This window comes from Heloderma suspectum, chromosome 2 (assembly GCF_057233095.1).
Source record: "Heloderma suspectum isolate Gila_16-S chromosome 2, 16-S_ref, whole genome shotgun sequence".
In the NCBI taxonomy this organism is placed as follows: Eukaryota; Metazoa; Chordata; class Lepidosauria; order Squamata; family Helodermatidae; genus Heloderma; species Heloderma suspectum.
The window spans coordinates 96685436-96757524 of NC_139459.1; positions in this window are offsets into that span (position 1 = coordinate 96685436).

Genomic DNA, 72089 nt, shown 5'->3' on the forward strand with positions numbered 1-72089 from the left:
GGTGGTGGGCTCTCCCACACTGGAGGCATTCAAGATGAGGCTGGACAGCCATCTATCAGGGATGCTCTGACTTGGATTCCTGCATTGAGCAGAGGGTTGGACTCGATGGTCTTCCAACCCTACTATTCTATGTTTCTATGGTTCTTGTTAGTTGGCCCCTACTGGGGTATGACCCCTTGGCAGGTTCCCAATCATGCTTACCCTGGTTGCTGGCCCTGCATATACAGTGAGGATGTTTTCTAGAGTACTCAAATAACCAACTGACTGAATAAATACACATTAATATAGAGAAGATACTTTAGCTGAGTACAAGTGCCCACACTGTGCACACCAGTTTGTGCAGACAATCATGAGCCAAAGAGATTTTTCAGACTCCGTATAAGACAGTTCATAATATTCTTGAACCAGGATGATGGAGGTGATATAAACGTTCGGTCACTGAAGGATAGGGGCTCTCTTCACATGGAAGCGTAAGTCTTTGAATACATTAATGTTACTAAAAAAACATTATGGCCAATGTGTCTGCTTAAGTTGCCTAAAAATTTCACCAGAGGAAGGATTATTGATTCCATCTTCATATGGTACAAGATATACTGTACTCTATCTTCTCTTTATTATTAAGGATATTAAAAAGAAACCCTACTATCATGCAGTCAGCCATGCCTGAGAAACCTATTTGCAGGGAAAGGCAGTGTGCCTGTTTCTTCAGCCAAAAAAACAAAGTAGGGCTTGTCATTACCCTAAGCAAATGTTTAGCGTTGTTGCTTTTTGTTTTCTTGAACCAAGTGAAAGGATATATTCAACAATTGGTTTACAGTTGCTTTTTGCAGAAGTTATGATGGATGAGGCTTTAAGGATATATACAAGTATACTTCTAACTTGAGAAGAATCTGGAGCCCAAACATCCTCAGGATAAGGCCAGTCGTAACAAATGAATGGTGAAGTTGCTTGGAACATTTGCTTCAGGCAGCAGATTCCATAGGGTGTGCCATTTCCCTGTCTCCAACCAGCGTGAGTGTGTGTGTGTGTGTGTGAAATGATTAGGGATTAGGTATAAACTGAAAGTACTCATTGAACTGGTAACATAATGTTTCCAGTCCTTCAAACTAGAGGACTGGTAAAGTGCTGTGAGCTCACACGTTACGCATGCTTTGCATGCTAAACTGGGCAGACCAAGATCTGTGCAAACCTTAGTTTGCCTTGCTTAGACATATTGGCAAATGATGGTTCCCTCTCAAGCAAGGAAGGAAGGGAAAGAGGAGACCAGAGTTATGAGGGGAGGAGGTAGAGGGAAGACAGACACAGTGCATGCAGGGGTGATGCAAGATATCCCACCACCTGAGGCAGTAGGCTATGCTGACAGGATATGCACCACAACCTCCTCTTCCTCACCTTGCTTCTGCCTCTGCTGCCCATGGGAGAGATATTTCTCCTAAGGACTGCTGCAATACCAGTCTGAAAATCATCATAGAGGACTATTTGGTGCAGCCCTAGCTGAGATAGTTATTTCACATTTTGCTTGTGAAGCAAAAGTTAATAAGGCCTCTACTGGCTCTGGGTCTCTAATTCTGCAACACTAAGGGGTAGCAAAAAGATTCATTTATTTATTACATTTCTTTACCACCCAATAGCCAAAGCTCTCTGAGCAGTTCACAGATAATATCAGTAATAGTGAAATTATGAACACGGCAATGAGTAGCAGAAAAAAGCCTCTAATAAACATACGCCAAAAGAGAGAGAGAGAGAGAATTAGGATAATTATATACAATGAATCCACTAGTGACAATTTTTCATACATGTTAAATATATTTACATCTGCAGGCTATAATCCTAAGTACACCTATATAGACATCAGCGAAAATTACCTGCAAGTAAAGATGGCTAGGATTGGACTGTAAGTCTACTAACAGCTAAATCAAATCTACAGAAATCAAACATGTTCAATCCAGATTATTTGAAACAACAACAACAGCACCAACAACACCCAATGATATGTTCCAGGTTGATATACTTGAGAATCTTGGACAACAAATATGGAGTGACTGCACTGATATTTACTCTACTCTGAAAGATCTGTGATGCTATGAAGAAAACTAGAACTGAGAGATGAACAAATGGAGAAATACAAAATCTCTAGGTGGGATCCATAGTTTCCTTCCACCAGCAGTAGCATCCCCCAAGTGGAACTCTGTTCAAGATACTTCCCCCTGACAGAAAGGGGAGAGGCCATTTTCATCAATTCCCCCCTCCTTTTGAAGCCCCTAGTGTCCCCTCCTACACTGTTCTGGAGGGTCACCCACCCTCCAGAACAAATTTTTAGGGGACATTTTTAGGGGCTGCAGAAGGAAGGAGAATTAGCAGAAATTGCTTCTTCCCCCATTCTGACAGTGGAAATGTTCCACTGGATCAGAAGCTTTCTGTGGACGGAAGGAGCCCTTCACCTGCAGGCTACTGGATCCAACCCTATGTGTCCAATCAAGGGCAGTGTGAACAATTACAGGGAATGTATCGCAGTAACTCACACTCCCATCCTAAGTCCATGTAAATGAAACTAGGCCCCATTGATTTCAATTTAGTGTACTTCCACACAAGTATGCTTGGGGTCACAGCCTTAGCTATATTTTATTTAAGCACAAAGTTGTGAAAGGAAACTCTGAAGAAACATCACATACCCTGAGTGCACTGCCAATGTAAATATTATGCCAAAAAAGATCAAGAAAAATGTGGGAATGAGCAGAAGAGGAAATAGAATCAGACAGTAAATATTGAGGAACACTTGTGAATGAGGCTTGAAACTGACTTGGTGACAAAGCCATATGATAACACCACAGATGTGGCGGCTACTGAGCATTTTTCTGTTCCTTGGTATGAGGAAACATCTCTACCCACCATTCACATTTCACTACTCATTACCTGCTGCAATATACCTGGACCAGAAAGACTAATTTCTTATAGTTCTTTGAACTTTGGAACATTTGACTGTCTCAATTTTCCCCACATCATTTATGCGTAGGGGGTGGGGGTGGGGGATCTGATGAATGCCAACACATCTTTTACCCCTTAAATTCCTGGGAGGATAGGCTAGCATTTCCTGATAGCTGCCTCATAATCCTGGCAGAGTTTGCCACTCCACACATTTCTTTCTTCACTTGGCCAGCAACAGCAAATTGTGCCTGAGTGGTGTGTGTTTTTTTCCCCCAGACTTTTTACTATCTCTCACCTGCTGTCACTGCCTCTCATTTAAATGAAATCCAGCTGGGATGAGAGTAGGTGTGGATTGGCAAATGTAAGATTAAAAGAGAGCAGTCTGACAAGGCGTAAAGGTATCTTTCAGAATTTTCTATCCTGATCCTGAAGTTGATTAAAAGGAAGAAAAAAACTGATGGATTTATAAGGCTTCTGCCAGTCTTGGGGTAGGACAACAATGAAGTCTGAAGGACAGTAAGTTGGACTTTGCTAGGGAATCTAGGATTAAACTCCCACCTCAGCTATAGATTGACTGGACAATCTTGAGCAGGTTCATGCATTGTGAAATAGTTATAATAGTGGCCTGCTTCACAGGACTGTTGATAAACGCTAAAGAGCACTTTGCCTCTTACAAGTACTTAACTGTTTGTAATTCACCCAGAGAATGCTTGTTGCAAGGCAGATTTAAAATATAATAAACAAACAAATATAAAGGTTGTAAATAATTATAAACTGGGTGGCATATGTTTGCTACTCCCCAGTCCATATTAGAAGAACATACAGATAGAGGAGCATTGATTTTGACATACAGGCATCCAGGACAATTTGCACCTCTAGCCAAGGAGATGAAAAGAACAGATATTGGATAGCAAAATATGATGGGCGTGTAAGTATCTGTCAGAATTTGCAACCTTCTTGTCTCATGGATGAGTGGAGATGACAAGTAGCAATATTGAGTTACCTCTTCTCCTTTTCTCCCTGTTGAAATCAAGACCAAATCATAATTTGTTTGATAGGTTATCTGTCAATTGCTGTACAGTTCTCTGTGTGGCAATAACTGAACAGTAATTGGTCTGGTAGGATACTAGCATTTGATTTTCATGTACCTCACCATCACCACAATAGTACCATATGAGGCTGAATATTATTATTAAACTGACACAATTATTCTTCAAAAGTGAGAGTTTAATCGTATATTACAATTCGTGCTTTGAATTGTTGTTTGAGTCCATGTGACAGGACATGTATATGTATCATAGAGTCCTACAGTTGGAAGAGCCTTGGAGATCACCTAGGCCAACCACCTGCTCATCGCAGGATGCAACTATAGCATCTCTGACAGATGGCTGTCCAGCCTCTGTTCTTTATACATTAATTTTTAGTCTTTTGGATACTAAAAACATGCCTAAGGTCAAACCATCCAGGCTATGCTTTCCACTGCCCCTGAATTTTATATATTTCCTTTCAGTGGAGGCTGGTGGCTTTGATTCTGGTGGGGCTGTGAATCCATTTTGGGTTTTAGTCAGAACCAGCCAGAAGTCTCAGAATAGGTTCAGGACCTTACAGAACTCCTTTAGAGATCTGGCTGGTTCCAACTAAAACCCAGAATGTATTCACAGCCCTACAGAAATCAGAGCCACCAGGCTCCACTTATTCCTTTTAAATTCAGTTACAACTTTCCTCACTCTGGTGCCCTCCAGATATGATGAACTACAACTCCCATCATCTTCAGAAAGCATGCCTATTAGCCACATTGCATGGGGGCAATGAAAATTGTAATACCACACATCTAAGGGCACAGGGTAGGAAGGAAGAAGGATGCTCTATTTTATGGTTTCCTGACAGATGTTTCTGCTGGGGACCAAAACAGACATTACTTTAAATCTGTATCTAGCAGCAACGTCTTTTTTTTATTTTGACTCTAGAGTAGGGATGGTTAAATCTGTCCAGTTTGGTTTCTCCTCGTTTCTCCTTTTTCCAGTCTTAAGTTCAGTTCCTCCTGAAAGTGCAGAATTTTTTTTCTTTAAAGTTCACATGAAAATTCGTATGCATTTTGGTGTGCATCTATCCTAATGCATGCATTTTTGCACACAATTTACTAATATACACATTTTTTGCAAACAATTTTCCTAATACAATGCATCTTTGAATATTAGTTTCACTAATATATGTATTTTGTGTGCACTTTCCCATAATATATACATTTTTATTGGAGAACGCCATTGCAAAATTTGGAAAAGTGCAAATTTCAAAGCCTAGTTGGGTTTTACTTCATCTGTTGGTTCAAAAGTGCAGAATTAAGGGTGCAATCTTATGGCCACTATACAGCAGCTAGACGGCCATAGGATTGGTCGGTTCTCAGAGAACTGCCTCCCCAGCCTTGTAGGCAGTGCGGATCATCCCCACGCTCATAAGAGCAGCGCAGAGTGGGGGAAAGGGGGTGTTCCCAGGGGTGGGGCAGGGAGTTCGTAAGTGCCAGTACGACACTTCCTAGGTGTTCTCCATACTCCCCACCCCGCGCTACGATGTCCTGTGGCTAGACAGGTGAAATCGGCCATCTAGCTACAAATGCAGGGCCGCTGGAGCATAGAGGAGATAATCTCCTCCACGATCCTCCCATCATGAATTGGATAGTGATCACCTCTATCCTAAGGCTGCCTTGCTCTCTAAGTAAGTCTGCATTAAAATGCAATCTGAAGGAATTTGTTTCCCAGCCCTACTCTACAGTAGACACAGGGGCCCTGATCCAGATCAGGACTCCAGTGTAGGGGGGTAGGGGGCTTTAACCCTTCCCCCCCTGCAGTGGACCCAATCCATATCAGGGGCCCTGTGCCTACCCTAGAGCCAGATTTAAAGTGATATCTGGTTTGGACCTGGGACACTGGGAGTTAACCCTTTTCTTCCCCACCACAATCCAATGAAAATCCCTCCCTGCAGCTGCGATTTGCTGAGGGAGGAAAACATCCACTGCCCTCCTACAACAATAGCGATTTTGTCAGGACCATGATGATGGAGGAAAGGGTTTAACCCTCTTCCCATGCACCCGAGCCCCACTGAGAATTGGATTCCCTTGTGGTGGCTGGTAATTGTTGTAAAAAGAGATACAGCACTTGAAGAGGCATGTTTAGCATCACATCTTGTTTGACCCTCAGCCTGTAAACTGCCAATTGTAAATTCTGATTTCAAACAAATAGTGGAAATAGTTCCTTAGCCTTACATTAGTTTGTGATGTCATTCAGCTTCAAAGTAGTCCTTTCCTTAATAAGGAAGTAACATTTTCTAATGAAGTGTTGTTACATTTGCCTGCTCCATGAAATGATTTCATGGCTATCCACAAATTTGCCAACTAAGAGGCAAATAAGAGACTTTGCTTTCTATGAATGGACTAGCAAAATCAGTAGTGTTTGCATAGTTTTAAATATTTTGGTGCCTGACCAAGTTACCTCTAAGTTAAGCCAATGTATAAGCAAGAGTGCTACTTTTCAGATTGTTTCAGGTGTTAGTGTCCAGTTTGAAGAGTTAATCTAAAATATTTCAAGGACTTTTTTCTTACTGATTTCTCAATAGCATCTATACAAAATGTATCCTCCTTATTACAAACATTTCATCTTCTGTTTATAACTGATCACTTTTTTGTAGGAACATTGCCCTTGTCACTACCACGTACTTTTGCCAGGAGTTTTGCTTATCCAGTCATCGTTAACTTGATGGACATTAGGTAAGATTTTTTTTGTTTATCTTCTCTGCTGAATCACCATGATACTTTTAAATGTGGTGGACCGTGTAAAAGGCACATGCATATCTAACTTATATTTGAACAATTACTGCCTAAATAAACACTAAGGATGGAAGGATCAGTGAAGCTCTTTGAGTTCCACCTTGAAGCTGAGTCCGCCTCACTCCTATTTGCAATTACAATCGTGTTTTTATTTTCATTCAGATGGGAAAGTGTTCATTTCAGAACACTTTTTTTTAAGTGCACCCCCACATGCACACTTTTTCACCTTAGACTAAAGTATGAAAATGTGTTTATTTTTAAATGTGCATTTTTAAACTCTGCATTTTAAAAAATGTGAATGCAAGTTCAGGAACAAATGAGCTTTCCCCCCAAAAGTGTGCTCACATTCATGTTCACATTTGGAGGTGTGAGTGGGGCAAATTCAAGTAAACAAAGAAGCAAAACAAAATTCTCATACATTCCTAGTAAGCACATGATAAAAGAGAATGTAATGTCTGATTGGTTTGCTTCTGGTATGGAGGGGAAACATATATAATAATAATTCTCACAATAATCTCAGGCACAAAAAAGGCTAGGAATACTTTCTGCAGAGGTAGCCCTTAGTTCCGAAGTTGGCCAGGAAGCTGGAGAAAAATACATCTCAAAAACACCTAATCTTTGGTCCATATTTTAAAATAAAAACCTTTTTGCCTTGTTTTAAAGTAAAAAAAAAAAGGTGAAAAGCCACCCCTAGTTAATTAATTAATTAATTAAGGCATTTCTAGTCTGCTGTTTAACCAAAGACTCCCAGGGTGACTTACAAATATCAGTAGTAAGATAGTCCCTTCCATCAGGCTTACAGTCTAAAAGATGTGACATCCAAGAAAAAAGGGAAGAGAAGGAGGAGGGAAAAAAACAAGTTCAGGCACCAGTTCTTAAAGTTACAGTTCTTATTATGGCCAGCTGGGATGGAAACAGGTCAGGTAGCATGATGGAATGGCTGCCAGACAGGTGACAAGTGGGGAGAGCCATAGGCAGCTTGTCTTTCAGCAAAGGTGATGAACTGTCAAGCTTGATTTTGCTCAGGTTCCCATTTTTTCACTGATAAGTTCATTTCATCCAATGTCTGTATCAGACTGCCAAAAATGCATATTTTTGTGTTCATTTGTCAAAATATACATATTTCGATACATATTTTTTTTTCAGATGTATGGATTTTTTGCAACTGATTTTCAATTGAATACAGCTTTTTTGGTGTGCATTTCCTCAAATACAGGCATTTTTGTATGCATTGTTTCAAATGCATTTTGTGCACACTTTTTCAAAGGAATGGATTTTTGGTACACTTTGAGGGGGAGGGGGCAACTTCATTGCAAACTTTGGAAAAGTCTGGATTTAGACATCAAAGTGTGTTCCAGTTCAGATACCTCACACATTTTTCACCCATCCCTAGATATAATAGCCCTGGTGCCTTTTACCTCCTTCTATTCTGCAGCCTGATGGAATGCCCGTCACCTTGGTGACAGCTGGGGAGAGCCAAGAGCAGCTGGTCTGTCAGTAGGGATGGTGAAAAAATAGTCCTGCTTCTCATCTCTCCTTCTTGTCTTCTCCTCTTCTTCTCAGGAGAGGAGCCTGAAAGTCACCTGGCTTTGAAAGATAGTCCAGTAAGTTATGTAACTATGGTTTGGATCCTAAATTGCTCCTGTGTTGACATAAAGGAGGGGCAATTTCCACCAACTCCCTGCTACATATGTAGCCCGTACCATTCCCAATTCTCTCCCAATCCCCGGACGCAGAATTTGGGGGATGCACAGGGACTGCAGAGAGAAGGGGGATGTGGACATGTAAACGGTTCTGTGAACACGGACTCTGTTTCATTAAAGGAAAGAAAGTTAGAATCCAAACTAATGCTCTTATATCTGTCATGAGAAGAAAAAGGTGAAATTATCAACATTCACATTTAATTCATCTCTCAACAAATAGAAATGGTTGTATGGTTGGAGTCAAAGTAGATACCATATAACTTGGTCTGGGTGTAGGGAAGAGAAACCTTTTCACATTGATAATAATTATATGCACTCTGATCGTGGCCTCTAAAAGTAAGGACCTCTTTGATTTATTCTGTCGCAATACTTCTTTTCCCAGTAAAATATGGCTATTATACCCAGTAGTTGAGGGTTTAGTCTGATAAATTACTAGGTTCCTAATAATACCTTTTCTTTTAACACAGAAAAACACTGTCTCATTATTATTATTATCATCATTATCATCACCATATTTGGACTTCTGTTTGGTTTTGAACACAAGTATCTCTCAGAAATGCAATTGTACAAAGCCCCCCAACATTTTTATACAACTCTAATCCAATTATCTTTCCACCGTAGATGTATAACTAGAGTTCTATTCCGATAGCTCAGTGCAGCACATGTCAAATATTTCATTTCTCAACCAACACTATACCTGAGATACTATATTACATCCTTTTCAGTGTGGGGTTAGACAAACAGAATTATGGATGACACACATCTGCATAATTTAGAAATCCTGAAGAAGCTTAGATGGGGGGGGGAAGGCTTCACTGAAATTGCTGAAATCAAAGTTTGACATTTGAGGGGGCCATTGTGGCACTGCCAAATGATCAGGAAATTACATCAAAAAGAGAATTTAGAGAAAAGGGGGAGGGGTAAATTCATGCAATACAATTGTTCCTTTACATGTTACTCATGTGAAGGGGCAAAACCAAAGGAGCAGTGGGGTCATGACATCAGGTCACAACTAGGATGCTGTGTGGCTCCTTCAGGTCTCACCCACACCACCCTGGCATTTGCATGGTTTTCTGAGGTGGGCTAGTCTCTGCCTACATGTGAAGGCTTTCCCACCTCGGACATCTATGCAAATGTATGGATACTGGGGACAGGGACAGGAGGAGCCATGCAACATAAGGGGTGTGGCTAAGTGTATGACCCCACTGCTCCTTTGAACACACTCTGCCTCTTTACACAAGGAATATGTGAATGAGGCAAATGTTTTTCAGTCATTAATTCCTTGACAGTCACTGAATACAACAAAATAAGCCTTTTGGAAGGGGCGCAGTTTATGATGGACTCTACTGCCACTATGGCTAGGTATTTTCAGCTTTTCTAAAATGTAATGGCCACAGGGTCTATTTTATGCTTGACCACTTCAGATAATCATATTTCATCTGTTCCTCCCCACCATGATGAATGTAAAAATCAAATGTTTATGCCTGGAGAACAAAAATGGGTGCCTCTGTCCAGCCAAACCAAAGTCAGTTGATAGGATGCAGGGTTTTTGTGCATGGATCCAGGAGTTAGAATTCATTTGTAAATTCACAGATGAGAACCAAAAGCTTTAGTTTTGAGCCTTCTCTTTAACATGGTAACCAGACATTTTCATATGGGAGTACAATTCCAGACAAATGATTCCCCATGTGAAGCTGAGGTAGTAGAAATCATGAAGTGACTGGACTTTGCAAGCTCAGAGATATATATAGCGATCAGTTAGTACAGATTACACCTCACTGCTGAGAGAGACTGCAGCTCTGCAATTATGGTCTCCATAGTCAAGTGGCTGTAATAAATTCTATTCTCTCTGCACCACTGAGGAGCCAGTTTGGGTGACTGAACCAATACAATTAGGTGCTATCATGATTTATGATGATGTTGTGTCTTATACTGCATCTTTGTTGTTGTTTACATGGTTATGTATATAGCAATGTAATTATGTTATAAGAAGTTTTGGGAACAACTGTTGAAAAGGAAGGCAGAAAATTGTGTTCCCCGGGTCTCTATGGGACCCTTCTAATTTTAGCTTTAATAGAGTGGCACTTCCTGCAGTGTGGATTTATTTATTTATTTATTTATTTATTAAATTTATTAATTGCCCATCTGACTGGTCACCCAGCCACTCTGGGCGATGTACAACCCACCATAAAACAATTTAAAACAATAAAATTTTACCATAATTTTTTTTTTTAAATACCCTAACCCACCCCAAATGCCTGCCTGAACAACCACGTTTTTAATGCACGACGGAAGCTCATTAAAGAGGGGGCATGACGGAGTTCCCTAGGGAGGGAGTTCCACAGAGTGGGGGCCACCACAGAAAAGGCCCTCTCCCTCGTCCCCACCAGTCTAGCTGTCCTGGCTGATGGGACAGAGAGAAGGCCATCCGAGGCTGATCTTGTTAAGCGGCCTGTCTGGTGTTGCTGGGATAACGTCAGTAATGCTGGAGAAGCCACACTATGGCTCCTCTCCATATCAGTGCTACTCTACCTGGAAACTGGAACAACAATTCAAAGCCTGGACCCAGAGGGGATGGCAGCCGGGACATCGAACAGAGGCAGGTGGTCCAACTTACCTTCTTATTGGCCCTGCCTGGGACTGTGTTTGCTGCTGGAGAGGAGAAGCTGCCCCCGCCCCCCTGGCTGGAGCTGGAAAGAAGAAACTCCCCCGGGCTAATTATGGCTGATTCGAGCCAGCTGGGCCTGAGTTCCCTTGGAACACTCTTATCAGCCCAGCTCTGACACAGGGCAGCAGCACTGCCAAAGGCGGCACCACCAAAAGCGGGGTCACCCCTTTAGGGGAGCTGCTTCAGGGGGAACCGCAAGGGCAGGGGCCACCCCCCTAACACTGGGTTGACTGGTTTCGCAGCTTTTATGTGTGGGTGTTGGTTGTTTGCTTAGGATCCTGTTACGTACCTGGCAGAGAGGACATATGGCCAAGTCGGGGTACTTGAGGGAGCCCCAATTAGTGTGGTTATGGGTCAAGGGAAATATGGCATTGGGAGGAGGGCTAGCCGGGTCAGGGGAACACATTAACACATTAACTAGACAGTTAATGGCTGTGCCATGTTCCAGCCCTCCCTCCAGCCTCAGGCATGGTGGTTGCCCTTTCAGCCTGCCCTCGGGTCTGAGTGCTACTCTACCTGATGGAGGTGGTCTCTGCTGCGCTGTTGCGATCACCCAGACTTTTGGTTCTGGGGGATGTCAACATTCACGCTGAGGACACCTTGTCTGGGGCAGCTCAGAATTTCATGGCTTCCATGACGACCCAACATGTCATTGGCCCGACACATGTAGTGGGTAGAGGTGTATGAAACACTTACCTGGTTCTGCTGGGGCCATCTGCAGTGGGGGTGAGGTGCTCCATCCCCCCTCCCCAGAATCCTCCCTGGCTGGCTCCGCTCTGCGACAGATCCATGGAGCCGCTGGCCAGGGCCGGCTGCAGCCAGAATTCCGGCCGCTGCTGGGCTGCTGCGGCTGCAAATGGCAGCCGCTATGCCGGCCGCCATTTGTGTGGCTGGCTGCCAAGCCATGATAGGCCATGTAAGTATTTACATAGCCTATCACGAAAAAGGCAGCCACGCAAATGGCATAGTGGCCGCCATTTGCATGGCTGCCTTTATTGTGATAGGTTACATAAATACTTACGTAGCCTATCACAGCAAAGAGCAGGGGCGCAAATGGTGTAACGGACGCCATTTGCACCCCTGCTCTTTGCTGTGATAGGCTATGTAAGTATTTATGTAGCCTATCATGAAAAAGGCAGCCACACAAATGGTGGCTGCTACGACGGCCACCATTTGCGGCTGCAGCAGCCCGGCAGGAACTGGGAGACCAGTCGGAGGAGCTGCCGCCACCGGAGCCGCCGTATCTGCCGCCAGGTATGTTCCATCCCAGGGGATGCAACATACCAGGGGATGCAGGGGGAAGCCGTTCCACCACGGATTCGGGGGGGGCGGATTCTAAAGAATCCAGCCTCACTGGAGTCCGTGGCGGAATTCTCTGACATCCCTAATAGTGGGGCATACTCTAGACTTGGTTTTCGTTCAAGTCAATGTGCCCACCTGGCTGGGTTGCTGTCTTTGTTTGCTTCCTGCCTACCAGCCAATGTTTTCCCAGACAATTCAGCCAAAGAGACCCTGAGGCTACTGACTGTGAATAGGGAAGTAATACTAGGGGAAAGGGGTCATTTGCACTTAAAAGAAGCCTCCAGCAGGGTTTAGGGATAGTGACCTCCTCACCGCTTCAGCACTTGATTGTTGATTTGATTAACTTGATTATCCCTATATGAACTTTGGTTTGCATTTCTGAGAACAGCAGATTTTACCTGTGCCTTGCACAAAAGCTAGTGGGCCAAACTGTCTGAGATTTGGCAGGTGGGATGTCCTCCGGGGGGGCTGTGTAATCCCCAACGTCCATGCACTTCTGTGCAATCAGTGAAAAGTTATAGCTCTTTGCTTTGAGAGATTTCCTTGAAAAAATTCAGTTTTCATCTGCACCTAGCACAAAATCTCCTGGGCCAAATTGCCTGACATTTGGCAGGTGGACATACACCTCCCCCCCCAGGAGGCCGAGAGTTCCCCAAATGTCATGTTTGTATCATGAAAATTGAAAATGTTATGGCTTATTATTATTATTATTATTATTAAATTTATTAATCGCCCATCTGGCTGGTCACCCAGCCACTCTGGGCAATGTACAGCATACAATAAAACAGTTTAAAACAATAAAATTCTACAGTAAAAACATTTTCTAAAATACCCTAACCCACCCCAAATGCCTGCCTGAACAATCACGTTTTTAATGCACGACGGAAGCTCGTTAAAGAGGGGCATGATGGAGTTCCCTAGGGAGGGAGTTCCACAGAGTGGGGGCCACCACAGAAAAGGCCCTCTCCCTCGTCCCCACCAGTCTAGCTGTCCTGGCTGATGGGACAGAGAGAAGGCCATCCGAGGCTGATCTTGTTAAGTGGCCTGTCTGGTGTTGCTGGAGGCGCTCCTTAAGATAGGCTGGGCCGGAACCATATAGGGTTTTAAAGGTCAAAACCAACACCTTGAATTTGGCCCAGAAAACAACTGGTAACCAGTGCAACTCCTTCAGCACTGGAGTTATGTGATCTCGCCGGTGGCTGCCTTTAATCAGGCAAGCCGCCGCGTTCTGTACCAGCTGCAGCTTCCGAACCATCTTCAAGGGTAACCCCACGTAGAGCACATTACAGTAGTCTAAACGAGAGGAGACTAGGGCATGTACTACTGATGGGAGCAGATGGTCGGGAAGGAAGGGGCACAGCCGCCATATCAGATGGAGTTGATACAGCGCTGTCCAGCTCACAGCTGACACCTGAGCCTCCATGGACACCTGGGAGTCCAAAATGACCCCCAGGCTGCGGACCTGGTCTTTCACGGGTAGCCATACCCCATTCAACACCAGGTCAACATCCCCCAGCCTCCTTTTGTCTCCCACCAAAAGTACCTCAGTCTTGTCGGGGTTCAGCTTCAGCTTATTCCTCCCCATCCAGCCACTCAACATCTCCAGACAGGGATTCTACGGCCAACCTTGGTGAAGATTTGAACGAGAGGTAGAGTTGCGTATCATCTGCATATTAGAATCATAGAATCATAGAATAGTAGGGTTGGAAGGGGCCTACAAGGCCATCGAGTCCAACCCCCTGCTCAATGCAGGAATCCAAGTCAGAGCATCCCTGACAAATGGCTGTCCAGCCTCGTCTTGAAGGCCTCCAGTGTGGGAGAGCCCACCACCTCCCCAGGTCATTGGTTCCATTGTCGTATTGCTCTGACACTCAGGAAGTTTTTCCTGATGTTCAGCCGGAATCTGGCTTCCTCTCACTTGAGCCCATTATTCCGTGTCCTGCACTCTGGGATGATCAAGAAGAGATCCTGGCCTTCTTCTCTGTGACAACCTTTCAAGTACTTGAAGAGTGCTATCATATCTCCCCTCAGTCTTCTCTTCTCAAGGCTAAACATGCCCAGTTCTTTCAGTCTCTCTTCATAGGGCTTTGTTTCTAGTCCCCTGATCATCTTCGCTGCCCTCCTCTGAACCCTCTCCAGCTTGTCTGCATCCTTCTTAAAATGTGGTGCCCAGAACTGGACACAGTACTCCAGATGAGGCCTAACCAGTGCTGAGTAGAGGGGAACTAGTACTTCCCGGGATTTGGAAGCGATGCTTCTATGAATGCAGCCCAAAGTATTGATGACACCGCATCCCAAACCTCCTGATGATAGCCCCCAGCGGCTTCACATAGATGTTAAATAGCATCGGGGAGAGGATGGAATCCTGTGGCACCCCACAAGTGAGTGGCCATGGGTCCTTTGTGTTTCCCCATGCAAGTCAATGGGAAAATGCCAAAATCAAGTGAATCGGATGTCTGAATCTCACTTCGAATTCGGATCTGAGTCAAAGCAGATGGGGTCTGAATTGGTCTGAAGGAAACTGGGGCTGCTTCAGAAGGTCTGAAGTGGCATCCAAAGCAAAGTGGCAGGTCCTTGCACAGACCTAATAAAATGCATTTAGAAATGCAGACTTTGAAAGGAAGTACATCAGAAATGCATATTTTGTGAGAAATACATTCAAAAATACTATTTAAATATTTATTTATATATTTAAATGCAAATTTTCATGCACATGGTTTTGTTAACAATAGATTAATGAATACATTGATTGAATTGACTTATGAATGGACAGACTCAAAACTGACAAAGACCAGAAATAGACTTAGGGATGGGTAAACTCCTCCCCACTCGCCTTGCATGCTGCTCACCAGAGTCCTGCAGCTTGCCTGGCCAAGGTGGGCACATGGGGCAAGCCACTGGATGGTCTGCGGGTGCCTGACAAGAGCTTGTAGTGTCCTGCTTGTCTACAGGCCATCATTTTGTACATAATCACAGGTAAACTATTTATGGAAATCACCATTTTGTGCAAAATGGCAATTTCCATAAATAGCTTACTCAGGATTTTGTGCAAAATGGTGGCTCGTGGACAAGCAGGGAACTGCAAGCTTGCCAAACTCAATACGCACCAAGATGGGTGAGCTCAGGAATCCACAAGCTCGTGTATGGGGGTCCAAGCAAGCTGGCAAAAACCTGCTGAGCTCGACCCCCAAAACGGATTCCTCCAACATACTTAAGACTGATTGATCCATCTCTACTTCCAAACCCAATCCCGCGAGGGTGAATGTTCACCTTGAATTCCTGGCAGGCACTTTAATATTTGCTCCATTGTCTGTCAGTCTCCTCCTTTATCAAGATGTTTATCTTAAGCATATCTGGTTCTTATTATAACAGCCTTAATGACATATTGCTTTTTCACAATAACTTTCTGTATTATAAGCTTCTGGGATGTATAAATATCTCAGGGCATGTAGGGGAGTGCTAATATAGACATTAATTAAATCAGTATAGACCACAGAAACAATCTTCCTGTTATCAAGATATAGATAGATAGATGATAGATAGATAGATAGATGATAGATAGATAGATAGATATCACACACAACACTGCACCTTCCATCTCCAGGCTGAAAGTTGCATTTCTCTGTAATGACAGGTTGAAAAGTACTCAGCTATTCTTTGAATCATTTGTAGAAACCAGCAGGATAAGACATTAACAAGCTTAAAAGGTATTACCTGTCTAGCCCTACCAGGAGGTTTATGCTGACTGTAGGGGTTTCACATATCTCTTGTACTTTCATGAGGGAATTAGTTAAAATTGCCATAGTGGAAAGTATTTGATTTAGATTAATCTCGCTTTCCCAAGCAGTGGAGACTCATTACTCTGATTGGCTGTTCTACCCATACTGCCCTTAATGCTCTAACTATACACTCAAGGAAAAAAAAAACCCTTCAGTTCAAAGCTCTCACTGGATAAGTAAAATGGATCATCATTATCTTTGCAAGAAAACCCTTTAAAAGCCTAGAAGAATAAACTGGATAATATATATATATATATATATATATATGATGTAAGGAACATTCAGAATTAAGACAAAGCTCACTTCTTTGTCATCTTCTCATCACTGCTGGATAGTTGTTAATTGACCTTTTTAATTTAAAAAGCAGTTCATCCAACAGTCATTATCATGTGGAGTGTTTGTTCTGTATAACTATTTGTACTGAGCAAACAGAAGGTGTGACCAGCAAATACAGATATTTAAGGCTGCAATCTTATACACGCTTACCTGAGAGTAAGTCCCATTAAACCCAATGAGACTTACTTCTGAGTAGACATGATTAAAATTGTGATAGATAGATAGATAGATAATAGATTTTTAAATGGTATATGAATGGCAGGCTATAGATGCAGGTCTCGCTAGGGCTGGTCCTATCTTGAACCCAATCCAAAGCACTGGTTCATTTAAAAAAAAGTCAGATAGAGACACTGCAATTCTGTTGTTATCATCAACCTGATTGTCCTGGGATTTCCGATTGTCAAGTGACAGTGTATTTGCTTGTTCTTCTGTTGAAGCAGCTAGCAAAGGGATGCAAATGGCCTGGGTAATCTACAGCCAGCAAAGGGAGCTATTTCTTGCTGCTGCCCTCAGATAACATGCTTTTCCTTGCTTCCCACACTATGTAATTGGCTACCACTATGGGGATCAGAGAAAGTGTATCTCCTCTTTTGAATTCTGTGTGTGTGTGTGTGTGTGTGTGTGTGAGAGAGAGAGAGAGAGAGAGAGAGAGAGAGAGAGAGATTTTGGTCTCTGATGTGATGCTTGTCCTGCTCTGTTTTATTCCGGGGAGCCTGGCGGCTCCATTTTTGGTGGGGCAGAGATTCCATTCTGGGTTTTAGTTACAACCAGCCAGGCGTTCAAAGGAGCTATCTGAGGTGCTGAACCTATTTTGGGGATAGGGCTCAGCAGCTTGGATATCTTCTTTAGACTTCTGGCTGGTTGTAACTAAAACCCAAAGTGGAATTAGCACTCCACTGAAAATGGAGCCACCAGCATCCCCTGGTTTTAATCCCTCTTTATTAAGGGTGGGCAGCTTCAGAGAGTTAAGGGAAGAATTTTGGACCCCTGGATCCCATTGGGGGCCACAGCCACCCACCCTATTGTCAAAATGGCCAACAACAAATTGCTGCTGAAATCCAGTGGCAATTCAGCAGCAGCAAAAAAGCCACACTTTACTCACTTTAAAACAAGGCACATGGGGAGTGCACACCTTGTTTTAATGCGTAATCACACTCCCACAAGCCCCAGGGAAGCACAAATTTGCATTAAAACAAGGCACATGCTCTCTGCACACCATGTTTTAAAGTGAAAATATGGCATCATCACATTGTGCCTTATATAAAAAAAAAATCCCAGGAGCTAAATTTAACCATCAGAATAATCTCTACTCTGGGAACACATGGCTAATTCAAAAGAGGAAATTACATTTCTGATGGTGCTATATATAGAGTGTTGACCTCACTCAGCACTCTGCTCTCAGGATAACCAAGACCTATTATCCCATAGGTCTGCAGCACTATATGGTCCCTATGTCAGGCCAGGAAGACAGGAAAAGCTGAGGGGTCTCAATGCAGTGATGTGATGGCAGTGTAGGGAGGAGGAGTTTAGATGTCTTAGCCACTGTGGGACATTTTGGAACAAGCCAGGCCTGTACAAAAGAAATGGGTGCAACTTGAACCAGAATGGAACCAGTCTGCTGGCGCTTAACATAAAAAAGTTGGCAGAGCAACTTTTAAACTGAACCCTGGGGAAAAGGTGACAGGAGCTGGGAAGCATCCAGTTCAGGGTGAATTATCCCTAGGGGATGAGATTGAAAATGTTTTTGATCGCCCAAATGGGGACAGGGTAAATAGGCCATGGGTATATTGTAGAAGATGATATAGATACATGCAGCTTTGGATACAAATTCACAACAAAGAACAGGAAAGGACATACCGGTGTTGCTCTGAGTGTATGCTTACAGAGTGTATGCTGTCAAAGAAACTAGGGTGTGGGGGTGTGGAAGATGTGGCTGCTAGCTACTTCTTTGCAATGTGTAGTTTGACCTCCAGAAACGTGTCTGATCAGAGTTCTAAATCATGCAGGGAGCCCTACATGAGTACACTAGGCTCCCTTGTGCAGAATATAGCATGTTCCCCACTTCACCACATAGAAGGCCATGGGGCCAAGCGACAGATAGGCAGAACCAGCAGACACAATCGTACTGCTCCTGACGTAAGTGTAAACACATGAGGATATAACAGCTGAACATGGTTCATGTTTTAGGGATATGTAGAACTCCCTGTGAAAATTCCCTAGTCCTGCTGAAACTCTTTTTATTCCCTTGAAATAAATTCCCTTTTTTAATTCCCTTCAGTGTTTTACCCATGCAGAAGCTACTGAACAAATAGCATCTATTAATTTGTTTGTTTGTACTAGTTATACTCTGGCTTTCATGCTAGCCTCAGGGTAGCTTACAAAACCCCCAAGTCAAGCAAACAATAAAAGATAAAAAACGTATTTTTTTTTAAAAAATGAGGCAACAATAAAGAGCAGATAAAAAAGCAATGAGTTAGTGATTAAAAATCCAAGTAAATCAGCAAATGAGTCGATTAAAAAGGGATCAATTGCCATAGGCTGCTATTAAAGGACCAAATAAACAGGAGAGACTTTGCCTGGTGCTCAAAGATAGCAAAGAAGGTAGCAGGTGAACAGAGAGAGGCTTTCATAGTTTGGTTTCTACCACAGGAAAAGATGTCTCTTCAGTAGCTGTCATCTAACTGTTAAGGGCAGAGGCACTTGGAGAAGGGCTTGTGAAGACATTTTTCACTGAGAAGTTCATCTAGAAGAAGATGGCCTTTCAGATTTAGCCTTGGGGCAAGCCCTCCACTCCACCCATTTCCCCTGTCAGGCACTCCCTAGCCCTTCCTCCATCACGTGCCCCCCCACACACACACACACCCCACCACCACATCGGCTCTTCTTCCAGCTGCACGGCTCTTGTGAGCTTGCCAACCCGCTGCCCAGCTCTCACGGAGAGGATCCCCTCAGAGTGAAGCCGAGGGTGGATTGCTGCCCAACCTGCTCCTCCCTCACTGCAGCTTTCGCCACAGCAGGAGAATGGGACTGGCGGGGCTCTCCAGAGCACTGGCTAGTGTTGCCAACAGGGCAGCTTCTCCAGGGAGCCCCGCTGGTCCCGTTCTCCGACAGCAGCAAGTGCCGCCGCAGGAGAGCAGCTGCCAGGGTCCTCTGGCATGCCTGCTGGAGGCAGCAGCAGCTGCTCCTGATGGGGATGGGGGAATTGCTGCAATTCACCGCTCCTCCTGCTCTGTCACCTGAGGTGGAAGGCTTCGATCCTCCTCATGGGAGGGCCAGCCTCCCATGAGGAGTGCTTTATACTATACAAGCACTTCACATACATTGGTTCAATACAATGACCCTGTAAAAGTGGGCCAGTATTACCCCTATATTGCTGAGGCTGAGAGAAGATGGTCTCCCTGAGGCCACCTAGTGAGCTTATAGCAAAAGCTAGAATTTGGGACCTTCTGGCTCACAGCTCTTAATCGCTGCAATATACTGGGTCTCAAATTCATTATGCAATTTCACTTCAGGTGAAATTTGGTGGGAACTCTCTCATGGTCTGGGTTACATAGGGTCATTTCTATGGAGTTAAGTGAGTAGAAAGGTCTACCTCGAGTATGGTGTTGGACTAGGTGACCAAGGGTGGCTCCAGATGGAAGGCATTGTGTGGCTATTCCATCTTTTCTTCCTTAACATGTTCTTTTGGGGTAAGAAAAAAGATGGAAGGAGTGGTGGGAAAACACAGGAGGGTGCGTCATGAATAAGGCAGTGTGACTGCCCAATAAAAGCCTCATCTGGAAGCACCCCAATTGGTCAGTCCTGGTCTATGTGTCTCTTTCTCACACATACATAACACAGAATCTAGTCGTGGATGAATCACCATCTATGCCTTAAATCAAAGAAACTGCACTGGATGTGTTTTTTTTTGAAATCTTGTGCAGCAAATTAGATGATATTCAGTTGTTTACACACATTGTAATTAGCAGTTTATGTTTCTCAATTACTAAAGTAGCCCTATAGTTTTAAGCAGGCTTTCAAAGTGGTTTGAGCATCAGCTTTAGCTCTGCACTGCCCTCTGCTGTTATGGGAAGTGTTCAGTCAGCCCAGTTCAAGATCAAAGCACCAGAATTGCGAACTGGGATGTGGCAGATGGATGACTGACCAAAGCATGGGGTGCTGGAGATGGAAATTAGAACACATATGCACACACCAACAACATTAATTTAATACTATATTTATGAAGGATTCCATTTCCCTGTCTTCAAAGCCATCAAATAGCTGAATGTGCACCTCCTCCCGACATCAGATTTTTTTCCCCCCAGCTGCCAGCTCTGTGTCATTAGCATATCACCCTTGGAGCAAGCTTCCCTTTCACACTATTTAGTGCAATTATAGATTATGTTGTGTGCCTGTGTATGAACCATGGAGCTGGGGGAAATAATGTTGCACAAAGCAGCATCCATCACGCCTGAAGCAATATGATTACTCATGGTGTGCCTCACTCTTGTGAAATCCAATTTCAGCTTTTTATCATACGTTACCCTGAAAACCCTCCTTCGGCTGTGAGAGACAGGGTCGTTGGCTGCAAGTGAGTCGTACCTCGGCTGAAGACAAGGTGGCATGCACTAATCATCAAACCTTAAGGTTTTGTCCAGAAGACAGTAGCTAATTAACTGAGAAAGAGGCTGACCTCTTTAAAGGGCTACTTATCCTGGATGTCTTCTGGCTCCAGTGTGAGAAATGCCCTTTGTATTATGTGATGGTCATGTAGCATCCTTCATCTGTATAGCAAGGGGTCAGAAGAACAGGTTTTGCCTAATGATTCCCCACAAAAGATTGAGAGAGAAGTGTCTGGCTGACAGAGGCTGAAATGCTTTCCTCTCTGTGGTGCAGGGCAGCAACGAGAACACTGTTCAGTAAAGGGGAGAGATGCAAACGTTTCATGCAGCTGGAATTGTGTGGGGGCAGGGAAAATTTTAAAAGGTGTAAGTACTGCATCAGCCTTCTTCACATGACTTAATGTGACATCACTCACTATCTTGGCATATGGGCAGATTGTATTTGAAGTGATATGCAGTATTAATAAAGATCAATCATGTTATTTGATGTCCTGATGGCCATTTCACACAGGTACATTATTACATGAGGATGCAGTACAAATAAGCATGTGGAAATTTATTCCAAGCCATTATACCTGGAACTACATTTATTTTGTATCAGATTTATATGCTGCTGTCCCTATTTTAAAATATCTCTAAGCAGTGTACAAGACAATTAAAAACTATAAAGTACATCGTGATATGCAACGAAATACAATTAAAATACATAATACTAAAATATTTATATGAAACATTAATTAAAATGCTAACACCAATTTAAAACCACTACAGCACATAATTGCAAACAAACTGACTGGATAGTGCACTCACTCAGAGAAGGCCTCAGTAAAGAAATGGGTCTTTAACTGGCTCCTAAAACATGTTATAGTTGGAGCCTCCTGGATACCAGTGGGGAGGTCATTCCATAAGTTGGGTGCCATCACGGAGAAGACCTGCTTCTTCCTGGTTGCTGTGAGACAGCAGTCTGCAGGTCATGGTACAGCCAGCAAGATCTCCCCTGATGATCTTAGTGATGGCACAGGTCTGTACTGGGGAAGGCAATCTGCCAGGTAAGCTGGTCCCAAGCTGTTCAGGGGCCATAGCCAAAAAGCACTAATACTGAGCTGGAAACTCGCAGCCTTACATTCCTGTCTGGCTGGAAATATATGGATGGATTCTTCTACTTCTTATTTATGCACAGTGTAGATCAGGGATGGGGGAATGTGTGGCCCTTGAGATGGTATTTGACTGTAACTCCCATTGTTCCTCACCATTGGCCATTCTAGGCTAAGGCTGCTGGGAGTTGCGGTCTACCAGTATCTGAAGGGCCACATGTTCCTCACCCCTGGTGTAGATGTAAGAAAAGCCGCAGGTGTGACAGGTTTCAAACCCTGCAAATCAGGCACTGATTCCCTACCGACTTTCCCATCGGGGCTATCCGTTGGAGGAAGAAACCAGAATTGGTGAGAAACAGTGGTTCAGTCAAAAAATCCTGAAACTGACCCAGTAATTTCAGAAGAAGTAAGAGAGAGAGAGAGAGAGAGAGAGAGAGAGAGTGTGTGTGAGAGAGAGAAATGGCTCCCCTGCAACATTGTTTTGCTGATCTATTTATTTATTACATTTCTATTCCACCCAATAGCCAAAGTTCTCTGGGTGATTCACAAAAGATTAAATCCCTAAAATAAAACAAAATATAAAACCTTTAAAAGTTTAAAGCAGAATAAAAACCAGAATAAAAAATTAGCAGTGGGGAAGGATCTACAACCACAAGACAAATTTAGAAAAAAAACTGAAGTACTAATTTAGCTTATTTGTCTGCATGTTTAGACATACCTATTGATTGTACTGTTAATCTCTGATTCCCCTTGACCTCACCCAAAATAAATGTGGCATGGGACACCTTTTAAACCTGTGGGTCTGCTTTTGAATAAAGCATGGGGGAGGATATTTATTTATTGTTACATTTATATCCCACTTTTTTCCCTCTTGCAAGGAACCCAAGGTGGTTCACATGGGGCAGAATCCAATGGGGCGCTTACACCCTCACTGATTCCTTTATGCCATGCCAATTCCCTTCTGCAAGTAAACAACGTCTACTGGTTCACCACCAGCCACATGTTTATTGACCCTCTCAAATAAATCCAAAAGGTCAATGAGGCAGGACATACCTTTACTGAAGCCATCTCTTAGTAGGCAACTAGGGCACCATTAATAAAGGGCAACAAATCAAGCTCAAGTGGAAATCATAGATAACATTGTCACTGATTTTTAGTAGGATCAGTATAATTTGTAAAGGTGCCTTAGGTTGTGAAAGCCAGCTCCTAAAACTGTTCAAAATGCATTTCAGGTGGGCAGGAACTAAGAGGAGCCTCCTGCAGTTACTGTCTAAAACCAGTTCATAAGAACATAGAAGAGTCATGTTGAATCAGACCAAAGGCCCATCTAGTCCAGCATTCTGTTCTCACAGTGGCCAACCAGCAGCCTGTGGGAAGCCCACAAGTCAAATATGAATGCAATAGCACCTTCCCTCTTGTGCTCCCCAGCAATTGGGGAGGCATACAACCTCTGACACTGGAAGTAAAATATAGCCATGATGACTAGCAGCCATTGATAGCCTTATCCTCTATGAATTTGTCTAATCCCTTTTTAAGGCCATCCAATTTGGTGGCCATCACTACATCTTGCAGTAGTGAATTCCATACTTTAATTATATGCTGTGTGAAGTACTTCCTTTTATCTGTCCTGAACCTCTCACCACTCAGCTTCATAGGATTACTCCAGGTTCTGGTATTACACGAAAGGGAGAAAAACGTTGGGATATTTTTGCCCCAGTGTACATCACTGATTACACTGAACTCCATTTGCTGTGTTAATGCCAATTTTCTGAGGTTGGGGAGATCCTTTTGGAGCTCTTTACAATCCCTTTTTGTTTTAACCTCCCTAAATAATTTGGCGTCATCAGCAAACTTGGCCAGCTCACTATTCATTCCTAATTCTATATCATTTATGAACAAATTTTTAAAAAGGTCCAGTCCCAATACAGATCCTTATGGGATCCCAAATATTACATCCTTTCATTGCAAAAATTGACCATTTATTCCTCCACTCTATGTTTTTTAAGCAGTTACAGACTCATAAGACCTCTCTTCTTATTCTACGACTGCTAAGTTTGCTTGGATTTTCTGGTGAGGGGCTGTGTCAAAAGTCTTTTGGAAGTCCAAGTCAACAATGTCTAGTACTAGTTCACCACCATCCACATGTTTGTTGACACTCTCAAAGAAGTCCAAAAGATTAATGAGACTGGACATACCTTTGCAGAAGCCATGTTGATCCTTTTTCAGTAGGACTTATATTTCTATATGCTTGGTAACTTTGTCTTTATTAATACTTTCCACCAATTTACCCAGAGCAAACATTAAGCTAACCAGCCTGTAATGTCCTGAATCTCCCTGGATCCTTTTTTAAAATTGGTGTTACATTGGCCACTCTCCAGTCTTTGGGTACAGATGCTGATGATCTTAGAGATATGTACATATTTTTCTTAGAAGATCAGTAATTGCACATTTGAGTTCTTTAAAAAACACACATCTGGACCTCAATATTTATTAGGCTTCAATTCCTCAGACTCCTTTCCCAAAAATATCAATTCAGGCTCAAATATCTGCCCTATATCTTCTGCAGTGAAGACAGATGCATTCAGCTTCTCTGCAATCTCCTTTAACTCCATCATTATCCAGTAGTCCAACTGCCTCCCTAGTTTGTTTCTTCCTTCTGATGTATTTGAAGAATTCTTTATTATTGGCCTTTTCAATAAACACACTATGTCTTTAGTGATATGTTCCATAAAACCCTTTTTTGTACCCCTTTTTGTCTGCTTGCATCACCTTTGAGCAAGTTTGTATTCCTTTTTCTTCTCATTTGGGCAAGTCTTCCAATTTCTTAAGGGAGCCTTCTTTCCTCTAACAGCTTTCTTGTCACTGCTTGTTAACTATACTGGTGGCTGCTTGAACCTGATGCTACCTTTCCTGACCTGTGGTATACTTTCTAGCTGAGTTTCTACTATTGTGGTTTTGAGTAACCTCCAAAATGTTTTGGAGATCTTGAACCCTCTTGACTACCCCTTTCAAATCAATTTCCTTTTTACCAGTTCCTCCGTTTTGGAGAAGTTTCTTCTTTTGAAGTGAATTGTGACTGTGTTGGATTTCACTTTTCCACTTAAATATAAATTACATTTGATAGCACTATGCTCATTGTTTCCAATTGGTTCAACAACACTCACATCTTGCATTAGGTCCTGGGTGGCATCACTTAGGACTAAGTCCAGGGTTGCCTCCCCTGTGGTTGGTTCCCTGACCAGCTATTTGACAACACAGTCATTTAGGGTATCAAAAAATGTAACTTCTTTGTCATGACTGGAATATGCATTTGTCCAGTCAATGTGAAGGTAACTGAAATTAATTACTCACATTACTACAACACTTCCTCATTCAGATACCTCCCTGATTTCATTCTCCATCTCAAGATCATGATGCCACACACCTCCTCAAGAATTATCTACATATTTATATTTTTAAAAAACGAGGATAAGTGAATAAAGATGGTGAATAAGTAGATACATCAGGCAAATAAAATCAACTTTTTACCTACACTTATTCTGCACTCCATTTCCATTTGATCATTCTATTTGTCCTGCTGCCAAATGCTAGGGTATTACATCCTAAACTGAAACACAAGTGCATACCAGGCGCAATATTCAAATATAATCTTGATTATAGTAAAGAGAAATTGCTGCTGTGCTAATTTAACTTAACAGCTTTTAAAGTGGCATTTTACCCAGGTTTCAGATGTGTGTCTCCTGTTGGCTTTAACTGGAGTCATGCTCTCAAAAACTCAGCACCCCACTTCACCCCCCCCCCCAAATCCTCCTCCTTTATCAAAGACAAACTAGAGAACAGTGCAGCCGCTCGTGTTGCAAATTGTGTCTAGGTTTTGCAAGCAAGCTACCAACAGCTTACCATCATGCTAGATAAAGCCTGGCCATTACCTGGCCATCAGTGCACCCTCTGAGGGGTGATTCATCTGTTACCTGAGCAGTGTGACTGACACTTCCACATGGCTGTTTCCCAAAACTGTGGTGCAGGGCAGTCCTATATACACTTACCTGGGAGTCTGTTCAATTGAAGTGAATGGGGCTTACTTCTGAGTAGAGATGTATAGGATTAGCAAGAGCAACTGTGGTCATTTGAAGTGACTGCAGTGCTAATTTTCTACACCCATGTTGCCACGCCCCTAAGCGCAGGAAGCAATCATGGAAAGGGCCAGATACACCAGATTGCTTCCTAAGGAGGGCACCAGTCTGGAAAGCAACCATGGCACCCACACAGATCAGGTAATATATATTCTATTTTGTTGTTTTGATTGATTGATTGATTGGATTGATACCATTCCCTTTAATTGATACCATTCCCAGGTTAAAATAATTAGTAATTTATGATTGTAAATGGCTCTGAAGGCATCTGCCAATTGGATGGTATATACATTTAAGAAATAAATTTAATGAAAACATTACACCACAGTATAAAAGAACAGTATAAAAGCAGTCTTTGGAATGAATAACAAATACCAAACAGCATAAAAGCAATGTACAAAGGATTAGAAAGGCTGGGGAGATGTTTAAAAGGTCTTTGCCTGGCACTGAAATGACATCGAGGGGGTTTCTCCATTACAAGAGAAGAAGCAAATGGAGGATTAGCCGGATTCCTAGAAATCGGCTTTGGTGCACTGCGGCCCACACAGGGCACCACGAGTGAGTGCATCGCACTGGCATAAGTCACTTGTGCACATGTGTGGAGTGAATGTCATCTGACTGGCAGGGGCTGCTCAACCAATAAGAGAGGCTCCCCGCCATCCATGCTCCCCCCCCCTTTGTCCTTCTATAAAATCCTGGGAGGTTTCCTCCTGTGTCTTGACAAAAACACTCTCCTCCCCCCCAATTAATTACTTCCTTACAGCATGAAACATTACAGAAACACAGCTGTAGATCCTTCCATTACAGCTCCCCATGCTGCGATCCAGCCAAGCTCCACATTAACTACTCCCTTATAGCTGGTAAAGCACTTCAGAGCCTTTTGGAGACTTAACCCTGTGAATACTTGAAACATCCTGGCTCCAACCAGCTTTTTTTCTAATCCCCTTTTGCCTTTCCCCTGAAGCTTCCAATGCTGCAAAGGAGTGAAGCTGCGACTCAATTGCTTTAAAAAAGGAAGGAAGTAAATATCAAAGACAAGCCCCATTGAACACAATGGGAGTTACTTCTGAGTAGACGCACATATGTCTGTGGTGGGAAAGACAAGGACAGGAAACACAGAGATGGGAAAGCAGCCCCCTTTCTAACCCAATGCTGTGCTTGATCAAAGGTGCAAATTAGTTTTACTTCTGAATGGCAATAAACCAAACAACAGAGAATCACAGCTTTGAGATAGCACTTTATAGCCTTTAGGGAATTAGTGCTTTAAAATCTGCTATTTTGATTGAGGGGGATCTCTAAATTTGGAAGTGCACATTCAGGGGACAAGCCTCATTGACCACAATGGGAGCTACTTCTGAGTAAACACTAATTGTTTTGTGCTGTAAAACACAGGATGGGAAACACAGGGACAGGAAACACCCCTTGACTGGGGTCACGATGAAAGGCACACCCCTGGGCAGGTCTAATATACCCAAGGTAAATGCAGGGGTTGGGGCACACAACAACTATACTGCGAGAACCTGACTTAAGGTGAAGAATTGGACTTAAAGTAGTCTCAAGAAATCTGGTTTTTCCACAAAAAGCTCCGGACCAGAGTGGCTGCAGGATGGCCATGATGTCATGTGCCCTGACTGACCTTGAAACAGAGCCAGCTCACACCAAATTAACTGTGGATACACCCCCCAAAGTGAGGCTTCCTGGGGAGAACATTCCACAGTAGATGGTGCCACCACCAAGTAGGCCTTTTCCCCTGTAACCACCCGCCGCACCTCAGGTGAAAGAGGTACCTGAAGAAGGATCTCTGCTGAAGATCCTAATGTACAGGCAGGCACACATGCAGACAAAATGGCCCTTAAGGTATCACAGTCCCTAGCTGTGAAGGGCTTTGAAGGTAAAAACAACAACAACCCAGCACTTTGAAACTGAGCCTGGAAATGAACTGGGAGCCAGTGCAATTGGCAAAGCACAGGTGTAATGTGATATAACAGCAGTTGCATTTTGGACTAAGTGCAGCTTCCAAACAGTCTTCAAAGGCAGCCCCATCTATAACACATAAAAGTAGCCTAAGTTGGAGGTTATCAGGGCATGGCTCACTGAGGCCATTCTCTCTGTGTCCAGGTAATGTCCCAACTGGCACACCAGCCCAAACTGGTAAAAGGCACTCCATGCCATGGAGGCAACTTGTGCCTCCATGTATAAAAGAGCAACCCCATGCTGGTCCTGGTCCTAGTCGTACTTTCTCTGCACAATTTGGTTCAATTTATATAATAGACTAAGAACTTGTCTACATGGGATATGTGGGTATGTGTAGGGGGGGTGGAGAGGGCGAGGTTTAGAGCTAAAGGCACTGATTGAGCCAACAATTTAGTTTTTAAAGCCACACAAAATTATACTGATTTCTATGGCAGAGGAGGGAACTGAAGCATGAACAGCATAGCAGTTCACATGAAATGATGCCAAAATCATCATAACATCGTAAAATAGGGTACCTTTGGATGGATGTTATTTGCCAGCATTGTTTGAGAAGACCCAAGACTACAATTTAGGACTATAAGAGAGTGCACCCAGAAACCACTCCTATGTCTGAAAACATCAACTTGGGGTCACTCCTATGCCCCAAAAACCCAAGTTATACAAGCACCTAAGCTGGAGAAAATTTGGATAGCTGCAACGTGAAGTCATTGAATGGATCATATGGTATATACCTCAGCCCTCGCTTTCTCCACCTTCACAAAAACAGGCTTCCTTGGCTATTTGTTTCCCCCTTCCTTATTTACTCTGCCTGCCTCCTGCCACCATCTTTGATCGGCTCAGAGATCTGTCATGTTTCTTTCGGATCCAACCTGTCTGCAGGCTGTGCCTGCCAGCTCACTAGTGTCTCACAGCCATGTGCTACTGAGACCAGGAAAGGGAGGCTTGTGAATGGGCTGTAGGAATATCAAGACGCAAGAAGTGGCAAAGCTTTAAGAAAGCGGAGAGGAAGATGTGAACACCTCTAAACGGTGTGCAATACTAAAATAGCACTCTGCACTAGCGACGGGTGAGAATTTCATTTGGTTTGGTTTTTGATAAGGACTTACCAAAAATGTTAGCATTTCTCCATAAATGGGACAGAAAGAATTTGAGATTTAAAAAGAACATGAATGTGGGAGAAAATGAAAGTGACAGACTAGTCCATCCAGGCAGAGGACTGTGGGTGCGTAGCTCTCAAGTCTGGGTTTGAATCCCTGCGTCCTCTGGCATGTTTGTGATGCTAAGTGACGGCTGTCACCTCTTTTTTTCTGACAGGCTCTTCATCTTTAACAGCTGCATGGCAGACAGGAACAGGGTCCTCTCCATGCTGGGAAGAGCTGTACCTCTTGAATTTGGCCGGTGCAGATGGGTGAGAATTTTCTTTGGTCTGTTGTTTGATAAGGACTTGCCAAAATTGACAGATGTCTTTGTAAACAGGATGGCAAGACTATGAGATCAACAACAACAAAAAATCAAATATAGGAGAAAGCCAAACTGACAGATTTGTCCATTCCCACCCCAGAGATACTTCTTAAATTGAGGAGAAAGATGATTGCTCAATGTGTGGTGATTGTCTGGGTTAGAAGAAGGCTGTTCTCTTGCCTGGTCTAACAGGCTCCAGGTAGGGCTGCCTTCACAGACAGGCCTGAAGGGAGGCAGGGTAGTGTCATGATGCCATGTGGATGCATGTCATGTTGACCTTTGGGGATGGGGCTTAGCCCATTTAAGGTATCACCACCCCAAAGCTGGCCTCTTTCCCTTCTGGGGGCTCCTCACCCACCCTGAATTATGGTGCTGGGTTAGCCAATTGCCCTTCGGGGGGAAAGTAGGAATTTTTTGATCACCAACAAATTGAGCTAAATGATGGGGTGGGGTCCTACTCTGCAGAGAGAGAGAGAGAGAGAGAGAGAGAGAGATCTCCTCTCCTTATATATGCCTGCCTGAGAACTAAGATCTGTTGGAGGCCCCCCCCCTCTGTGTCCCACCAGTACGAGACATACAGTATGGTGGGACGTGGGGAGGGCCTTCTCTTCTGTGGCACACTGGTTGTGGAATGCCCTCCCCTTGGAGGCCGGATTGGCACAGACATTGATCTTGTTTTGGCACCAAGTAAAAACATGGCTTTTTACCAAAGCCTTTGAGGACTAAATGCATTCCCTAGCACATTGTTTTAACTGTTTTATTGTTTTAGATTTTAACTGGTTTTAGCTTGTTAAATAGTTTAATATGTTTTTAGGTGTTTAAATTATTTATTGTTTTATACTGTTTACATTGATTTTGTCTGTATGCCACCCTGAGATCTTAATGATATAGGGCAGGATAGAAATGTTTTAACTAAAATAAATAAATAAATAAATAAATAAGGGTCTGGGTATTAATTTTAGTTGGAGTTGCCACATAGGTAGGTCAATTCAGTCACATTTGGCATAGATGTGCAGGTTTTCTTAAGAAGGGATGCAATCCAGTGAGCAACCTGAGGCACCCTTATGATGATTTGCCATCCCTGAGACTCATTGCTCAGTGCTCAGGGCTGTGGGACCCAAGGTCAGGGCCTTTGGGGCTAACCTTTGGGGCTAACCTGGTCTGCCCAGAGTTGAGGGGTGCTGGAATGGAATTATTCTGGAAGGCCACCCTCTGCATCTGCTTGGGTGATCTCGGAGGTCTAAAAGACAGGGTTGGAATAAATTCCCACCCTCAGGCTGGGTTGGGCTGGTAGTCTCAGATAAATAGTTTTCAGATTAGTTGTCTGCAGGACCTTGGGTTAGTTACTTCTCCATATACATTTCCTCTACAGATCCTTTAAGTTTAAATAAACGTCCTTGTTAAATCCAACGCATTGTGTTTCACTTCTTTCTTTTAGGCTCTGACTGCAGACAGCAGGATCAGGGAGTTATCTCAGAGTTTTATACCTGCAAATAGTATGCTGAGTGCAGTTTAGATCTGGGAGATGCAGGTTCAAATGTTACCTCTTCATGGACTCAGTTTTTAGTCTTGGGCAGATAAATCTCTCTCCAGATCTTTTTAAAGCAACAAATATATACATTTTTGCCCACCTGATCTATGGGATCCAGAAATCTTCCCTGACATTACAAATTCTGCCCTGGAGATATCGCAGAGCCTGAAAACTCCATATGAAATACTTTGTCACTAGGAAAATGTTATTATTTCTCCCCATAAAGCATATCTATTGTTACTGAAATTGCAATTAGGAATGTGGACTGCAGTGTGAATTCCATAAGTTCTGACACTGCAAGTGAGTTATGGAACCGAGATGGATCCCAGAGTGCAATCCAGTAATTTGCTGGAAATGTGCATACAAAACCCTGTTTCTGCGGAATTAAGTCTTCAGCAGAACCTGGTGGCTGCATCCAGCTCTAGGGCAGAGCTGCCCCATTGAAAGTGTCACATAATATTTTGTCTGCTTTAATTTCTTAACTGGAGGCCTGCACATGCAGAGCGAATCTACGTATCCTTGATATGAAAGACATGGCTGCTGATATAGGTTTGGCTGAATTTATGGATAAACTTTTGCATGAGCTATTTGCTTTACCATCTGATTTTTTATTTGATATTGAGCATGCATATCGTGTTCCTGGTTCAATACATGCCACTAAAGAGACTTTTGGGACTGTTATTGTTCAATTTTCACAAGTCTTAACAAAAAATTACCTTATGCATCTGGCAAAAGAATGAGGTGAGCTTCTGTGGGGACCAGCAAATGAGAAGATTATGCTCTTTCCTGATTATACTAAAGAAATCACTGACAGAAGAAGGCAATTCACCAAGGCGAGAAGTTTGGCAAAGCAAATTAACCTGCAATATCATTTTAAATATCCAGTTACATTTTGCATTCTTTTTGAAGGCCAGATGAAAAGATTTTTGGATCCTAATGCTGCAGAATCATTTAACTGGTATTAAAATTAAAATAAGGGAACCAACTCTCTCAGCCTCTGGAGTTCGAACACAGCCATCTTCTCTGTTCTTTTGAAGTGCTGTTTGGGCTATAGCTGATAAGATGTCTAGGCCGTATGCCAGAGTAAATGTTTGCATATTTTTGTTTTCTTTCTCCTTTTGTTTGTGTTATATTATATAAAATGCCTATTTGTGTGTGTATGTGTGTGTACACATATAAATATATTTTTAGATATGATATTACTTAAAGTATACAAATGATTTGCTTTTGTTTTTTATTTTTTTATCTGTTACTTAAACTTTTTTTCTTTTTATTATTATTATTAATATAATTATGAGATTACTATTATTATTATTTCTTGTTGGCTAAACCTTTAATGTTTATTAATACACATTAACTGAATGCTAACATATGGCAAATGGAAATTGATTGTTTGCTCCCATTGCTTTGCTATAAGACTGAGGTTATGATATTGTAAGATAAGGTTTGCCATTTGTGGTGTAGCAGATTGAAATTTAATAATACTTGTAATGTTTGGAAGAATGCTGTATAGGTATAATCTGCAATTGGATTTATATTTGGATATTTGGTTTGTTCTTATTGAAGTTTAATATAATCCTTTCTCTTTTTTTTCTTTCTTTTTTTCTTCCCCTTCTTTTGCTATCCTCCCTTTTTTCTTTTCCTCAGAATACTGTAATGTTGGAAACTGAAGATTCTGATTATGTTGTTGGTAGTGTTTATTTCATTTATAAAAATAAAATAAAAATAGATTAAAAAATAAACATCTAAGCAGCAACTTTATTATTTATTTTATTTATTTACAACATTTTTCTACCACTCCCCTTCCAAACAGATTCTGGAGCAGTGAACACAAGAAGTACAATAGTAAAAAAGATTAAAGATTAAAACACTATATTAAAATTATTGAAAACAAAATGCCAATAAAAACTGTGGCTGGTCATTTAAGGAATGCTTCCTGGAACAGAACTGTTTCCAGGAGGCACCAGAAGCATCATAGTGTTGGGATCTGCCTGGCCTCCAGGGGCAGGAAGTTCCAAAGAAAGGGGGCCACCACACTGAAGGCTCTTCTCCTGGTGGACTTCAATTGGCCCATAGGTCCATGGGGATCCACCAGGAGCATGCTCTCTGATGACCTCAGTGACTGGGCAGGTTGGTAAGGGAGAAGGTGTTCTCTCAGGTATCCTGGTCCCGAGTTGTTTAAGGCTTTGTACACGAGTACTGAAACCTTAAACCTGGCCCGGTAGCGAATAGGCAGCCAGTGCACTTCCCTCATCAAAGGAGTTACATGCTGGAAAGGGGCAGTTCCCGACAACAGCTGAGCTGCTGCATTCTGCACCAGCTCCAGCTTCTGGAACAGCCTTAAGGGAGGCCCACATAGAGTATTTTGCAGTAATCCAGTCCTGAGGTTACTAGCGCCTGTACCACTGTGGCCAAGCTATCCCCATCCAGGAGAGACCATAGTTGGCAAACTAGCCAAAGCTGATAAACTTTAATCACATAGCATGCATGGTTCCATATAGAGAGATAGAGACAGATACATGCGCGCGCGCACACACACACACACACACACACACACACCATAATGTAGTCTTTGAAGAAGAAACTTTGCTTTTAGAGGTTTCAGAAGAAATTACTTGATTAAGATATAGTAGCTCTTTGGCTTTACCAGCTTGTGAATGCTAACAGACAAATTTATAGTCTCCGCGTATCATAAAATTCTATCCAGTTAAATAAAATCAGCAGGACTATATTAGCCAGCAAGATCCTCATTAGGTCTCATGTACGTTTGTGTTTGGGTGATTTGTAATAAGATCAGCTAGAACTGTCGATTGAGATGTGAGAATGGCCATCAGTGTCATGGGGAAAAAAGATTGAGGTTTCCATAAACCAATGGCTAAGGTCTTCCTGGGAAAGGCTGCAAGGGTCAGATAAGAAGAAAGCATACATTTGTCCCAAGTGTCTGTATGATATACATGCACACAGGTATGCACACACTCATGAGCAGGGGGTCAGAGGTCCTTTTGCAATGAGTAGTTTTGTGATGCTGGGATTTCTAGTTAGCCACCGTTGGATTAGCTTGACAATCGGATATCTCTTTTTAAAATGAAATACCATTTATGCTCATGAGGGCTGAAAGACTGTGAGAGCACTGCAAAGTGGAGGCCTCTATTTATCCAAAGGTCAAGGATGATTGTAAGCAGGCGGTCCAATTACGCTATCTCTTGCCAACTAGATGCAGGAGGAGGAGAATGGGGAAATAGACATTTTTCTCTGAGGCTGCTAAAGGTAAAATTTCAGCCTTCCTTTTTCAAGGAAGCAGGCATACAATTTTGTATTGTTTGAAATTGAAGTGAGGAGTACTTCTGATGTAATATTTTGTAGCTTCGTCCATTATGAAATGCCAACTTTAATAAGGCTAGTCAATGCGTGTGGGGGGTGTCTATTCAAACATATCTCCCTATTACTCCCAACGAAGTGATAGAAGTCCCATCTACAGTACCAATTGAAACCCATTTCAAATTACTTCCCAGAGAACCCTGGGATTTGTCATTTTGTGAGGGTGCTGACCATTCTTTGTTAGAAATCCCGGCTCAAAGTTTGTTTGTTAATTATTTACTGTGCTTTTAAATTGCCCAATAATGCAAGTTCTCTCGGCAGTGTGCAATACACTAAAAACACAAAATGCAAAGAATGAAACAATTAAACAATAAATAAAAACAGCACATAATAAAACCAGGATAAAATCAGCACAAAAGAATAAAGGCACTCCAAGTTTTCTTGGATAGAAGCCATAAGAGACATCCAAGTTTGGAAACAATTTAAATATGGTTTTACTCTTAGAGCCAAATGACGTATTGTGTTGTAATTCCCATTGTTATTTTCTTTTCTGTAAATGCATCCTTGGGGCCCTCCCAGCTTAGATGGTGGCCACAGCATGGATGAGGGGAGTATCTCATATTTTCCTCACATACCATGGCCCTGATCCAGATTTTCCCCTCCTCCTCTGCTGCTATTACTTTACACATGGAGGGAACAACCAGGTCTGGCCTTATGGGTGGTCAAGCTGGGCCATCAGCCAGGGCACCAAGCTGAAATGGGTGCCAAGGTGACCTCAGTGGCTCTGCTTTTTGAATATACTGTCTGCAGTGAGCTACAGTGGAAAAAAGCAAGGGTGTCACCCGAGAGTAATTTTCTGTGGCACTTACCACAGGGAAAGCTGTAGGAATGGTGTGAGGCCAGGCCTTAAGGGAGTTCTTCCTTACTGAGTAGTGGAGAAGGCCAGCAGCAGGCCACAACCAGAAGCCTTGTGAGACTGAGCCCCAGGAAGCAGAAGGTAGCTTTGCCAGAAGGGATTTGGAAGTTGGAGGAGGTCCTTAGGAAATGCACAACCTGATCCTTATTGCCTTATCCCCATGCAAGAAAAAAAATGAAGCACATCTTTCTGCTTGATCCCATGGTGAGGAGAAGCTGCCGGCAAGAATTCTCAGATGTAATCCATGCCTGCAATATTTCTCGCATGTGGTTCCCAGCTTTGTACACATATGCATGGGTCCTTGTAGGGGGCGGCAGCAGGGCCCCCAACATCACACTTGCAAGTCTGCACTTGCGGAGTTAAATGTTTAGCAGCTCCAGGAGTGCAATCTCGATTGAGACCACAGGATGGGGAAGAAAGGGTTATGCTATGATCCAGATTTGAGGGAGGCATGGTCGATTTTACAAAAACAAAATTACTTTGGAAGTTCCAAACACAGAGCTCCAACATAATGGGTAGTTTGGCCATAGCCACAATTGATCCTATCTACCATCACAGATGCCTCTTTAGAACCAGAAAAGGGCAACTAAAATGATCAAGGGGCATCTCCCCATAACAGAAGGTTACAACAGCTGGGATTGTTTAGCTTGGGCAAGGGGAAACATGATAGAGGTCTACACAATTGTGCATGGTGTGGAGAATGTGGATAGGGAGACATTTTTCTCCCTCTCCCAAAATACTAGAACCCGGGGTCATCCTATAAAGCTGATTGGTGGGAGAGTCAAGACAGATAAAAGGAAGTACTTGTTCACAAAGCACATAGTTAAACTATGGAATTCGCTACCACAGGATGTAGTGATGGCCACCAATTGGGTTGGCTTTAAAAGGGGTTTAGACAAATTCCTGGAGGAAAAGGCTATCAATAGCTACTAGTCTGGATGGCTATGTGTTACTCCAGTACCAGAGGCAGTGAGCCTATGTACACTAGTTGCTGGGGAACAAGGGTGGAGGATGCTGTTGCGCTCATGTCCTGCTTGTGGCTTTCCTGGTCAACAGCTGGTTGGCCATTGTGTGAACAGAATGCTGGACTAGATGGACCCTTGGTCTGATCCAGCAGGGCTCTTCTTATGTGTATATGTTCTTAATCATGGAAGCAAGAAAGAATGCTTCAGTTCCAATGCTGAAGCTCAGCTTTTTCCATTTGCCTTAGAAGACCAGTATATCACACAACTGCATTCCTAATCACAGATGAAACTTTCTAGGAATTAAAAAGAATTTGTGATCCCAGCAATACCATTTTCAAAGTCAACAGACTAAAGCTGTACCAAAAATGCTGCCTCAATTTCACAGACATTCTCATGTCACAAAATGGAGGTGTCATTTTTGGTGAAATTCTCTGAGGGCCAAGATAAATTATTTAAATGTTCAGGTCCTGGGGGTGGGTGACTTTAACAAGTGGTAGAGCAACTTGTGTATGCATTCTTTCTGTGACAAACTGTGGTGAAAGAGATCCAAATCAGCATGTTTGTGGGCCAGTGGGAACTACTATTGTCTGTTATGGGGCCACCATTGCTGTTGTTTTTACCCACAGTGCCTCAGAAATGGTGCTGTATCTTGACAAACTGTCATTTACATTCCATTGAGAGAGGACATGAGGCAGTATCCAACAAGTCTTCTCTGCCCCCACTGGTTCCACTTCACTCGCGGGACCCACTGCTTGCATGGCAGGGCTTATGTGTTTCTAAAAATAATGCCAGAAATGAGTAGAAATGTTCATTTCTGGACCTCCCTTCAGTGAGGTCCGCTGACCTGCCCCATTCTGGAAGCAAATGCTTCCATTTGCCTTGGCTTATTTTTAGAAGCATAAAAGCCCTGATGTGCAAGTGGTGGGTACCATGAGTGCACAGGCATAATCAAATACTACCCATGGTGCCCCAAAGAGACACCAGTTTGGAATTCCACTATTGTAAACTGTGGTAGACCAATTTCTTACAGAAAGAATGGACATATGAGCCCTCTGTAACTTAAGGTAAACTGGAAATTTTAAGAATTTATCTTTGTCCATGAAAAAAAAATGGTTTGGGCAGGAGGGAGCTTGATTTCTCACTATGTTTCTACTTTTTGAAAAACAAAACAAGCTGAAAATTCAATTCAAGACTACAGCAGACCATTCATTGTCTACTTGGACAATCCAAGCTCCATGGGATAGAGTAGCAATCTCAGGGACTTTACTATATAGATCCCACATACCCTTCAATGTAATACTTGTGGTGTGGGTACCTGGCACAACAATTTCAATAAATCCATTAATACATATTCCAGTATTCCATAAACCTCTGAGAAGTACATGTTTATTGTCCTGTCTAAATTATAGTGTTTACAACAGTCTTCCCCAGCCTGCTGCCCTTCTGATGTGTTGGGTTACAACTCCCATCATTCCCATCAGCCAGGATGGGAGTGATGGGGAAGGCTGGGTTAGAGTATCAGACTAGGACTGGGATGACCTAAATTCAAATACTCAGTCATTCATGACACTGACTGGATAATCTAGGTTCATCTAAATTCAAATACCCTATCAGGTAATCTAAGTTCAAACACCCAGTCAGTCATGTCGCTGACTGGATAATCTAGGTTCATCTAAATTCAAATACCCTATCAGGTAATCTAAATTCAAACACCCAGTCAGTCATGGCACTGACTGGATAATCTAGGTTAATCTAAATTCAAATACCCTATCAGGTAATCTAAATTCAAACACCCAGTCAGTCATGGCACTGACTGGATAATCTAGGTTAATCTAAATTCAAATACCCTATCAGGTAATCTAAGTTCAAACACCCAGTCAGTCATGACGCTGACTGGATAATCTAGGTTAATCTAAATTCAAATACCTTATCAGATAATCTAAGTTCAAACACCCAGTCAGTCATGGCACTGACTGGATAATCTAGGTTAATCTAAATTCAAATACCCTTTCAGGTAATCTAAGTTCAAACACCCAGTCAGTCATGACGCTGACTGGATAATCTAGGTTAATCTAAATTCAAATACCCTATCAGGTAATCTAAATTCAAACACCCAGTCAGTCATGAAGCTGACTGGATAATCTAGGTTAATCTAAATTCAAATACCCTATCAGATAATCTAAGTTCAAACACCCAGTCAGTCATGGCACTGACTGGATAATCTAGGTTAATCTAAATTCAAATACCCTATCAGGTAATCTAAGTTCAAACACCCAGTCAGTCATGACGCTGACTGGATAATCTAGGTTAATCTAAATTCAAATACCCTATCAGATAATCTAAGTTCAAACACCCAGTCAGTCATGGCGCTGACTGGATAATGTAGGTTAATCTAAATTCAAATACCCTATCAGGTAATCTAAATTCAAACACCCAGTCAGTCATGGCACTGACTGGATAATGTAGGTTAATCTAAATTCAAATACCCTATCAGGTAATCTAAATTCAAACACCCAGTCAGTCATGTCGCTGACTGGATAATGTAGGTTAATCTAAATTCAAATACCCTATCAGGTAATCTAAATTCAAACACCCAGTCAGTCATGGCACTGACTGGATAATCTAGGTTAATCTAAATTCAAGTACCCTATCAGGTAATCTAAGTTCAAACACCCAGTCAGTCATGGCACTGACTGGATAATCTAGGTTAATCTAAATTCAAATACCCTATCAGGTAATCTAAGTTCAAACACCCAGTCAGTCATGATGCTGACTGGATAATCTAGGTTAATCTAAATTCAAATACCCTATCAGGTAATCTAAATTCAAACACCCAGTCAGTCATGTCGCTGACTGGATAATGTAGGTTAATCTAAATTCAAATACCCTATCAGGTAATCTAAGTTCAAACACCCAGTCAGTCATGTCGCTGACTGGATAATGTAGGTTAATCTAAATTCAAATACCCTATCAGGTAATCTAAATTCAAACACCCAGTCAGTCATGGCACTGACTGGATAATCTAGGTTAATCTAAATTCAAATACCCTATCAGGTAATCTAAGTTCAAACACCCAGTCAGTCATGACGCTGACTGGATAATCTAGGTTAATCTAAATTCAAATACCCTATCAGATAATCTAAGTTCAAACAGCCAGTCAGTCATGGCACTGACTGGATAATCTAGGTTAATCTAAATTCAAATACCCTATCAGGTAATCTAAATTCAAACACCCAGTCAGTCATGGCACTGACTGGATAATCTAGGTTAATCTAAATTCAAATACCCTATCAGGTAATCTAAATTCAAACACCCAGTCAGTCATGGCACTGACTGGATAATCTAGGTTAATCTAAATTCAAATACCCTATCAGGTAATCTAAATTCAAACACCCAGTCAGTCATGGCACTGACTGGATAATCTAGGTTAATCTAAATTCAAATACCCTATCAGGTAATCTAAGTTCAAACACCCAGTCAGTCATGTCGCTGACTGGATAATGTAGGTTAATCTAAATTCAAATACCCTATCAGGTAATCTAAATTCAAACACCCAGTCAGTCATGACGCTGACTGGATAATCTAGGTTAATCTAAATTCAAATACCCTATCAGGTAATCTAAGTTCAAACACCCAGTCAGTCATGGCACTGACTGGATAATCTAGGTTAATCTAAATTCAAATACCCTATCAGGTAATCTAAGTTCAAACACCCAGTCAGTCATGACGCTGACTGGATAATCTAGGTTAATCTAAATTCAAATACCCTATCAGATAATCTAAGTTCAAACACCCAGTCAGTCATGACGCTGACTGGATAATCTAGGTTAATCTAAATTCAAATACCCAATCAGATAATCTAAATTCAAATACCCAATCAGTCTTGATGCTGACTGTATAATCTAGGTTAATCTAAATTCACCCTATCAGATAATCTAAATTCTAATACCCAGTCAGTCATGATGCGGACTGGATAATGTAGCTTAATCTAAATTCGAATACCCTATCAGATAATCTAAATTCAAATACCCAGTCAGTCATGATGCTGACTGGATAATCTAGGTTAATCTAAGATCAAATACCCTGTCAGATAACCAAAATTCAAATACCCAATCAGTTGAGATGCTGACTGGATAATCTAGGTTAATCTAAATTCAAATACCCAATCAGATAAACTAAATTCAAATGCCCTATCAGATAATCTAAGTTCAAATACCCAATCAGTCATGATGCTGTCTGACTGGATAATCTAGGCCAACTCTAACTATTCTAGTGCACTCCTGTTAGTATAGCAGCTTTAACCTTTAGAGCCTACTGCTTTAAAATGGATCTTGCTTGACAGTGGATTGAGAACATTTCACCCAACAGTGTTTGCCACCCGCCTCTGCTATCTTTGCCCGCCAGCTGCCTAAGATTCCTGCAACCCTAAGGACCTCTGCTTAGATACAGGCTCAAAAGAACATTGACATTTTACATTCTATTAATACTATCAGTCATAGACTTTTAGATAAAGGTGGTACTTATAGCTTATTCTTTCCAATATTAACGGCAAACTGCAATGTTCAAAAATGTATCCTAATGATACAAATACATTTGACTTGTTATTTTAATCAAACATTAAATAAACTTCTTTGTTTGTTTGTTTGTTTGCTTGCTTGCTTGTTTTAGGAACATCTTCTAATTTATATGTATAAAATCTGGAATTAAGGGGGGAAATTTGTAGAAAAATTAATCAAGTTTTTTTAATGAATTTTTAATTAAAAAACATCTTGTGACTATAAGCATACCATCTATGAGTGTATTCTCTGTACACTTTTTTATTTTTAAATGAGCTGCGTCAATAGTAGCTTGGATTGGAAATGCACACCCATTTTGATCAGGAAGTCAGATATGTGGAAGTATTTAGGGTTTATCAGCCACTATAACTTGTCATCTATAGGTGCTAATATTATGTGTTCCCCCAAATTTTGAATAATTATGGATTGATGCTCAGTTTGTGTGGTTGTGGGTTTTTTGTCTATGCTTGGCATGTACTCAGTAAAATTATTGTGTGTGCCTTTTTCTGCCCTGCTCAAAGAAAAGTTGGAAAGAGTGCAGTGTATAAAGCAATGGCTAGCAGATTTTTTTATGGGTGAAATTTATGGAGTAATGTATCTACTTTTAGCATGACTATTGTTAAACCTCGGGATCAGGCAAAGTGACACCGAGTATATTGCTTTATCAATTGGATTCGTTCGAGTGAAAAATGCTGATTATGCCATCTCTATCCCCTGGGTGCAGAAACACTGCTTTGCTACTTGAACGGTCGATACATAAAAGTCAAATTCATTATAATTTGTAGCTTTTTTTCTTGAAGAAGAACACAGTTCTCAGTACATCAATATCAACTCTTAAATCCACATAGGATAGAGAAGGTACAGCACCGTAATTCAATCTCTTTACACTTAATACGGTCAGGAAGGGAGAATGAAAACAGCCTCTTGTAAAATGATGGGGAAACCAGGATGCAATCATTCTGATGGAGCTGTGCAAAGGAGTCATTTTACACCATTTGTTACCAGGGCAACAAATATAGTGAGTCCCATACATCTAACAGGTGACATTTTAGCTAAGAAATTGCTTCTTTGGTATTTTTTTCCCCCTGTCTATGAAAAACAATGTTACCAGCATTTTCACTTGTCATGTGCTATAGGGCAACGTATTCCTGCTGACAGCCCTATAATGGAAAAATAGAGCAGTTAAACAGTATTACAGTCGAACTTTTAAGATACATGCTAATCTGGTTTTTAAAGAAAGACTTCAGACATTTTCAAACACCCCAGAGACTCAAGTGACTGGGAATTCATATGTGGGTGTGTTTGGATGAGCCGACAGATGCGTTTAGTTGCAATTTAACCTTCACCGTTCTTTTTGATTTAGCTCCAGCCTTGGATCCCTTTCTAGATAAACACATCACAGTGCCCATTTTTCACCGACGGACACATGCAAATGGGCATAGCAGGTCCTGAAAAAGTCATGCACTCATTTTAGTTCAAGTGATAAGGTCAAAGAAATGTCTGCCCTTTAGGCACGGATTTCATACATAGTCCGTCTGTTCACACGGGTGACTTGTTTTGAGTGCATGTGATGAGTTTTGTGGAGTTTCAGAATAAAAGATCTACAGCTCACTCTCTCTATAGAACAACATCAATGTGGGTCAGGTGGGAAAGACATGAGTGGATGATGGATGTGGGTCAGGTGGGAGGGGCATGGGTGGAGCTGGGACTTTGAGTACTGCCATTTTTCAGAGATATTGGCAACTATCCCTACTCAGTCCTACCGGTTTGATGGGCTTAAATTTTCATACTGCATTCAACAGATGTAAGTTGGCCACTTTAATAAGAACATATGGTCTTCCTAAAATGACCTGTTTAAAAAAAAGCTATCTGGAATTCTGCCTGAACCATCAGAATTCTGAATATGAAGCTTATATATGCAGCCATATACTTCCTCTTAATCATAGAATCATAGAATAGTAGGGTTGGAAGGGGCCTACAAGGCCATTGAGTCCAACCCCCTGCTCAATGCAGGAATCCAAGTCAGAGCATTCCTGCAAAATGGCTGTCCAGCCTCGTCTTGAACGCCTCCAGTGTGGGAGAGCCCACCACCTCCTGTGTTTATGATTACAAGAGTTCTGGGGTGGGTTGAACTACTGTGGTGAATTCTGCAATTTAGCGATGAAATTCGGGGGTTATAAAAATTGGTGTCATTTTCCTGTTGAAAGTTTCTCCTTGCCATGTTCCTGTCCATACATTGTTGAAGGCAGGTAGGCAGGTAGGCATGATCAAAAGAATTCTATTCTTTCTGCATCAAAATATGTCCAAATTTCCATGATACATGTCCAGATATTTCCTTATTGTTTGGTGTTTTGTTTTTACTTTACAGCTGTCATGAGGGACTCTGGTTTTGATCAGAGCGCTGTTGGTGAGGGCTGTTTAATACTTTCACACCATACTGTTTCCCCAATTTAAATCACCTCCCAAGCTGCTATTAGCCTAATGGGGGCAGGGGAGGGGGAAAGAGAGAATACATGCACCTTTATTTTTCCCAAGAGGGGTTAAATTGCATGGGGGGGGTCCATCAGGATAACTGCACAGGGAAAAACTCTTCCCCAGTGCTGCTACTCTGACCAAAATCCAAGTCTCTCCACCACTCTTTAAAGAAAAGGAATGGTATACCCTATCACAGATCCCCTGTGACTGGCTGTCAGTATATCTTTAAACATACTGGGGATCTTTAAAATGCTTTGATAAAGAATGAATGTCTATGCCACCATCACAGAAACATATTGGATGTCAGTGAGAATATAAATTTAAATTAGAGCAAATGAAGGAATAAGCTAGGCTAAGACAATTCCAGAGAGGCTCCCTGGGAGGCCCATGCCAATATGTTCACCTTTTTGGCTCCCAGCAAAGTTTTTTTTTTAAAGTATTTTAATGTATTAATAAATTTTAAAATATGCTATTACATTTTATTTGTATTCTCTTTTGTGTTTGGAAATTGTGCTGCCCCCAGCTCTGTATTGCATTAAAGCATAAGAAATGTCTATGTTTATACTGTGGGTAGAGAGATCAAGGATGTGCTAGACAGGCCTGCTGTACCTAGATCCTAGCAGTCTGAGATGAACTAGTAGAGACTTCCCTTTAAGCGGGAGCCTTTCTTTACTTTTGGCCTAGGCAGCAAAGAAGTATGAGGCTCTAGGGATGTCAGAGAATTCCTCCACGGATCTCAGTGAGGCCAAATGCCAGTGCATTCGGCCCCCTGAACTCCGTGGCGGAACGGCCTGCCACCCCCCCCCCCCGCAGATCCCCCCCGGGACGAGACTTACCTGGGGCGGATGTTCCGGGTGGCGGCGGCTGCAGCGGCTGGTCTTCCGACCGGCTGCCGCCGCAGCCATTTGCAGTCTTGTAAAAACAAAAACAAAAAAAATGGCGTGATAGGATATGTAAAGATTTACGTAGCCTATCATGGCTGGGTTTAAAAACAACAACAACACCGCGTACGCAAATGGCGGCGGCTACGGCCACCGCCATTTGCGTTCCTTATTTTTGGCCCTCTTAGTCTACGTAAATATTTACGTAGACTATGACAGTGAAAATAAAGGGGACCACAAATAGCGTAGCGGGCGCTATTTTCGTCCCTTTTTGATTTGCCGTTTTAGCCTATGTAAATATTTACATAGGCTAAAACGGTGAATCAAAAAGGGACGCAAATAGCGCCCGCTACGCTATTTGCGGTCCCCTTTATTTTCACTGTCATAGTCTACGTAAATATTTACGTAGACTAAGACGGCCAAAAATAAGGAATGCAAATGGCGGCGGCCGTAGCCGCCGTCATTTGCATATGTGGTTTTTTTGCTTTTTTTTCCCCAGAGCCCTCCGTGGCTGGAAATCCGGCTGCAGACGGCTCTGGCCTGGCTGGGCCTGGCCAGCTGCTCAGCAGAGCTGCCGCGGAGCACGGCCGGCCGTGGAGGATTCCGGGGGGGAGGAACGGATCGCCTCCCCCCCTGTCGAGGATTCTGGGGGGAGGGATGGAATGCCTCCCCCCCCACCATCAACATAATCCGTGGAAAGGTAAGTGACTTTTGTACATCCCTATGAGGCTCAGAAGATCTGGGAGAGAATGCTCTGTTTTTACCAGGCCTCACCTACTTCTTATCCAGCATCCACCAGTAATTTCCCACTGGACCCAACCTTCGTTTGTGACAACCTCCTTATTTCCTGTGGACCGTGAGTTATTATTTCTTTTTGTTCCATTGAAAGAGATTGTTCAATAAAGAATTGTTTGTTGGATTTAAAGAGAGGCTTGAGTTAAACTGGCTGAAAAGTGTCCATACGCAGGGCACATAGGCATGGAGACAGCACGGAAATGCCCTGGACACTGTGCTGAAAGGCAGTGCAGATTTTATATAATTCAGCCTGAGCTGAAAGGCCAGTAGGGATGTGCGAATCAGCACCTGAGCTCACTGAGGTTCTCTGAATTCCACCTCAAAGCTTGTTCGGACTCAGGTTCAGATCTGATTCACATGAAAAGTGGTGTGTACTGTTGTGCATTTTTTTTCAAATGCACGCATCAATCATACACATTTTTTAAATGTACATTTTATGTGAAATGTATACATTTTCCCCATTGATTAAAGCATATTTGTGTGAATTTTTCAAAGTACACATTTTTTTCATGTGCATTTTTCAAATGTAGACATTTTTGAACTGAATTTTTTTCTTCAGTGAATAACATTGCAAGCTTGGAAAGGTATGGACTTCAAACACAGATTGTGTTTGGATCTGCATTCAATTCCAGAAGGTGCAAACTCCTCAGTAATGAACTGATATGAATTTCTCATGCATCCCTTAGGCTCAGATGGTACCCCCCCCCCATTCTGTGTACAGAAGCTGAACGAACCGGCAGTTGCATCTTAATTGAACAAGCCTGTATCCTATAATGCACCTGAAGCCAGAGGCTAGCTGAGGGGTTGCAGGCCAGGCCATCTGGCATACAGAGCTCTGTCCCACAACACCTCATGATTGTTTGCTCACTGTTCCCCATGGCACCTGCTCACTGCCCACTCAGACCAATGCTGTGGCAGTACTAGGGGTGTACGGAACTCACCTTCAAGCCCGCCAGGGGGGGGTCTGCGGGAGGGGAGGCAATCCGTTCCTCCCTCCGGAATCCTGCCCGGCCGGCCAGCTCCGCTCCGCAGCAAGTCCGCGGAGCTGCCGGCCGGGTCCGTCTGCTGCCGTCCTGCCTGTCTTCGGACGCAAATGGCATCCAGCATAGCGGATGCCATTTGCATCCCTGCCATTTGCCGTGATAGGCTACATAAATCTTTACGTAGCCTATAACGGCAAAGAGCAGGGATGCAAATAGCGCATGCTATGGGACAGGCGGCAGAGACGGCTGGCAGAAGGTAGGATCTGGCCCCATGTGGATTCCCCTGGGTGGTGGTGGTTAGTCTTTCATTCCACCATGGACTCCAGACCGCACTGGAGTCTGCCTCATTGGAGTCCATGGTGGAATTTTCCACCATTCCTAGGCAGTACCAACATGCGTTACATGAGCAGACCAGTACACGTGTGCAAACAATGCCTGATGGACTGCATTGCCTAGGCTGGCGCATCTCTGCCTGATCACTTGGTCAGGTGCTTTTCCCAATGCCACTGTCTGCCACATGTTGGGAGAAGGCAACTGGGCAAGACAGACCACCAAGAACAAGCAAGCATCATTGCCACTGGAGCACCAGTTCAGGCAGATGAGAATGGGCAGGAAGGAATGGCTGGGGGTGCTGATAATGTTGCCACTCAATATGTGCTGCCTGAGGCAGCCAGCACACTCTGCCTAATGGTAGGGCCAGCCTTGCAAAGGAAGGGAAGGGAGACAGAAAGAAAGTGACATACATACAAAGGGGGAAATCTATGGGGTTAGGGCAGAAAGTAAATTGCATGACAGGCAGGAAATGAAAGAACATTTTGCTACAACTGTAAGAACAAAAGCAACAGCACATATAATATACAGGCTGAGATGAAAGTCTTCTGTCTTTAGGCAATATTGAAAACCATCAGTATTAGTTACTGAACGTGATGTGTCTGGCAATGCCGTGGTCATGATAAGGAGTATTAGAGAAAGGATGGCACAATACATTACAGACTACAGAGACAAAAGGAGCTATCTACTTCAGTGGCAAAGTAAATAGGTGGAATTAAACTGAAATGCAAGATGGAATAAGGTTCAAGGTGAGTTTAGTGTGCAGGCCGAAGATAAAGGTTCTAAGTGACACATCAGAAACTACCAAATTCCAATTATGAAGACTGGAAGGCATTTTGAAGTACACTTTGCTGAAACTCTAGCTGGTGAACACTCTGTCTTTGTGAAGTGGTATCATATGATATCTCAGGGAATTGTTTGCTCAAAATAACACCTATCCTCAATTCAATATTCAATGCCAATGCCCAACATTTAGTTAACTGTAGAGTTAAGTCATTAGGTCCAGGAAGTTCAGATACCAAATGGCAAGGAAATGGAAAAGTGAGCAATTCCAGCCATCAGAGCAGGCACACGGTCTTAGGGTTGTTTCACACGGGATTTGCCACTGAGCGTATCTGCAAGAGAAGCCAGTTCTGTCCACTTTTAAACCGACCACTTGCAAAATCTTAGGTGTCCACCTAGAATACGTAACGCCCAAAGAAATGGTTTTATTCTGCATTCTGACATGAAACAGTGGTTTGGATTCACAAATGGAAGGCACTCCTATTCATGCAAAGACAGGTTGTCTCGTTCATCTCCCTCCATAGCTGCAGTCCTCAACATCACATCAGATGTTTCAAAGCATCCACAAACCCTCAGAAGTGGCTGGGAGCGTGGGGTGGAGAAGCCTGTAAATGGAAGGTTCCATGACCAGAACACCAGTCTTCAGTCTTGAAGTCCAAGCCAGGGTCTCTGTTCAGTACACTACATGGCATACCACTGATGTCCAATTCACAGAAAATGGTTGCAACTTGCAACAGAAGTGAATTCCAGCAATCATATAAAAGGGTAGATCTTTTATAGTGGGATATGAAAATGCAACAGGGGAACAAGGGAAAGTGTTGCTGGTTGGTTGGTTGGTTTTGTTAAATGTATACACCTCTTGCTTTTTAAGAAGAAGGCCCCCAACATGGTTTTAAACCATTTTTAAAAATACAATACACAATTTAAAAATCACAGTAATAAAATACAATTAATTACAGAGAGCAAAAAGAAACTAGAGCAACAACAAAGCAAACAACAGAAGGGGAATTCTTTGCAAACATTCTTTGTTGGAGTAGCCTAGAGAAGTTCCCATCTTCACAGGTCTTTTGTACCATACAGGTGAGTGAGTGGGCTGACGGTAGAGGGATGAAGTGGGATGGAGCACAGAAACCAAGTAGGCTGCTAGAGAAGAGAAGCCCCTTTCTCCATACCCAGCATTGAAACACAACTCTATGTCTTTCCTCTGCCACTCTCCAACAAGCTAGTAGAAATGTTTGCAGGCTAGTAACTTTTGTGAGCTTATTTACAAGGCTGCTCAAGCTCCTTGTGAAGAGTCATTCTCTCCCATTCCCTGTGCCCTAGCACAATACTTTATGATTTAATAGTATTTTAGGAAGAACGATAAATCCTACAAGCCAAACCTCTTCAATTCTCTGAGTAATTCTATTATTCTGGACTGGCTGTGAGTTACATTTGAGTCCCTAATGGCTGTCCTATTTGCCTACATATGAACCGCACTATTACTTAACTCTGCATGTTGAAAAGTGGCTCAGGATACATCAGCAGGAATACAAAAGATGCTAGATAAAACTAAAATCTATTCTACAATGGAAGGATTTCCACAATAAAGTGCTTTTCTTGGGAATTACACTTTTTTCTACAAATGGACAATAACCAAGGTCCACAATACAATAAAATGATTTCTATTACATTCACACTGAGTCCAAACTGATCAGTAGAAAGGCTTTGGCCATTTTGTGCTGCATCTGCTGATGTACAAATGCTGAAGGGAAAAAGTAGTTACAGTGGACAATTTAGAGGGGGTAAGTGATGTCTCTGAACAGGGAGATACATCTTCTCCTCCAACATTAGAGAAGTCCTTGTTTCACACAAAGGAAGGAACATGTTCAACTTTACGTGTAATTTCACTGAAATGAATGAAATAATATATCAGCTGATGCACAATTTAGGTACAATTGTCACCAAACCAGCCATTTATATTCAGCCTATACTGTTCAATGGAGAAGAGTTCAACACAAAAGGTAAATTCTGAGCATAGTTATGAAGCTGGATATCACAGGTTCTTTTATGCAGAAATTGTCATTCCATTATTTCGGTGGTATGAGGCGATGGTCCTCCAAGCCCATGGCTGTCTCCCCTAATGAAATATGGACAGTTGCTAGGAAAGGCAGTACATCTCTGGGCCAAGTTGTTTTTAGGATGGCCACTTTCCTATCGCCAAATAACAGGGAACGTATCACCCAAAAGGAGGACAAAACGGGACATGGATTTGCATAAAACTTGCTTGTGCTGATTTATACTTACAGATGCAAATGTAGAAATGATTACTAAAATGTAAATAGAAATAAAATACACCTCAGCATAGTGGGGGAGCTTGTGACCAGGTGACCTGTGTATCTGCTCATGTGCCTGCTCAGACTGCTGTCATGGTGCTAAGAGTTGATGGGAAACTTCAAGGCCCCTGATCTCCCTTCTTATGGTTCTTTATCTTTGGGCTGGATTGCCCTTCAAATAGAGAAGGCTTTCAAACAGAAGACTCCTCTGGCAGCTCTTCCAATATAGAACTGTCCTTTGTAAAGTAGGACACATGGCCACCCTAGTTGTTTTATCTGTCATTAGACCATGAGGAGGAAGGCACATTTTCTGAAATACAATATTCTATTGTATTATCCAACAGCCTAGTTGGTATTGCTGCTGTCAAACCATTGGAGGAAGAAACCTTAGTTGGTCTCCTGAAAATCAACCAGGATGCTACTAGTAGATCTTGATCTAATTTCTGCCCACATCTGGCCTAGGCAAGTATGAATGTTGGGTTGAACACAAAGGAGCTTCCTCCCTCATCTGGATCCAACTCATTATTTTTCTTGATTTATTAATCAGAATCAGTGTTACAGTCTTGCAGAACCTCTGAGTCACAAGAAGTAAAATAATCCATCTCTCTCAAAGAAGACACAAGGGATGCAGTTTTGCATAGCACTGTGTTGTTCAAAGAGATTAATATGTTCACAGTAAACAAATGCAATTTTGCTTTCATTGTTTATCAACAGAAGTATAATTTCCTACTAATTTTAATGGAGTTAGGGACATTTATGCCACTGGAGTAATAACACATTGTATACGTCACCATCAGATGGCTTGGATCCTAACTAGCAGAAGATAACTATTTTTGCCAATTCTCCCTTTTCCCTGAGCACCTCCCCCCTCCGTACACTGTTCCACAGGACTCCCCAACTCTCCAGAGTAGATTTTCAGGAGCACAAGGAGATGCAGATGGAAAGAGAGATTGGTAAAAGTCACCACCCCTTCCACTGGTGAGAGCATCCCATGGGTGGAAGTCAGGGGGACATTCCCATCCATGGGAGCAAACTCAGCATCCATTATCCTTTTGCTTTTCTGTGCTGAATAGTCTTGACAATTGAAAAAGAGCATCAGTGAAAGAGAAAAGTAGCACTAAGCAATATTTATTTTTGGGATGGGGGGGATGCCTCCGCAAAATTATCAGATTATTTTTTAAAAAAAATCAGTACTTGCCTTCCCTGAAATTCACAAATTCGGGCATCCCAGATCTTGTTTTGTTGTTGTTGTTCAGTCGTTATGTTGTGTCCCACTCTTCGTGACCCCATGGACCACAGCACGCCAGGCCCTCCTGTCCTCCACTCTCTCCTGGAGTGTGCTCAGGTTCATATTCATTGCATCGGTGATTCTATCTAGCCATCTCATCCTCTGCCATCCCCTTCTCCTTTTGCCTTCAATCTTTCCCGGCATCAGGGTCTTTTACAGGGAGTTTTCTCTTCGCAAGATCTTGTTTACCTATGCGATATCATAAACAATGCCTCATTTGAGCTGCCATTCTGAGGAAATGGCTGTATACTTGGCCTTGGGAGGATAAGGTATAGCAAGGCTATAAGTACTGTTCAGAAAGAGTGGTGTGAAGTTAGCATTCACAAAACAGAAAATGTATTGATCCTCTCCCCTTGAATAACATTTTGTCTCATTTATTCTCTGATGTGCACTGTCAGTTTTGCCAGTTTAGGCAATTATTGGGGCCTTTGATTCTGAGCAAACAGCTTAGTGTGTATATGAACTGTGAATTAGAAGTTACAGAAATGTTTCTGGAACAGAAGTAATGGCAGCCATTATGTGGAAACTTCCTGTCATATACACTGTACATACTTGATTCAAAGCCTGTTGGAACTAACCAGAATCTTTTCAAGAAACAACTTCATGGGGCAAGAAGGCAGTATGGGGAACCTATGACCTCCAGATGTTGTTGAGCCAGAACTCCAATCATCTCTAACCATTGACCATGCTGGCTAAGGATGATGGGAGATGAACTCCAATGTCTTGAGGGGCATATGTTCCCCAGCTCTGCAGTATATGATTATTCAAGGACCATGGAAAACATGGAGTGGACTTCTGCTCCACATTGTAGTCCCATCTGAATGTATTAAGAGTAACTGTGCAATCCTAGATGTGTTTGCTCAGAAGCCCTCCACATTCAATGGCGTTTACTCCCAGATAAGTGTGCATAGGTTTGCAACCTAAGCCAGTCTTCTCCAGGTAAGTGCACAGTTAGCATACCGACCTGAGCTGAGCTGGTAAAAGGTGCTTGAACCACTACCACCACCCAGATACCCAGCACCTGATCAAGAAGTATCCCTAAACTGCAAATCTGATCTTCAGAGGGTGTACAATTCCACCCAGAACAGGGTGTAACCCACTCCCAGGTCAGCTTTCCTGTCAACCAACAACACTTCCATCATATCTGGATGAAGTTTCTGTTTGTGTATCCCCATCCATTCCGCTATCTCAGGCACTGATTCACAGTCTCCACTGGCTCCCTGGGATCTGTGAAAGAAGAGCTGGAGCTAGATAACATCAACATACTGAAGTGACAACAGCACAAACCAGGTCTCTGGACATCCCTCCACAACAGCTTCATGTAGATGTTAAAGGAGTGCAAAGGTCTTAGAATCAGGCATGTTGCACAATCAGCATAGCTCATCTCAAGCAGCATCTAGGGATGTCAGAGAATTCCACCACGGATCTCGGTGAGGCCAAATGCCAGAGCATTCGACCCCCCGAAATCTGTGGTGGAACGGCCTGCCACCCCTCTGCCCCCCCCGTGGATCCCCCCCAGGATGAGACTTACCAGGGGCGGATGTTCCGGGTGGCGGTGGCACTGGCGGCGGCAGCTGTGGCGGCGGCGGCAGCTGCCGGCACCGCCATTTGCAGTCTTGTCGGGTTGTGTGTGTGGTTTTTTTTACAAAACGTGATAGGCTATGTAAAGACTTCCGTAGCCTATCACATCTGGCTTAAAAAAACAAACAAACACGTGTACGCAAATGGTGGCGGCTACGGCCGCCGCCATTTGCGTTCCTTATTTTTGGCCGTCTTAGTCTACGTTGTAAATATTTACATAGACTAAGACGGCAAAAATAAGGGGAACGCAAATAGCGTAGCGGACGGTATTTGCGTTCCCTCTTATTTTCGCCGTCTTAGTCTATGTAAATATTTAGGTAGACTAAGACGTCCAAAAATAATGGAACGCAAATGGCGGTGGCCGTAGCCACCACCATTTGCGTACGCGCGTTTTGTTTTGTTTTTAAGCCAGACGTGATAGGCTACATAAGTTTTTACGTAGCCGATCACAGCTGACTACAGGGACGCAAACGGCGGCAGCTACAGGCGCCGCCATTTGCGTTCCTGCTAGCCAGCGGCCGGATGTCTGGCTGCTGGCAGAGCCAGCCAGCGGCTCCGCAGAATCCCCGCCCCTGGATGGAGCACCTCCCCCCCCGGCGGAACCCGGCGGAGCCAGGTAAGGGGAGTTTCATACATCCCTAATTCGGCCCCCCGAAATCTGTGGTGGAACGGCCTGCCCCCCCACCCCCCCACGGATCCCCCCAGGACGAGACTTACCTGGGGTGGATGTTCTGGGTGGCGGCGATGGCAGTGGTGGCTGGTCTTCCGACCTGCTGCCACTGCCGCCATTTGCAGTCTTGTCGGGTTTTTTTTTTTTACAGAGACGTGATAGGCTACATAAAGACTTATGTAACCTATCACATCCCAGTTAAAAAAAAAAATGTGTATGCAAATGGCGGCGGCTATGGCCGTTGCCATTTGCATTCCTTCTTTTTTGCCATCTTAGTCTGCGTAAATATTTACGTAGACTATTACGGCGAAAATAAAGGGGAATGCAAATAGCGTAGTGGGGGACGCAATCAAAAAGGGACGCAATCAAAAAGGGACACAAATAGCGCCCACTACACTATTTGCGTTCCCCTTCATTTTCGCCATAATAGTCTACATAAATATTTACATAGACTAAGACGGCGAAAAATAAGGAATGCAAATGGCGGCGGCCGTAGCCGCTGCCATTTGCGTATGTCTTTTTTTTGTTTTACCCAGAGCCCTCCGCGGCCAGAAATCCGGCTGCGGATGTCCCTGGCATGGGCCTGGCCAGCTGCTCCACGGAGCCGCCGCAGAGCACAGCTGGCCATTGAGGATTCTGGGGAAGAGGACCGGATCACCTCCCCCCCCCCATCGAGGATTCCGGGGGGAGGGACGGAACGCCTCCCCCCCCCCATGAACAGAATCCGCGAAAAGGTAAGTGACTTTCGTACATCCCTAGCAGCATCTGCATCTCTACACCAGCCTAAGATCCTGCATTTAACACGGGACTTTCTGCTTCCGTTTTACATGCAGAATCACAACGATTCCCTATCACTCCAGTGCTGAAGGAGTTGCACTGCCTGCCAGTTGTTTTCCAAGCCAAATTCAAGGTGTTGGTTTTGACCTCTCATGGAGCGCCTCCAGCTACATCAGACAGGCTGCTCAACAAGATCAGTCTCAGATGGTCTTTTCTCTGTCCCATCAGCCAGGACAGCTAGGCTGATGAGGATGAGGGAGAGAGCCTTCTCTGTGGTGGCCCCCACTGTGTGGAACTCCCCCCTTAGCAAATTCTGCCATGCCCCTTCTTTAATGAGCTTCCACCATGCATTGAAAACTTGCTTGTTCAGGCAGGCATTTGGGGTGGGTTAGGATAATTTTAGAAATACAATGTTTAATGTATAATTTTATTGTTTTAAACTGTTTGTATTGTTGTACATTGCCCAGAGTGGCCAGGTGACCGGCCAAATGGGCAATTAAGAATCTAATAAATAAATAAATAAAATCTCCCCACTTCCTTTTCCCCCTCCCCTTTCCCCCTCCTCCTCCCTGTATCTATACTAGGGATAGTCTTCCATTATCTTTCATTGATCTCTCTCCTCTTCTTGCCTCTTTTCCTCTTTTCACAGAGGGAACTCAAGCGGAACACAACCGGGGTAATTTGATAGCTCATTATCTCCGATTAGGGATGTACAAATCTTTTACCTGCCAGTCCAGGGTGGGGGTCTGCAGGGGGGGGAGGCAATCCATTCCTCCCCCTGGAATCCTCTTCAGCCGGCTCCACTCTGCAGCGATTCCACAGAGCCGCCGGCCAGCTCCAAAGTGCCAGCAATATGGCCGCCATGCCATATCGCTGGCTGGTGGGGACTACTGACTGTGGATGCAAATGGTGTCCAGGATGCCATTTGCGGCCATAAAGGCCTTAGTTTAAGGTAAATGCAGCCTTAAATAGGGGTGTACGAACCCCACCTACCTGGCTCTGCTGGGGGACCGTGGGGGGGAGGCGATCCAGTCCTCCCCCACCCAATCCTCCCTGGCCGGATCCGCTTCGCATCAAGTCCGCAGAGCCGTGGATGGTATCCGGATGCAAATGGCGTCCAGCGTATTGGACACCATTTGCATCCCTTTGCCTTACCATGTTAGGCTACGTAAAGATTTACGTAGCCTATCACGGTAAAGAGCAGGGAAGCAAATGCTGACTGCTACGCCATTTGTGTCTCTTTGCCGTACTGTGATAGGCTACATAAATCTTTAGCTTTGCTGTTTTAAATCTATATTTTAAATTTCTGCACTTCTGCTAGATTTTATTGTGGTTGTATTGTTATATTGCGGTTTTAATGTTCTATATATTTTAAATTCCCCTTCATTGATCACTGCCTTGTTGTGGCGAAGGGCCTTGCATAACTCAGTGAAGCCATAAGCTATGCCGTGCAGGGCCACCCAAGACAGACGGGTCATGGCGGAGAGTTCTGACAAAATGTGGTTCACTGGAGAAGGAAATGGCAACCCACTCCAGTATTCTTGCCAAGAAAACCCCATGGAACGTACCACAAGGCTAAAAGATATGACGCTGGAAGATGAGCCCCTCAGGTCCGAAGGTGTCCAATATACTACGGGGGAAGAGCAGAGGGAATTTCCAAGTAGCGCCAGAAAGAGTGAAGCGGCTGGGCCAAAGCTGAAAGGACACTCAGCTGTGGATGTGTCTGGTGGTGAAAAGAAAGTCCGATGCTGTAAAGAACAATATTGTTTAGGAACCTGGAATGTAAGATCAAGGTAAGCTGGAGGGGGTCAAACATGAGATGGCAAGATTGAACATCAACATCTTGGGAATCAGCGAACTAAAATGGACAAGCATGGGCGAATTTAACTCAGGTGACCATCATATCTACTACTGTGGGCAAGAATCCCTTAGAAGAAATGGAGTCGCACTCATAGTCAACAAAAGGGTGGGAAAAGCAGTACTGGGGTACAATCTCAAAAATGATAGAATGATCTCAGTACGAATCCAAGGCAAACCATTCAACATCACAGTAATTCAAGTCTATGCCCCAACCACTGATGCCGAAGAAGCTGAGGTTGATCGGTTCTATGAAGACCTACAACACCTTCTAGAACTAACACCAAAAAAAGATGTCCTCTTCATCATAGGGGATTGGAATGCTAAAGTAGGAAGTCAAGAAATAACTGGGATAACAGGCAAGCATGACCTAGGGATGGACGAAAGGGACTTACCTCGTCCTGCAGCTTGCTTCGCGGTGGGGGGGAGGTGCTTCGCTTCTCCCCCGAAGTTCAGGCGAGGGGGGGGAGGCGCCTCGCCCGGCCGAACTTCAGGCCGGGTAGGAGCGCCCCGTCTACCTGGCCGCGAAAAAAAAAGTAAAACACACACACACACGAGGCCACACGATTTACGTAGCCTATCACGGCTAGATTTCCAAAGTCAGCCGTGATAGGCTATGTAAATTGTCACGTAACCTATCACGGGTGACTTTGGGAAAAAAAAAAAAAAGCGCATATGCAAATGGTGGCTCCCATGGGGACCGCCATTTGCGTTTCTTATTTTCACGTCCAGTCTACGTAAAGATTTATTTATTTATTTATTTATTTATTGCATTTATACCCCGCCTTTTTTCCTCTTGCAGGGAACCCAAGGCGGCTTACATTATCATCATTATAGCGTTCCCTTATTTTCGCCGTAGTCTATGTAAATCTTTACGTAGACTACCCATGCCCAAATAAGGAACGCAAATGGCGGCGCCCATGGGCGCCACCATTTGCGTACGTGCTTTTTTTTTTGCTTTTTTTTCAAAGTCAGCCATGATAGGCTACATAAAGATCTAGCCGTGATAGCCTACGTAAATCGTTACGTAGCCTATCACCTTTTTTTGTGTGTTTTTTACAATTTACTTTTTTATTTCGCGGCCGGGGAGATGGGGCGCTCCCACCTGGCCAGAATTTCGGCAGTGAGGGATGGGGCACCTCCCCCCCGGCCTGAATTTCGGCCAGGAGGGGCGGGGCGCCTCCCCCCTGCCAAGAATTTCGGGGGGAGAAACGGAGCACCTCCCCCCCCACCAAAAACAGCTGCGGGACCAGGTAAGGGACTGTTGTCCATCCTTAAGCGAAAAGCAAGGGAGAAAGGGGAAGATATATCCAACTGAATGCAGAGTTACAGAGAATAGCAAGGAGAGACAAGAAGGCCTTCTTAAAGAAACAGTGCAAAGAAATGGAGGAAAACAATAGAATGGGAAAGGCTAGAGATCTTTTCAAGAAAATCGGAGATCTCAGGGGAATGTTTTGGGCAAAGACGGGCATGATAAAGGACAAAGAAGGCAGGCAAGATTAAGAAGAGATGGAAAGAATACACAGAAGAACTATACAGGAAAGATCTGAATGTCCCTGATAGCCATGATAGTGCGGTCACTGAACTTGAGCCGGACATCCTAGAGAGTGAAGTCAAGTGGGCCTTAGGAAGCATTACTAACAACAAAGCTAGTGGAGATGACAGTATTCCAGCTGATCTATTTAAAATCTTAAAAGATGATAGGGATGGACGGAACACTTACCTTCCGTTCTGTTCTGTTTCCGCTAGGGGGGGAGGCACTCCGTCCCTCCCCTGGAATCCTCGATGGGGGGAGGCGATCCGGTCCTCCCACCCAGAATTCTGCCCGGCTGCCCGCAGCTGGACATCCGGCCGCTGGGCAGCCCTACAGGGATGCAAATGCCAGCTGTTGTAGCCGCCACCATTTGCGTCCCTGTATTTAGCCGTGATAGGCTATGTAAACATTTATGTAGCCTATCACGGCAGGGGAAAAAAACCTAAGTGAGCAAATGGCAGTAGCCACTACCATTTGTGTACACTGGATTTTTTTCTCCCTGCCGTGATAGGCTACGTAAGTATTTACATAGCCTATCACGGCTATGAAGAAGAAGTGAATGGCGGCTGCAGTATGGCCACCATTCGCAAACAGCGCAGACGGGAGCAGGTAAGTGCTCCGTTTCGTGTGCCTTTTGTGGGTTGGGGGCGGCGGGGACTTTGTCCCACGTGCCATTCATGGGTGGGGGGGCAGGGCCTTCGTTCCACGATGGATTTCGGGGGGCCGAATGCACTAGCATTCGGCCTCACCGAGCTCCGTCGTGGAATTCTCTGACATCCCTAAAAGATGATGCTGTTAAAGTGCTGCACTCAATATGCCAACACATTTGGAACTCTCAACAGTGGCCACAAGACTGGAAAAGGTCAGTTTACATTCCAATTCCAAAGAAGGGCAATGCCAAGGAGTGTTCAAACTACCTCATTTCACATGCCAGTAAGGTTATGCTCAAAATCCTACAAGCTAGGCTTCAGCAGCATGTGAACTGAGAAATACCGGAAGTACAAGCGGGGTTTCGAAGAGGCAGAGGAACTAGAGATCAAATCACCAACATTCGCTGAATCATGGAGAAAGCAAGAGAATTCCAGAAAAACATGTATTTCTGCTTCATGACTATGCTAAAGCCTTTGATTGTGTGGATCGCAACAAACTGTGGCAAATTCTGAAAGAGATTGGAGTACCAGACCACCTTACCTGTCTCCTGAGAAATGTGTACTATGGTCAAGAAGTAGGGATGTACGAAAGTCACTTACCTGGTCTCGCAGCTTGCTTCGTGGTGGGGGGGAGGCGCTTCGCTTCTCCCCCCGAAGTTCAGGCCGGGGGGGGAGGCTTCCCGCCTCGCCCAACCAAAATTCAGGCTGGGGGGAGGCTTCCCACCTCGCCCGTCCGAAATTCAGGCCGGGGAGAAGCGCCCCGTCTCCCTGGCCGCGAACTTCAAAAGAAAAATAAAATTTTTTAAAAAGCCCCGTGATAGGCTACGTAACGATTTACGTAGCCTATCACGGCTAGATCTGCAAAGTCAGCCATGATAGGCTACGTTAATCGTCACAGTGATTAACGTATAGGCTACGTTAATCGTCACAGCGATTAAAATAGCGTTGCCCTTATTTTCGCCGTAGTCTACGTAAATCTTTACGTAGACTATAGGGACCAAATAAGGAACGCGAATGGCGGCTCCCTATGGGGGCCGCCATTAGCGTACGCACTTTTTTTTTTTTAAGTCACCCGTGATAGCCTACGTGACGATTAACTTAGCCTATCACGGCTGACTTTGCAAATCTAGCCGTGATAGGCTACGTTAATCGTTACGTAGCCTATCACGGGGCGTTTTTTTTTTTTTTACTTTTCTTGTAATGGCGGCGGAGGCAGCCGGTTGAAAGACCGGCTGCCGCCCCCGCCCCTGACGAAGACCTGCCGAACAGCCGCCGGGACCCGCCACCGGGAGCGACATTCGTGAAAGTTAAGTCCCATCCCGGGGGGGAGGGGGGGCAGAGAATTTCTCCCCGAACAACCTTCGGAGGACCGAATGCGTTGGCACTCAGCCCCCCGAGGTTTCGGGGAGAAATTCTCCCCCATCCCTATCAAGAAGCAACAGTAAGAACCGGACATGGAACAACCGATTAGTTCAAAATTGGGAAAGGAGTACGACAAGGCTGCATATTGTCACCCTGCTTATTTAACTTATATGCAGAGTACTGAGCACACTCCGGGAGAGAGCGGAGGACAGGAAGGCCTGGCGTGCTATGGTCCATGGGGTCACGAAGAGTCGGACATGACTTAATGACTGAACAACAACAACAAATATTTTAAATTGTTTTATTGTATGCCGTTTGGTTTTAATTTTTGTGAACCGCCCAGAGAGCTTCAGCTATTGTGCAGTATAGAAATGAAATGAAATGAAATGAAATGAAATGAAATAGATAGATAGATAGATAGATAGATAGATGGATGGATGATAGATAGATAGATAGATAGATAGATAGATAGATCACGGTAAAGAGCAGGGACGCAAATGGCGTCTGCTACGCCATTTGCGTCCCTTTGCCTTACCGTGATAGGCTACGTAAAGGTTTACATAGCCTATCATGGTAAGGCAAAGGAACGCAAATGGCATCCACTATGCCACATGTCATTTGCATCCGAAGACCACCACAGATGGTCCCAGACAGACACGGACATGGTGGTGCCAGGTAGGATCAGGCCGAGGTCGGAATTTGTGGGGTGGTGGGGTGGGATGGTCCATTCCACCACGGACTCTGGGGGGGCGGATTCTAAGAATCCGCCCCCCCGGAGTCTGTGGCAGAATTTTCTGCCATCCCTAGCTAGGGATGTACGAAAGTCACTTACCTTTTTGATGGGGTGATTCGCAGTGGGGGGGAGGCACTCCGCACCCCGAAATCCTAACCCAGCCGGCTCTGCTCCGCGGAGATTCCACGGAACTGCCGGCCGGGGCCGCCTGCAGCCCGACATTGAGCTGCTGGGCAGCCTGCAGGCAAAAAAACCCCAACAGCGTACGCAAATGGCGGCGGCTACGGCGGCTGCCATTTGCGTTCCCTTTTTTTGCTGTTTTAGCCTACGTAAATATTTACATAAGCTATTACGGCAAAAAAAAGGGGTAATGCAAATAGCGTAGTGGGCGCCATTTGTGTTCTTTCTTTTTCGCCTTTTTCACCTACGTAAATATTTACATAGGCTAAAACAGCGAAAAAAAGGGAACGCAAATGGCGGCCGCCATAGCCGCTGCCATTTGCGTACGCTGTTTTTTTTTTTTTTTTTTTAGCTTGCCATTATAGGCTACATAAATACTTACGTAGCCTATCACGGCCTCTGCAGGGACGCAAATGGCGTCCCTGCGTTATCCGTGATAGGCTACATAATTATTTATGTAGCCTATCACAGCTATGATGAGGAAGTGAATGGCGGCCTCAGCGCGGCCGCCATTCGCAAGTCAGCACAGACGGCAGCAGGTAAGTGCTCCATTTCGCGCGCCTTTCATGGGGTGGGGGGGCAGGGGCTTCATTCCACCATGGATTTCGGGGGGCCGAATGCACTGGCATTCGGCCTCACTGAGATCCATGGCAGAATTCTCTGACATCCCTATTATGGCCGCGAATGGTGTCCCGGATGCCATGTGTGTCCGCAGTCAATCCACCCAGCCAGCGATACGGCAATGGCGGTAGTATCGCTGGCATGCCGGAGCTGGACTCTGGGGGCTCAGATTCTTTTGAATCTGGCCTCACTGGGGTCCGTGGAGGATTTCTCCCCCATCCCTATCTGCGATCTATTTAAAAATGGAACAAAGGGCCTTTTGTTCTGGAGTCGCCTTGAATCATCGCGGCGTCATGTAAAGAGCCCACAAACTTCCAGGAGGAAGCACTCTCAATCGCAAAATAGTTGTTCCATGTGAAGAAAGCCTAGGACGCATTCTTATGAGCCAGATCATGGATTGAGACAGCATCATAAGGGTTAATACATCAATATTTTTTCATGACTATGAGGTTAAAATGTGGTGAAGGGGGTGGGCATCTATTTTCTTCTAGATTCTTTTAAAGGAAACGCTGTCACCCTGATATATTATATATTATGATAGGACCAGATTCTTAAGACAACTTTGCCCTTCCTTTCTCTCCTAGTGAAATGGACTTGTGAAAAAGACGCACCAGGAAAGTGTTTTCAGGATGTGGCTTAGCAGTGAGTACAGATCACGCCATAGTTATGACCATCTGCATCTCAGCACAGGGACCATCCTTCAAAGTGACAGGTGAATAAATGGGGTGGCCTTCCCTTTCCATATGTCTCTTTTATATGCACCCAGCTCGTTTTTATGTTACAGCTCTACTATAGGAACACACACATTTAATTTGGGTTTTCACAGATTGCCCTATAGAGTCTGTCTTATCTATTTTAGCCTTTTCATAGGAAGAGATCAAAACAGGTTTGTCATTGTCAATGGTCCAATAAACAACAACAACCTTCTCCTCAAAATATGATCAGCGCTCTTAGGGGCATCCTTGTCACAGTGCTTTGAGTCTGTTGGAGGAGAGAAGGCACTTATATTCAGCTTATATTTCTATTATTAATTCTACAATTAATTTTATTTGAATAATAATTTATACCCTGCACCTAAGAAGGGCCCTCAAACAAATAATGACGCAAGCAAACAAAAATAGCAGCTTTTCACTCCGTAGCGAGTCAGAACTGCCACCATGCCACACCGAGGCTGATCTTCAACTCTGAGAGGAGGGGAGGGGTAAGGAGCACCTGGCCTAGTTCACAGTGAGGCAAGAAATGTATGTCTGGGCTGTGCAGTCTGGTCCCACATGCCTAGGGATGGCGGAGAATTTCTCCCCGAATGTCCGGGAGGCCGAATGCCAACGCATTCGGCCCCCCGAAATTGGTGGTGAAATTCTCCTCCAGCCCCCCGCCCCCCTCCTGGGATGGGACTTACCTCGTGCAAATGTCCCTCTCGGCGGCGGGTCCCGGCGGTGTTTTGGCGGGGGCGGCGGCAGCTGGTCATCTGACCAGCCGCCACTGCCGCCATTGCAAAATAAAAAAGTAAAGTAAAAAAACACACACACACACCCGTGATAGGCTACGTAACGATTTACGTAGCCTATCACGGCTAGATTTCCAAAGCCAGCCGTGATAAGCTACGTAAATTGTCATGTAGCCTATCACGGGTGACTTTGAAAAAAAAAAAAAAAAGCGTGTACGCAAATGGTGGCGCCCATGGGGCGCCGCCATTTGCGTTCCTTAGTTTGGCACGTCTAGTCTACGTAAAGATTTACATAGACTACGGCGAAAATAAGGGCAACGCAAATAGCGTTCCTTTATTTTCGCCGTAGCCTACATAAATCTAATCTTTACGTAGACTAGACGTGCCAAACTAAGGACATTAGTCCAAACATGGGCGCCGCCATTTGCGTACGTGCTTTTTTTTTTTCAAAGTCACCCGTGATAGGCTACGTGATGATTTACATAGCCTATCACAGCTGACTTTGGAAATCTAGCCATGATAGGCTACGTAAATCGTTACGTAGCCTATCACGGGTGTGGGTTGTTTTTTTTTACTTTACTTTTTTTTTCGTGGCTGGGTAGACGGGGCGCTCCTCCCCGGCCTGAATTTCGGCGGTGAGGGATGGGGCGCCTCCCCCCTGGCCTGAATTTTGGCCGGGCGAGGTGGGGCGCTTCTCCCCCCTTGCCTGAACTTCGGGGGGAGAAGCGAAGCACCTCCTCCCCACCGCGAAGCAAGCTGCGGGACAAGGTAAGTCCCTTTCGTCCATCCCTACACATGCCTGAATGAACCTCCACACACAAATAGAAAATGAGATGTCAGCTCCAGCCTCGTGTTGCTGCTGACATGCTAGTTTTCTGTGTGCAGGGCTCTTTTTCATGACAGAGCATTCCACCAGGTGGACCTCCAGCTGCAGCTGGAGTGGAATTGTCCAGCACAGAGAGAATTTGGCCTCAGATCAATGTTAGGCTGAGATCAATGTTGTAAGGGCATCACCCCAGAAAGCTGCCCTGTACCAACATTGATCATCTGTTTGAGGTGAAAGGACTAGTCTCCCAGCCTTTGACATAACTACACTGCTGTGGCTCCTATCTTGCCATTTTAATCTGTCAGGTGAGACAAATTCAGGCAACTGGGCTTTCCAAGGTTGTCAGATGTTACACAGCTTGGACACACACACACACACACACACACACACACACACACACACTGCATCATGTCCCCATCAGAATCAGGACTACAGGGGTCAAACAGTTCAAGCTCCCTACTCCTCATTAGAGTTTTCATCTGCACTGGGGGGGGGGCAGTGCTGGTGATTTGAGGGGGGGGGCTACACTCAAGGAAAGAACTGCACAGTTAAGGTCACATGTCATTTGGCCAAGTATTTAAAAGTTGGACAGGCAAATAGCAACAGTGAGGGAGGGTGTAGGTCATGGGTGTACCCCCACAATGAAATCATATTAGTCATTTCTCAGTTTCACCTCATTGAGGTGGTACCTCATTGAGGTGGTACCCATACAAGTGGGGTGCCAAAACTGAGAAGCCTCTCTCTCTCTTGTAGCCACCTACCTAGCTTTCTTCGGTGGGGCCACCTGAAGGATGTCCTCCAAAGATGACCTAAGGATCCAAGAAGCTACATACAGAAGGAGACATTCCATTAGGTACTCTGGTCCCAAGCCATTTAGGGCTTTAAGGATGAACACGAAGGCTTTGAATTGGGCTCCAAAATGGGTTGGAAGCCAGTGCAGCTGACGAAGCACTGGCATCACATGATCAACTCGGCCAGTCCCAGTTAGTAACCTAGCAGCTCTGTTTTGAACTAAATGAAGTTTCTGAGCCACCTTCAAAGGCAGCCCCACATACAATGCATTTCAGTAATCCAGCTGGGAGGTTACCGGGGTGTGGATAACTTTTGCCAGGCTATCTGTGTCACAACCGAACACAACATAGGATCACAACTGAAATAGCAGCCTAAACTGATAAAAGGTGCTCCCGGCTGCTGAGGCTGCCTGGGCCTCAAGTGACAATGATGGATCCAGAAGCGCCCCAAGCTGCACCCCCGATCTTTCAGGGGAAGTGCAAGCCCCTCCAGGACAGGTTGAACGCCACTCCGCTGGGCAGAAGAACCACCTGCTAACAGTACTGCTGTCTTGTCTGGATTAAGTTTCAGTTTGTTGGCCTTCATTATCCTGCTCAAGCACTGATTACAGACTTCCATTGCCTCTCCTGGGTTAGACGGAAAGGAGCTGGGTGTCACCGGCATATTGATGGCACCCCAATCAACATCACTGGGTAACCTCCCCTCAGTGGTTTCATATAGATGTTAAACAGCATGGGGAATGAGCCCATGCTGTAATTGCTATGGAACAGAGCAATAATCTCCCAGTGCCACTTTCTGGAGGTGGCCATCCAAGTAGGAATGGAACCACTATAACTTAAAAAGTGCCCCTAATTCCTAATCTAGACAGCTGCTGCAGAAGGATACCATGGCTGATGGTATCAAAAGCCACTGAGAGGTCCAAGAGAACTAACAGGGTTGCACTCTCCCTGTCTCTCTCTTGGTAAAGGTCAACCCACAGGGCAACCAAGGCAGTTTCTGTCCCAAAATTGGGTTTAAATTGGAGAGGGACAGGGGGAGTGCGACCCTGTTGATTCTCCTGGACCTCTCAGCGGCTTTCGATACCATCGACCATGGTATCCTTCTGGATAGGTTGTCTGGGTTGGGAGTTGGAGGCACTGCACTACAGTGGTTCCGCTCCTACTTGGATGGCCGATTCCAGAAGGTGGTGCTGGGGGATTATTGCTCTGTGCCATGGCAATTGTGCCATGGGGTTCCACAGGGCTCTATTCTATCCCCCATGCTGTTTAACATCTACATGAAACCATTGGGGGAGGTTATCCGGAGGTGTGGGCTGAGGTGCCATCAATATGCGGATGACACCCAGCTCTACCTCTCTTTCTCATCAAAACCAGGTGAGGAAGTGGCTGTTCTGAACCAGTGCCTGGGCATGGTAATGGACTGGATGAGGGCCAATAAACTGAAACTCAATCCAGACAAGACGGAGGTACTGTTAGTGGGTGGTTCGTCTGCCCGGCTAGGTGATAATCAACCTGTTCTGGAGGGGGTTGCACTCCCCCTAAAGGATCAGGTTCGTAGTTTGGGGGTGCTCTTGGATCCAGAACTGTCACTTGAGGCACAGGTGAACTCAGTGGCACGGAGCACTTTTTATCAGCTTAGGCTGGTATACCAACTACGCCCTTATCTGGACAGAGATAGCCTAGCTACAGTTATCCATGCTCTGATAACTTCTCGTCTGGATTACTGCAATGCGTTATATGTGGGGCTGCCTTTGAAAACGGTCCGGAAACTTCAGCTGGTCCAAAATAGGGCAGCAAGATTGTTAACAGGGACTGGCCTGCGAGCTCATATTACGCCAGTACTTTTCCAGCTGCACTGGCTGCCGGTCCATTTCCGGGCCCGATTCAAAGTGCTGGTGTTAACATTCAAAGCCCTTAACGGCTTGGGGCCAGGTTACCTGAAGGATCGCCTCCTCCCCTATGTGCCTGCCCGGACCTTAAGATCATCATCAGCGGCCCTTCTCCGTGAGCCCCTGCCAAAGGAAGTGAGGCGGGTGGCTACTAGGAGGAGGGCTTTTTCTGTTGTGGCACCCCGCTCTGGAATGAGCTCCCTAGTGAGGTTCGCCTGGTGCCTACATTGTATTCCTTTCGGCGCCAGGTGAAGACCTTTTTATTTTCCCAGGCATTTTAGCTTTCTAAATTTTTATCTTTGCTGTTTTAAATCTGTATTTTAAACTCCTGTACTGCTGCTAGGTTTTATTGTGGTTGTATTGTTATATTGTGGTTTTAATGTTCTATATATTTTAAATTGTTTTATTGTGTGTTGTTTGGTTTTAGTTTTTGTGAACCGCCCAGAGAGCTTCGGCTATTGGGCGGTATAGAAATAAATAAATAAATAAATAAAGCTGGATTGAAATGGACTCATGCTTCATATTCACCAACTGAGGGGGGGGGGGTTCATGATACAAAGCCATGTCCCTTATGCTCACCTGTGCTCATCAAGTCTTCCATGTTGGTAAAATTCACTTACCAACGTTCCCGGTGTCATTAAAGTATTACTCACTAAACCCTACTATGGCAAGAGATAAACCCCTAGTTTATGCAACCAGAGCTCCATTTCTCAACTAATAGATGGAACTGCAGGATATGGGTGCCTGGTGCCAGGCCTGATGTCACTGCCATGCAGAAGCTTCAGCTAGCTGCACACTCCATTGCCATGGCCTTCCCCAGGACTGGTTTAGAGCATAGTAATAGAAGCCTCAGCCACTAATGCAGAAAGAGGAGGGGGGTGCTGTACTGCAAGAATGAGAGGTCCTAGTTTAGATCTGTAGACAGCAAGGTGCAAAGTCTCCTCACCAAGGCATTCAAGCATTGAGAACCTGCCCTGTTTTCATTTCATTGATTCTAAAATGATAACCATCACTGGCGTTTTATTAATTGGGGGACTGCTGGTTTTATTTATAATCACTGGGGGGGGGGGTTCCAGTCATATTGTTTTCTTTTATCATGTTTGTCACCTTGAGGGTTCCATCCTTAAAGGCAACCTAAAACATATTTTTAACAACAACAACAAGTGGGATCGGCAACAAAATGTTGCAGTGTGGAGTATTCCTGTTCAGTGTTCCAGCCAGCCAGCCAGCCAGGCTTTCTTTCAAGATACTCCATTTCACTTCCCCTCCCAGTTTGACATTTCCCCCCCCCCCCAACAATCAGACAGCAATCCATGGTCACAGAACATGTTCAGTCTTCATTGGACCGTTTGGGATTTTTATTCCCCTCCCTGTGTTTTTTCTTTTTTCTTTTAAATTTTGTGCCTGCTGATGCCTCGCTCCTCTGCATGGATGGTACCAGTCTGGCTATGTAAGGATCCACACCAGGAGAATGAGTTTGCAGTTAGTATGTATTGTAATAGGCTAGCACTTAGCATTCATATAGCACTTTAGAGTGTTCAAAGTACTTCATATACATTATCTCAGTAACTCTGTAAGGCCATTGAGAGGTAGTAGACTGCCCAAGGACACTTAGAAGCTTCATAGCTGAACACAGATCTCCCCAGTACAAGGCTAACATTCTATCCACTTCGCCTTGTCAACCTGAAAAGAATGTCAAGCTGTTTCCATAACCATCTGAGAAATTCACCATGGGATCAGCTCCTGATATATCATGCTACCATAAAAGTGTCAAAAAGATTGCTTGCCAAACTGGTGGCTGTGGCTATGGTGGAGCACTCTACAAACTGCTTTTCTACCTTCACATTGGCCTGGTTTGCACTAAGGCTAAGCCTTGGTGTGGTTTATTAAAATCTGACTTGTCATTGTGTCTGAACCCATCCCTGCAATCAAACTATGATTTGTTAACCTGCCATAAACCACAAATGGAAGCCATGGGTTTGTTGTTGTTGTTGTTGTTGTCGTCTTACAAAGACTGGCTTGTTTAAACCATGGCTTGTTGTGATGTCTGAACCCAGAACTGTTGCTTATCCCTGGCTTGTTTGCACTGCTGTCCTCCATGAAACAGAGATGCCCAGCAAGAGCAACCTGAAAACAAGACTGCTCTGAAGGCTGGCAAAATGGATAGGAGAGAAACAAACCACAAATAGGGAAAATAATCCATGGTTTGTTTGCTCATCTGCAAAACAATGCATAGCTAAATGTTCACATAAACCATGGCATAGCATTATCTGCCAACCCAATCCAGGCTGACAATAAATAAATAAATAAATAAAGACATAATGGACAAAAAATAGGCCATAAGACAGTCATGTGCATCAGTCACATAACAAGTCATACAAACTGAAGTAGGGCAGAGACTGCATGAAGGATACAAGAATCAAATAGTATAATTTATTGTGGAAAAGAGGGGGGAGGGCCTTCTGAAGCTCCATGCCAGCATTGTGCATTCTAAAATACTCGGGCAAGGTTAACAGATGCTATTCCTGCCATGGTTTAGCTGTTGCCACCAAACGTACAATATGCTTCTCTATGTACTATCATAAGTCAGCTAAAACATGTGTAAACATATGCTGTGTCACTCATTAAGAAGAAGGGTATAATTACACTTTTAAATGTGGCAAAGCATTCTGAAAGTAGCATATAATTTTCCAGAGCAGGAGCCTTTATGAAACATATCTTTCCCTGAGTGTTTATACAGCCTGACATCTTCAGGTTTGTTCAGATCAAGAGCCCCACTGTGAATGAACAGGCTTCAGACAAAGGAGGCAATTTGTTCTTTAGGTGCCATTTCAATGACGGGTGGGGAGGGGAGATAGCAGGAGAGGAGAGGAGAAGAGAGGAGGGAGGAAAGAAGGACACACCAATATTATTGCTTGCAATTAAGAAATTTGCCAAATCCATGGTAATTACATGGGGAACACATGTTTAGCAAATCACTTTTATCAAAATGTCTGCTTTCATTTTAGAAGATAAGACCGTCATTTATCCTAGGATGAAGAAATGGAAGCATTGCTTTAGATTCTAAAGTTTAGAACTTACAATGCAGATGACTTGAAGGATGGCAAACATGTCGACTTCCATGGTGAGGTGGAGAAGACAGAAGAAGGAATTTTTTGGAGCACTTGCACTCTTGAGGGAGACCTCCATAAGGTAGGTATTAAGTTCATCATACGGTTGATTCCATGGGAAATTTAAATAGATGTTCATGCTTGAAAAGTGATTCTTTATTTCATAGATACTTGAAAGGTTGTAAAAAATTGGGGGAGGGAGGGAGGTAAAGAGAGAACCAAATAATCTGCATTGGAATACAACCTCCATTGGAAAGCTCATAGAAATGCAGATTTCAAAGATGAGTCTCTGCTTGTTTAAAGGCTCAGGAGGAGGTCAAATTGAGTAAATCCATACAAATCTTAATGGAACTAAATTCTAGGGATGTTGGAGGAATCTGTTTATGCTGTTATGAGCTTCTGTCAGCTCAGCCCCCTGCACTCTGACCTGACCATCCACCAGCTGGCTCAACTTGGTTCTCACTGAGATGGGCCAGCTGGTAGATTTTCCAGTGGTGTGACAGTGAGGGCGGGAGTGAGAGGGGAGCTCCTGTCATGCATCCTCCTGCCCTCACTGTCATGCTGCTGCCACCATTGCAGCCACAATAGCGGGACAGGAGGAAGTGAGGAGAGTGATGCTTCCTTCTCCTCCTTCCGTCCCTGCTACTGCGGTGGCAGTGGTGGAACAGGAGGAGGACAAGAGGCCTTCTGTCCTCCATTTTGTGCACAGTGGGGTTGCTGTGTGCAAGTCCTTCAGTCTCCCTCCCAGGGGCCAGAGGGAGAACAAAAGACTTGCACACATAGCTGCTCCCCCTCTCCTCCTCCATTTTGCACACAGCACCGCAGCTGCATTGCACAACTTGCTTCTTCTCCCCTTCCTGGGACCCGGGAGTGGGAGAAGGAGCCAGCTGTGCATGGTGGCAGAGTTTTTTTGCACAAAATGGTGGTGGGGTGGTGGTGGTGACCCAGCACCATTTTGTGCAAAAAACCTCAGCAAAGTTCCCAAGGTTTGTGAATTTTGCCACAGCTCCCCCGTTCTGTGTAGGCTGAGCCGTGTCTGTCGCGGGGATCCATCAGGCCCCAAAAGGGCTGGATTTCTCCACAACGGACAACCTTACTCATTTCTCACCAATCCCTCATGCACGAGGGTTCTGAGAAGACAAGTGTTAACAATACACTCTTCCCAGTTTGTTCTTTGTGCAGTGTGCTCTTTCACTGATGGATGCATCATCAAATCCCTAGTGGTAGGCCCTGGCTAGCTGATCCAAGATCAGATCTGAGGCCGGGTCATGTATATAGCTGGTAGTCTGTTGGCTACAGAGTTGGCCAGATCCTACCCTCCATTGGATCATAATAATGGGAGTTTTTAATTGATTGCTTAACTGACCACTGCAAATATATTTACATTTGCACGGGAGGGAAAACACACATTCTAAAGTGGGAAAGCATACTCTTTTTTGTTTTGTTAGTTCAGGGATGAAGAACATTCTGCCTGTCGAGGCTCCCCACCAAAGCCCGACATCCTCAGAAGGGAGAGGGGGTGGGAGAGTGACTGAGCCGTGGCTCCATCCCCTTGGCCCTCCATCTCAAAGGAGGAATGAAGCCTATTCAGTCCCCTTTGTTCCTCATTTGGGAGGCAATGGAGCAAAGGCTAAACCAGCTCAGATTCTCTCCTCTCCTGTATTCCCCACAGAGGAATACAAAGGAGGAGCAAAGTCAGCCCTTGGTGGCCTTTGCTCCACCTGGGGTTTCCTTAGACTTTGGTCAGGGACACAATAATATTAGGGATGAGGAGCTGCCCCTGATATCATCTGGCCTATGGTGGGGTGACTCCAGGGCAGCAATCTGCCCCAGGACCCCAAACAGTTCTGTATTAGATTATAAATACCTGTGTTGCAGCAGCACCACACAAACAGGAGAGAATGATGTTCTTAAGGTGGTGCATTAAAAATAAAAATAAAATCTGCTTTCCAATTATTTGACCTTTTTAGTTAATCAAAATGTGAATTCTAACTGATTACTTGATGGAACATGCAGCCCTAAAATAGCAACAAAAGCCCTTATCAAATTTGTTTTATTTCAATTAAATCTGAAATGAATATTAACAAATCTACCAAAATTAGTAAGAAAATATTCCTGCCAAAATAGGTAAAATATTCCTCTTCCACAAGAGTTTTGCAATTTATTTATTTATTTATTTATTTAATAGCCTGCCTTCTACCAAAAATGGTGCTCAAGGCAGCTATTAAGTGGATCGGTTATTGTCTAAGTGTTGCTTAAATAAAATAAATTCAGAAAGCACTAAAGGTAGAAAAAGAAATTGATCGCTATGAAAGAATATGGAGATGTACTATCCAGCAAAAGATTAAGTATATACCTCTAACCATATCAAGCTTGATATTTGCTTTTCGTGACCTTTTATTATTTCATATGTACCCAGAAAAATACATAATGTCATTTGTTTTCCTCAATCTGTATTCCACAGGTCAATTTCCACAAGTTTATGCCTTTGGACTAAATAGACTTGTATTGGAATGCATGTTCTGGCATATAGCTTAATGGGAAAATGGAAGCAGTTTAACAATTTCCTAGAAACAAAGGAGGGCAGGGAGAGAAAAGCTTTGGAGCTGGCATTTTAATGCTGAAGAGGAAAAAATACTATTTAAACATAAGAGTTATGTTGAACAAATGATTTTTGTAACAATGAGAAACCCTATAAGTAATGGGCAAATTCCAGCAATTTTTTGCTCCATCTCAGGCCCTGTTGAAACTGAATGAATGCCTGCCACTCACAGGAATTACTTGAAGGTATAGAAAACTCCAAATATGACAATGAGCCATAAAATGCTCTTTTACATTATCCTGCTATATCACCAGTGGGCCATGTTCTTGCTGATAAAAAAAAGTTCTCCTGGGTCATCACCTTCCTCTGTAGTCTTCCCAACAGATCGCAGTTCAGTAAGCAAAGTGTAATCACACATAAGCAGGACTTTATAACTGACATTGAGATATCTATTAAATGTCTACAGCTTTGGCACTATCATTTGTATTGTGTTTATTAATCTTATTAAAATATAATAAATATTATATAGTGCAATGCAGCTGGGCTTTTTTTTTTTGGCAAAATACTGTTTTGAAAGCTGTCTGAAA